Genomic DNA, 60,948 nt, shown 5'->3' with positions numbered 1-60,948 from the left:
CTTGTCAATCATCCACACCCAGGGGTTGTTTGTTGTGACACAAATAGCAGCCGTAAACTTAGTCACAGGAAGGAGCTGTTTTTATTCAACACCCTGCTACACCAGCACTCCTTTGTGTATTAAAAATGGTGGAATACTCTCTCACAGGATTGAGGCCACGCTTCACACAAAAGGAAGTGGATTGGTGATAATGATGTCTCGTTATCATTTATTCGCTCTCACGTGTGCAGACACTTTCGTCTGCCTGCAAACAAACACTGCTGATGATTACATTCACAATTACAAAAGTGCACTCCATTTGTATCCTCCGAGTCTTTATTTTGGCAAAATGTCTGCTTCGAGACTCCTCCTGGCACATCGCTGAAACAGAAAAGATCTTTTTAGAGTTAAACACATTGCATGTTGTGAAAGAGCTGTCACAAATGATCTGCTAATGTGATTACAGGGTAATACCCCTGAGCGCTGAACGTGAATGGTGAAGAAGGAAGCGAGGAGGAAGAGCTTTTTTAAAGTGGGAGGATGTTTGGCAAAAAGCTTTGACACGACAAGAAAAACCAAGACAACAAACGAGAACAGAGCGAGAACAAACGTCTTTCAGTACTGAGTGATTTGCTAACATCATTATTTTGCTTTCAAACCCCGGCAAAATGAAAATGATCATAGGAAAGACATGCTCCTCTACCCCTCGCTCTGTTCCCTCTTTCTCACTGCAATCCTACTGTAAAAGCCTGACATTATCAATGCCTAATTATGCTTTAAGTTTCTCATCAGTTTCAAATCTAATCAAGTAGAAAATTAATATTTCAAAATCATATTTTCTGAGCAATATTCAACTCTATTCATGTCTGCTAATGAGAGAGGCGTAGATACACTAGACAGGCTGATGTACTCTTTAATTATCCCAATCTTGTCTCTTCTACATTATGCAGGATCACTTTTCACTGGCCGTTTCCTTTTGACCGCAGCATGAGCTCTGTGCGTTTGCATCTATACCCAAGTGCCAAACAAGATCATCCTTTTTTTTTGTCATCTGTACATATCCTTTCTTGCAAGACCAAAATGAGAGCAGTGCTGCCTTGTATTATGTGGAAGATTGGGATCAGACACTGGAATCTGTTTGGTTCAATTGTACAAGAAGATCAAAAAAGTTCTGTTGGGGTAAAGAGATCTGACAAAACATAATGGGAGGTATCTTCCCATCAGAGTAACCTGCAGTATCTTGAGTGTAAGTGAGCGCATGCTGAGTTTTTGTTGCATGTCATGCCAGCCGTGCGGACTTCCTTGCCTCTACTCTCACCAGACTGAAAAATGTTAATAATTAATGGATTTGTACGGTTAAAAGGCAGAAGAACAGAACTGTAGCATCACTGGGAAGTTGGATATAATGTTTGCATGTGTAATAAATGCAAATCAAGCTTAATATGTAGGGAGTTAAATCAAGGTTCTGATCATCCTTTAATGACACTAACCCTTAGGCTAGGTATAGGAGGTTGAAAGATAGAGAGATGTACAATGATCAACTACATAAGAGGGCAGCAGAGTGTTGTAGAGAGCAGAAGCAGAAACATTAACTCAAGTATGCTGGTTCAAACACCTCAGTTTGCAAATATTCACCCAGCAGAGGTGCCAAGTTTCACTTTTCAATTGTAATTTGGGTTTTTAAAATTTAGTTTAAAGAAAAACTCTAGTTTGTTACAATTTTTTTGTCTTCTTTTATTGTTCTGGCTATCATCATGAGTTATGATAACATTGTAGCAAAGTAATATGGATGCACTGATCTGATCTGGCAGATTGGTATCAGGACCAATACTCACCTTATTAAGAAGATTAAGTATCAACCTAATGTGACCAATACGCATTAAATATAGCTTCTTCATCAATACCAAATTTCAGTGTGTCTGCCATCAGCCATCAGGATGTCATTCATCAAATCAGTGAGTCAGGTTTTTGAGGCACATCAATCACCTCAAAGAAAAACGATCCCAATAAGTTCCACTTAGTTTAGTATACAGATTTTAAATTTGGAGAAAAGAGAGCACTGCTATCGGGCCAAGAATCAGTATCAGCAGAGATTATGTATGGGAATCAGTATTGGGAAAGAAAAAGTTGGATCAGTGCATCCCTATAAAGTAATCACTGGGAACCCAGCAACAACGCTAGAGCCAAGTCCAAGTCCAACAGCTTGAAAGTGAGCCAAAGGTTTATCTACACCACTTTATTTGGCAGTCAAAACAAAAGTGATTACATGCTTAAATGTTGGTAATAATCATTAATTGCACAGGTCAACTGTGTGTGTGCACAACTATGGAAGTCAAGTAGGTCAATGCTGATAATTTTACCAATCGTATTTGATTTCTCTTTTAAATCATTTTAGCTGACCTGGGGCCAGATGCATACACACAGATGCATACGCACAAAAACCATGCATACGCCATTTCCTACACATAAACTGGTATCTATAAACACAGAATGTGCTGTGAGAATGTGTACACCTCACACATTCTTTAGACCAGGCATGTACATGTTTTTCTAAAGCGATCTGAGGGTCATGTGATGAGGTAGAGATGAAATATAAGGTGAGAGACAGAATCTTTTAGTAGAACATTCACTGTTAGTTTTGGTTGACAACCAACTGGACTGATTGTGTGATTGATTTACACACCAAGTTGTAAAATGTCAATCAAAAGCATGTTTATAAATGTAATACTGATTAATCATTTTTGGGTAATTCACTTTATCATTACTTTAAGTTACATAGGAGTCAACATTTTATTTTGCTACATTACATTTCTGATATATCACTGCCGACAGTGGTTTACAGGTCCATGAGATTAATAATATGGATGTTATAAAGAGCTGCACAGCCATGTGTAATAGTGAAGTGTAATGACTGTTCTGGCTGTTGGAGAAACTCGCTGGTGCCACACAATCTGTGAAACTGCACTCCTTTTTTCCCTTTTGTGTCACTGACGGGTGTATAGAGTGGTAGCAGCGAATTGATATGAAAATGTCTGGTTAAGTCTTTGTCCATTTATGGCTAATTTTGGGAGTAGAAATGGGGCTGGTGCACCTAGTTCCACTATAGACTGAGATGTACAAAACAGAATCATGTGTACGCACCAATTTATTACACTATTTTATTACAATTGCAATGATATCTTTAAAGACAGCCCAGCCTAAAAAGTGTCTGATTACTATTGCTGTTATTGTTGTAGCAGTTTATTTTCATATAATTACCCTTATTCTAAGCAACAAGACAAACTTCCTTTCACCTAGTACAAGCTTAAAGACTTATTAATTTTATATAGCTTCCTACTGAGTATTTCTGGTATGAAGTGTTGAAAGTTACACTCAGACAATAAATTAATCCCCTCAGCCTCTCAAAAGCTCCCCTTCTATAAATGAGCAGAACAGCCAAATGCATCTAACTTCTCTCTGTGTCCTTTCAACAGCACAAATAAGCTAAGTATGCAAATGCTGGGCAGTCACCTTGTGAGGGTTTGCTGACATGGAAGTTTGTATCCTTAATAGGTACAAGTCTTGACTATACATCGACTCCTTGCAGATACTGTCACACTTAAAAACTTCTTTCTGTGTTTCCCTTGCCAGTGCCGCAATATTGACAAATTGTGTTTATAGAGGACATTTCTGGGTGTTTGCAAGTGTTGCAATCAATCAGTCATGTAAAGTAAAAAGTCAGTAACAGTGAGCAGAATTTGATTACTTTTAAATTCCAGGAGCTGGGAATCAGGATCTAATGTTTTTTAACAAGCAGTCAGTGAGGATTATATTTCAGAATCATATATACCCAACATTGTCTACATGTCACCACAGTTTTAGCGTGAAGGCAGGTGATTCAGGCCAGATGTAAATCCTACCCACTTGGTCCTCTCCTGTTAATTAGATAATGCTTCACTTCTGCTGGCATCACACACTTGATGAACGCAGTCCTGGGAGATTACTTCTCCAGAGCAGCTGACAGGCTGGATTACCTAGACAAATTAATGGCTCTATAATTTGATTTTCCTGGGATTGCAATGTCTAAGCGACTCCAGCAGAGAAGAACGGTCTGCATCAGCCCTCCTGCACAGTGACATTAGCTAATCACATCTGCATGCTAAAGAGACCACCAGGCCACAGGGAAACAAAAGGCTTCACAGAGGAGTGAAATGGGAACCATTTTCCACTGGAACTGAATTGTGAAGAGAACCAGCAGGATTCTTGGCCCACAGGTGCAGCTCAGGGTTCAAATGAACAAGGTCTGCACCAAAGGATGTGAGAGGACGAGGTAAGAGGTGAATCTGTTTCAAACGATGAGAGAACACAGTGCACTCCGGGTGGCCGCTTGTGTCTGTCAGTGTGCCTGTTGTGCCTGAGATCGGCTTCCAAACATTTGTCAGGTGTTTCTGTCAATAGCCATCGACTCCATTAAGAGGCCATGAACGTGCACACAAAGCAGAATATACACAAGCAAGCAAATCCTCAGCTGAACTGACACTCTACTCTCTGACCTATATCACTAAACTATAAGCTACAAACACACAGCACGGTAATATCTTGATTTCACAAAATCAAAGCCTTAGCTTGACATAAGATTAGAGGCATAGTTTACACATATATGTATGTTCAATGACCCACAGTGTTGCACAGACTATCACAAGTCTGTGGAAAACAATGACATTATAAAGAACTTATGTTACATTTTGCTGGTTCACAGTGCTAATAAAAGTTGTAATGACAGCTCTACCACTTGCACAAGTCCCAATGGCATGTAATTAAACTGTCTCATCAGGGAACCGCAGGCCTAATGAGCCCCTCACATTTCAACAAGTAAACTGCTGCTGCGGAACAGTTGTGGGCTCAGGCAACCGCTCCCAATCCATTCTCGGGGGTAATTCTCTCAGAATTAAAGTTTTGCAATTTACTTGCAAATAATTTGGCTTCTCCAAAGCTCAATTCATTTCTTTGTGTGTGTGTGTGTGTGTGTGTGTGTGTGTGTGTGTGTGTGTGTGTGGGTCTGTCATAGGCTACTTTCGGGGACAAATTTCAGACTAAACAATTAATTGGGGATAGCTTGATCAATTGAGGACAAAAGCCATGTCCCAAATTGGGAAAAAGCTGATTTTTGGCTCAGTGGTTAAAGTTAGGGTTAGGGTAAGTCTCCAGGAAATGAATGTAAGTCAATGTAATGTCCCCATAATTGACCTAGGACAACTTTTGTGTATGTGTGTGTGTTCTGTATGACAGATAGTTGTGCTCTGAGTGAGTGACACTGAGTGACAACCAATCAGGAAGGCAGCTCTGCCCGTCCAGGAAGTCCCATCTGTGCTGACATTGCCGATTTGATCAGCCCCTGTGCAGGGTTAGTTTACACACCGCCCACACACTGATGCACTCAGGAGGATGATGGCGCATCAACACCAGCAAAGTGTTTATGTTTCTTATGTAACAACAACAGTATCTTGTGTAAGCATTTAGCATGGCCATTCTTACTGAAGTGTGCAAGAAGCTTTTATTCCCATGGCAACCCAAATAATTTGCGTGAGAGGTTATATTCATCTCTGTGAGCATGCTGCTGTAAGTGTTATTATGCAGACATAAAATTTGCAGAGCTTCATACAGCCACCGAGACCCATCAGGGGCTGGTTTCTAAAATTCATGTAGCTCTTGTTTGTTCTTTTTTGGCTCACGTGTATTCATGGCTAATGAAATGCAAATAACTTCTTTTAGTAACATCCTTCATTCCTACACACCACACACTAAAAGATAACTCATCAGGTATTATCTTTTGCCCACATTATTAGTGTTGTGTGGCTCTATAATAGCTGTTTACACATATATTTTGGGTTCAAACTTAATGTGAGGCTAGCTCTAAACAAATGCACTTTTCAGCACACCCTCCCATAGCCTTCGCCTGCCACATAACTGCAGCGTCCGCAGTTCAATTCTGGCAGTGGACCTTAGTTGCATGTCACCCCCTGGCTCTCTCTCTTTCTCCTTTGTTTCTCATCTACTGACACTAGGCTTAATATGCCCCTAATAAAAGAAAAAAAAGAAAAAAACTAATGCACTTTTCAACTTATTCCCAAACAAGCCAGACATAACTTCAAAGAACTTGAGCAAGGTAATTCAAGGTCCTGTATCTCACGCTCCTGCTACAATTTCACACTGAAAAATCTCTCTTCAGACACTTGAATATAAGGGGAATATATGGGGAAGTCCATCTTATCTGTCAGTGGGACAGGCATTATCAATGAAAAAAGCCCATGTTATCCTTGAGACCTCTATCAGTCAGTGATCAGCAAGCCTCTTCATCCTGGTTCAGAGTGTGCTCTGGGGAAACCTCTGGTGACATTCTCCCTCTACTGTGGTTCACAACACTGAATTGTGGTCATTTGATCCCCACATACTCCCTAAGGCACAAAACGGCTCTGGCATTTGCAGACAAGGCAGCAAGGGGAGCTGTGCCACACTGTAGTAAGGAGGGTCAGAGTGTCAGGATAGAGCAGGGACACCGCTGGAAAACTCCTAAATACCCGTCTCCGCAACAGAGAGGAACAGAAGAAGAAGTGGAGAAAAGTGCAGATGAAGCTGCCTCCAGAGCTCCAGGTGACGTCAAAGAAAGGAACGTCACTTCAGTTGGAAAATATTAATAGATCAGCACAGCTTGAAAGTGCATGCAATAGTTGGGATGTTTTATGTATGTATTTGCTCTCTGGAATCAATTCACATGGTGGATTGCATCTCAAAAAAGTCCTCCAAACTACATGTAGTACATTGCCTACCAATAATAAAAAATATAGTTTATTTATTTACAAAAGCTACTCGGTTAAACATGTATTAATAATTTTTTATGGCCACATGGGTAGTACAACAAGCTGTAAACACAACATTACATATTATCATCTTATAAAGATAATATGGCAAATGTGTCACCAAACTATTGCATCTTTACACAGGCATTGATAAGGACCAACATTAGCATTTATTTGAATATCTGGTTTGGTCTCCACCACCTCCTATATGAAATATTGGTCACTTTAGCCCCTAAATGCTTCACTATGTTCACCAGCTACTTGCTAACTTTATCCATCTGTTGTTTAGTGCTGCACAGGTAGTATACAGTGGTTTTCCAAAGTTTTTTCAATGCTGATGAAAGCAGCGAGATCAAATCATAACAGTAAAGATGCCGTAAAACCAAAACAAAGAGCTGAAAGATGCTAAAATACTTCATAGAGCTGAGGGAAACTGCAGTGTCTGGTGATACTTCTCTGTAGGTTGTAGTCGTATTTGATCATGTATTTGATACATTTGATGATATAAAAATACTGATTATAGCAGCTTTAAATGTTAAGAAAAGATCATGGTTTGGCTTTGGTGTGGGTTAGGAAACAAGCAACGTTGACTTGTAAAAAACAGCGGTCTCCGGTATCAGTTGTATGCTTTGCACTATTTTCTTTCTGTATGTGAAAAGGAAGATGGCTTGTAATTGTTATCAATTCAATCTAGGATGAAAGGAAAGTCCTGCCCTGATGGAGAATTACTAAAGCTATGAAAAATCCAACTTATAATTTCATCACTTTGGTTTCAAGACAGACGGGCCAGACCAACATCTTTAATGGTGGTTTTTTTTAATAATTATCTATACTAACAAGTGGTTTAAAGTAACAAAGTGTAAATACTGTACTTAAGTACAAATTAGAAATATTCATTCCTTTGCTCCACTGCATTAATTTTACAACTGTATTTACTTTTTATTTTGCAGATCAAAATGCAACAGACATATTGTTGTATGTTGTCTGTCTGTTGTTATGCACTAATCGTAAAAAAATGCTGAATTCATGTTTATGCATTGGTGATGAAAAGCCAATAATATAATACATTTAGTATATAATGATATCACTGAATATATCTGAAAGGGGCATTCTACATAATGAGTACTTTCATTTTTAAATTTGACTATATTTTGCTGCTAATATTTTTGTCCTTAATTACTACTTAAGTGAAAATTGTAAAGGAGGTCTTCCACTTGTAATTATGTAATTTAATACTGTGGTATTTCTGTTTTTACTTAATGGATCTCAGTACATCTTACAGCACTCTTACTGACACATCTTACGTGTCTAGCATTTAGCATCTATAGTAAAAAAAAATGTTTTCTCTATTCATTGAAATAACCTTCATCTTGATAATAAAACTGAATACAGTGACTGTTCAATCTGTGAGAAGATTTTCTGCTTTCCTCTTGACTAACCCTTCAATCACTGTTTCCTCTAATAAGCTAAAGCTACACCTCCTTTCAATTTATGTTTCTTCTCACTTCTCTCTATTATCCTATCTGATTAAAAGTTAATAGGCAACTCCCTCAAGGTTTACACCATCCTTACTAAGTAAGCTAAAACTACCGCTCTCCTGCCTTTCCCACATGGGAGTCAATTATTAATCAGCGTGCTCTTTATTAAACCAATTAGCTGCACCTGTAGCATGCTGCCCCCAGCTCCAGCATTAAGACTCTGTAGTGATGGTCGGGCTGGTAGGTTATGTTGCTCCATAAGCCCCATAATCACACAATTTCATCAAAAACACTTAACTGCTCCCTCCTGACTGAACTATTAACTGAACTTGAACTGTAACTGAACATCAGAATAATAACCAAGTGTACTAGTAATATAAAAGTAGCAGCCAACCTCTACTATTACAACAAACACAGAACACCAGGGTGTTCACTAAGAAAGATCTGTTTTATAAGCTCTCAAAGGAAAGAGACACAAGCGACGAGAGTACAGATATTAGCTGGTCTCAAAAGCAATAAAATGCTTCTCAAGATATATCCTTCGAAAAAGTATAGTCTTGCAGTTTCAAATCAGCAGACGGAAAAAATGAATCAGTCTACCAGAATGTCTGACACTTTGGCAGATACATAATGTTGAGGTGAAACTACCTCTGGGCCTGAGATTAAAGCTTGGCTCCGATACTTGGCATGCATTTCTACAATTAGTAAACAACAGCGACTCCTCGACATCGGTAGCATCAGTGCAGAACATTAGCATCGACCTTATTTGAATTTTGACCCAAAAGACAAGGTGTTAGCGCAGGCAGCAGGAACTCCAAGACCTCATGTTAAAAGAAAAATAGAATAAAATACCGAAAAAACATATTATTCTTTCTAAGCTTCCAGGGATATTGGTCTGTCCAGAATGCATTACTGCATCATCTTACTGAAAGCAGTGTGATGAATATCTTTCCAATATTGAGAGAAGAGAGAATTTCTATTAGCAAGCTGTTCAGATAACGTAGTGAAAAAAAAAACAAAAAACAGACTCGTCCAGCTGGCTGTGTGGAGCTCCAGTCTCTCCCGCGTTTCCTGCTCTCTCTGTCTCTCTCTCTCTCCTCTGAGGTGTACCATTCAGTCAGCCTCCATTAGTAAATTACACGTTATCTTCTCTGGCTGGATCGATAAATTATCACATAACAAGATGTTGGACCTTGATTTGCATTACTGGTCCTGACAGCATGTAACAAACTAATTATTTCTGAAGGACCTCTCATTCTATGTGTGACAATTTGGGAAATGGAGTGCAGACATTTCTATGACTTGTGAAAGCCCACAGAGCTAATACACGGAAATCAAATGCAATGACACCGTCACATGAAAACCAAGCTGCAAATAGACACGTACAATACGAAAAAGCCAAGGGCGCCGAGACACAGAGACATCTTCATTAGAACACTTCATTTCAGGTTTTCTCTCCTCTCCTTTAAACTGTTTTATTAGCTTAATAAAAATGGGATATAAAAGCTCATTTTGTATTTTTATTTCCCTTTTTTTATTACAGAGACCTATTGATTTCTTAAAAGGAGAACGTGATTTTTATCTCTAATATGCTCCAATGAATGTCTTGCATGACCTAATTTCTCCTCTTTGCTCTGTTTTCAGGCGTGTCATTTAGCCTTACTGTATATTCCAGGTGCTTCTGAGGTCAGTGGAAGCGCCTGTGTGCCTTTGTTGATGTAAAGTTGAGCACAGAAAATGTCAGTTGTTGAAATGTCATTTAGGGTAAGGTAATGGCCTGAAGAAAATGCGTGTGCCTGTGAAATTGAAAGGAAAAAAAAACCCCAACATAGCAACAGTTGACATGCTGTTCCCTATGAATGATGACACGCCTGTCTGGACCAATCAGTAACAAATGTGTCACCTGTCATGCAAATGGTGTCGTTTTTTAAAAGCGTGTCACGGAGACCTGAAACTGACGCCATTCGCATACGCAGTGAAGAATTTATTGCCTTACTTTTGTTGTCAAAGTTGCAATGTTGTGTGAGGATGAAGTTGTAAGTACACATTTCAAGGATGCTCTGGCATTCAAGGTAAAATAATGAGCTACAGAAGAGAAATGCTCTTTATTTCATTCATGAATAGACTACAGTATGAGAAAAAGAACGTGGATTTTGTCATTTCAACCATTCAAAATTTAAAACGTCAGTTCTGCTACATTTATTGTCTCAAAAAGTACTATTTTGATAATCAGAAGTTCTCATTAGTTGTAGTTCTAATGATTATCATGTGTCTCTGGGATCCTCGCAAATCTCACAGGGCATTACATTGATCTGCCCGGTTCAATGACTGTAATGACAAACGCCCAATGAATCCAGTTAGGCTGGACGTGCATTACTGTAGATAGCAGGTCAGCATCTTCTAAGGGTGATGGTGACTGCTTGCAGAAGGTATAAAGGGTCTGTCCTTATAAAGTCAGAGAGTGGGAGAAGTACACAGAAGACAGAGACAGAGAGAGAGAGAGAAGGGCTAGAAGAAGGGTTTGAAAAATGGAACAGGGAGGTAAAGGGGGACACGCCGCAGAGTATGAGGCTGGAGAGTAAAGAATGTGGGATTGGCTGGTTGGGTAAAGGGAGCTTTGGTCCCTATAAAGTCACATTACTGCAGGCTCATAACACAGGGAAGCTGCTGCATCCACAGATATGAGCATTGGCTTTGGTACATGAATAATTCAGCTGGCAAGGAGGACACAAGGATCTGTTGATATAGTGGCATACGGATTGGGCCTTGCGAAGGCCCCCGAGAGACATAACATAGCAGGAAAGAGCACGAGTTAATCCACATCGCTGTAAGATCTGACCTTACAAACCCATGAAATCAGAACCTGTAGAAGCCGCTGCATCATTGGAAAAGATCATCTATCCTTGTACCTCCTTTTTGCACTCTGTATTGTATCTAGGCCTCATTAGGTGGTGCGAAATGTGCATCATGTTTTACAAGAGGTTTGTTAGCATGGAAATGCATGCAAAGCCCCACTGTGGGACAGAAGATTTTATTAATCCGGTCAGGAGAGAGTTAATGTGAGAGTTCCTCCGCATGCATCAGATAGCAGCTGTACTAATGGGAGGCAGGCTGCTAGGAACCTGGCCGACAGGGATTAGATAGAGAAGTGATCACAGGGAAGACTTCATCAGAAATGCTGAGGCACCAGGCAGCTCATTACTACTGTAGCAGCACAGCTTCAGCCCAGTGGTCCCACTCTGCTCTCTGCAGCACCACACACAGGAGCAGGCTGACACACTCAAGAAATACTGTATCAATACAAACACACACACACACACTGCTAGACTCCCACACAATTAAACCTACTGCTCATACACATAAACACGCATGTAGGAGGCTTTTACGGGCACCTTTATGTTAGAGAGTAAGACTTTCTATTTTACAATGCCAGGCACACTAAAGCTAGAATTCAAGTGCTTAGATACAAGCAGGCACAAAAAAGATCTAAAGCACACATACGGTGTCATGCTGTCGACTTCAAACAAACACACACACATTTTATATTTCATGCCGCGGCTGCAATGCATTGAATCAGAACAAAAGGAATTACACCGTTTTTCAAAAAACATCAAAACACATTTTCAATGAGGTCGAATGGACTGAGATCCTCTGAGGACAATCCACATACAAACACATTTTTTTGTGTGTGTGATTTTGAAACTCATCTCAGGAACTATGGCTTCTTGTTAGAAGGGCGTACCTGTGTTATCAAGTTTTGTGCCTCACTCTACAGGCTAGTGATGACTTATCATCTACTTCTCACAGCTCTGGTTCTATCCATTGCCTCAGCAGAAACACTGAATTGAACTAGTCTTGCATCATACATCAGCCTCCCATACACGATACCTCCTAAGCATTTACAACGCTCTTTGGGAGACTTTATTTTTCTACCTACCTGGAAAATGTCTTTCTTTAAAGCAAGACTTTTTAACATTTCTCTGTCTGGATACTGTTTTAGAGAAACTCTCAAAAGGGATGTTGCCCGGTGAACCAACAGCAGCCACATGTTTCATCAAGGTCTCAGTTGACATGGCTAACCTCCAGTAACTTATCAGTCTGGAAAACTGTGAGTGAAAAGGTTTTTCTCTTCACAAAGTCTGCCCAAGAAAAACAGAAGCAGAGTAAGCCGAGTATGATTGCATCTGTTTCACATCGACACCTTTTGGATTTGTGAAATGATAATTTGATTGCTTTCTATGACCCAAGACACTGCAAAGACAACAGGATGTTTATCTTTGAAAGCCCCACAACTAGCAAACACTGTTGTCTGCTCCGGATGACAACAGGTTCATCATGGCAATTGCCCATCTCCTGCTCAAAAGAAGGAATGATTGCCAAAGTGTAGTGATGGCGGGGGTTGTGTGGCGTGCGAGTGGGCCCACAGAAGACAGCTTAGCATTGATGTGGCACAGAAAGTATGCAACAGAAAAGAGGGATCTTTTTCTGCTGTTGTGTTGACAAGACTTTCATATCCAGACACGCTTCTCCACGAAGGAGGCCAATAAAAAATTACGTGTTACCATTTATCATATACACAAATAAACACAAAAACAGACAGCGGATATTTAGACATGGTGCTTGTCACTACTTGGCCAGACGGATTGCGGGCACAAAATGATCACAGTCTCTAACGTGCCAGATACAAGCTGAGAAGTCAGTTGCATTTCATGTGATAAATAAAAACAGATGGTTTGAACCAAGTGAGAAAAATGTTAACTTTGGACAAACAGTGGGAAAAACAGCCACACATGCTTTTACAGCAGTGAGGAGTCCAGATCAGCCTCTCCTTGGATGATCCAGGACATTCTGGGTCGCACATGCAAATATGCAGAATCCCAAATATACATATGTCAGCACAATATTCCACCAAGGGCAGATGACATCTTTTTTTAATTTGAATTCACATTTCTGGATATATTAAAAGTCAAGAAAGCTACCAAGTATTGTAATATGTTCCCTATTTTACATTAAAAAAAACCCATTTGCAGATCTTAATGGCATTGCAGTGTAATCAGGCTAATGAAAATATAAATACAGGTAGTCTTTGTTTTACTTGCACATTTATTAAGGCTACATTCAAACAAGTTTGGTTGTGTCCATCTACCAGCAACAAAAATGTCATTACTGACAAAACAACTGTCTTTTTAAAGCTTTACGGTGTCGCATACAACAACCTCGCAAGAACAATCTAAATCTTAATAATGCTATTGACTTTCCACAAATTTATTCCAAGTTGCCACACCAACATCACATCATGTTGTTCTTAGATCTGTTTCAGCACAGACAGAGCAGAAAAGTTTGCTCACTAATTGATCTATTGCTTTTTGTGTTTCTAGACAAGATATCAGCCTGATACCAGCTGACTGCTAGCTCGTGTTAGCTACCCGGCAGGTAGAGAGAAACTAAGCAGAATCCACAGGCTGTTCAGTCGACTCCCAGTGCTTCAACTCTTGTAACCAAAGATGATACAACATCAACAAACACAAACCGAGAGCACAGACCGGTGTGCAGATTAATTTTCAGTCTGTCCCTCTCGTAGATGTGACCGTTAAAGTCACTACAGGATAGCCAGAGACAGCTAGCCACCTGGAGTCACGACAGTCCTGTAAACTGCAGCAGGTGCGCATGTAGCGTAACTAATCACGTCACCATTTATGGGACTGTTGCCACTCAAAATAGCTAATGTAGCCAGCAACCATCTATGTTACTTTTTGACTAACCGTAACCTTTAGTGTGTATTGTAATAACTTAATAAATTTTCACAACATTTTACACACAGTTGTTCATCAAAACCATATAGATCTAACTCCAAACAGGCAGACAAACACTTGCAACTGTTGTCCTGGAAACACTCTAAAGCTACAGAGAGGTGATCGGTAGGGATGTATGGTTGCATTAAGAGAGCTGATGTAAACACAACAGAAGTTTTAATTGTTTTGACTTTTCATGGAGCTGAGTTAACCGTGTGTCCTGAGGGTGTCTCCGCAGTCTCTGACACGTACATCAGCAGGCTGTGTAGAATACAGAGACATAAGTGACTGGTTTAATGTGCATAAAAGCACAGATGTTGGTGTCTTTGTTCTGCAGCAGCCAGGTGCTGCTGTGCATGATTTAATCAAGTTAACCACAGCGGCTCTGGCATGCATAACTACGCCTTGACAATGTGTGTCACTCAAATTAGAAACTGTGGATAGAAAACATACCTGTCACCTTCAGACAGCTGTACAGGGAGTTGATGAGCTGATAGGAAGTGGATGAGAGATGCTGATAAGAACAGACATGACTCTTTACTCTGCCTTCCTGGTATTATTGCCATGATTGCTATAAAATTGTATTTTTACTGTGCATTTAGATGTGTCTTCCGGATGATGAATGTATAGTGAAAATTAAACCGACAAGCTCAAATATAGATGACAAGGGTTTGTGTAATTTTTAAGGGTTCTGGTGTGAGCACATTTCCATCAGTTAAAGTGATGAAAATAGCACAGGAGGACAGGAACAGCACACGTGCTGATATGTTGACCTTGACAAGGCAGGCTGGCAGCACACGCCGCAAAAATGTGGTGAATATTGACACCAAAATTGTAGAGAACTGCCAACGATGAACTCTCTGCTGAGCCTCTCCTGTACTTCGAGAAATGGTGAGTCACCAAAATGCCAAACAGCCGCAGGCGGAGAGACCTCACAGCTTTGGAAAAATGCCACTTCAACAACGCAAAGCAGAAAACTAGCAGAATGTACAGCTCTTAACTCTTTAGGTGGTCATGGGTTCTGTTTTAGTCTGCTATACTGCTGTATATTCTGCTAGTTGTTGCAGGCATTACAACATCATCTTTGTCACTAGTTAAGATGCTTTTGTAAGCACTCCTTAAATTTAAGAAGCAGCAGATGTTTTTGGATAAATGCAGCCCAGGTCTCCGTTTCTGTCAGGTAGCATTTAAATTCTCACCACCTTAAACATACTTGAGGAACTAATTATTTCTTCAACTAATTAACTCTTGACAAATTATTTTCACCGTGGGGTTATGATCATCTTTAAACCATAACAAAAGAAACAAAGAAAATTTGTTCCAGAGACTGATTACGAGGGTAATTGTGCTTTGAGATCCTGTGCCTGATATAAGGAAGAAATGAGAAAAAGGTATTGCTAAAAAGAGCACACCATGATCCTGAAAATGAGTTCATGGATGAGTATCAGGTTTACACATCTCACTTTCACCGAGCAATTCAGATATTTTATTTCCTTGTTTACTGCCATTGTTTGTTACTTTCTGCATCAGCGCCTGTAAATCTAAAGGGATGCCTTCGTAAGCGTGACTGTGTTAAATAAAAATCAGAGCGCTACGCCGAGAGAGGTGGGCTGCCGTCAGCGTCTTCTGCTTGACATGCAGAGGGCGAGCGATAGGAAGAAACTGGGGAAATTTAGCCGAAGCAATTCAAAAATTCAGTGAATCATTAATGTATCATATTGCAGTCAAGATTGCTTTCCATTTCAATTCATTCTTATTTAGACACCTCGTTTCATGTGAAAATAATCGCAAAAATAACCAAAAACAGAAATAATCATATTCATAACTTAAGGAGGGAGGTAGACTGAGGGAGGACCTGCGTTGCTTTATTGGCAGAGCTGAAGTGAGCAGTCTGCTTTCACCTTGTATCGTTTCACATTTCATCACTTTTTTGCTTGATTTTTGTGCGGCCTTATTTAAAATCTATATCTGCACAACAGCAAACCAATAAAAAGGAATGTGCCATATGTAAACAGACATGTAACCCATGTGAATGACATAGTTATAGATTCAGGTAATTTGTGAGCCACTGATATTAACTGCTACTAACACCTAGGGCTGGGTGATAAGACGATAATAATTATCTCAACATAATTTTCCTCGATAGAAATATAACAAATGTTCGATTAATGTTCAATATAATTAAACTGAGAGGGAGAGAGAGGAGCCATCACAGGAGCTACTAAAGGAGGCAGAGGAATAGCTAAACATAAGACACACCAAGTAAGAGAGAGCAGGAGAGTGAGAGGGAGAGAGAAAGGCATTTATATACAGTAGCACTTTTTCCCAAAAACCCTTCAAATTTGCCTCTCATTCACACACTAATGGTAGTGTGGAAGGCACTGGCCTAACGATCGGGAGCAGTTAACGGCTCAGTCTCTTTGGTGAGGGACACTTTGGAATGCCGACAGGAGGAACCAGGGATTGAACCGCCAAGCCTGCAGTTGCTTGGTGATGTGGTCCACCTTCTGAGCCATAGTTGCTCTAAAAGAACGCCTCCTTCGAGCCGGATTTGAACCAGCGACCTAAGGATGTCTATTGTTATTCCTCTACAGTCCTCCGCTCTACCAACTGAGCTATCGAAGGGGCTGCAGAAGCTGACGTATGGAAATGAGAACAACTAAATATTGAATTTGACTGTGCAGGAATTACAATTATCCGGCTTAACAGGTAACATGTATGACCTGGGATTAAATCCTTATTTTAAGCTTTAAATTTTCTGTCTGCAAGCATTTATATACAGTAGCACTTTTTCCCAAAACCCCTTAAAACTTGCCTCTCATTCACACACTCATGGCAGTGAGCTACCATGGCAGGCACTTACCTAAAAATCAAGAGCAATTTGGTTTTCAGCCTCTTTGGAATATCGGCAGGAGAGACCAGGGATTGAACCACCAACCCTGCAGTTGCTTGGTTACGTGGTCTAACTTCTGAGCCATAGTTGCTCTAAAACAATACCTCCCTCAAGCTGGATTTGAACCAGCAACCTAAGGATGTCTGTTGTTATTCCTCTAAATTCCTCCACTCTGCCAACTGAGCTATCAAAGAGGCTATAGAGGTGGGTGTATGAAAATGAGAACAGCTGAATAGTGAGTTTGGCTGTGTTAAAAACAGTTATCAGTGATCACAGAGAGCAGGAGGGAGCTGAACAGAGGGTTGGTGGTTCGATCCTCGGCTCCTCCTGTCGACAGGATTAGCAAGAAAGTCGCTGAAAGATGGAGAGAGCTATGAGAGCTAAGAGTGCTTGAGCAGAGCTAGTGTACGTTTAAATGTACAGCAAGTAATTAGCCACAGTAGAATATAACAAAATTAACTGGGTTGAGAGCAGCAAAAATGCCACCAGTTAACACAGAAATGCTGGTAACTGGAAATGAAACAATACGTTTACCACAGCAAAACAGGCCACAACTTCATCTGAGCAGAAGTGATTTCTGATATAGAGATATATATGTATTGTGGTTGTTTTCATTCATTTTCCATATTTATTTTGTTGAGGAAAAGGGACTGAAAAAGGAATTAATTTTACTCATGCATATTTTGATGTTCAAAAAAGAGTTTATCATTATAATTATTTTGAATGATCTACCTCAGATTTGTGAAATCTTCTGCTGTTTGGCCAGTGTTTGTCATGTTCTGACCATAAAGAACAGTTTAAAACCACAATTAACTGTCTGGTTTCTTCAACTTTCACTCAAGTCAGCCTTTAAACTGGAAAGGAATCATGATTTGAGATTTATTGTGATAATTATCGATATCGACTGATATGAAATTTTTTTATCGTGATAACATTTTTGGCCATATCGCCCAGCCCTACTAACATCTGTGATGGGGTGTACCAACTTAAAGACCTTACATCTCCTATAAGCCCCACCACCACATCTACCCACATACCCCACTTTTGTAACACATGAACTTTCAATCAAATGTTGGTCAGAAACAAATTAAAGCAGAATCATGTGTACACTCCAGGAATGATACTCAGTAAAGTGACAGAGGGACAATGTCACTGCTTGCAGCTGTTCAAACATGTCACCTACTCTCTTGTTGGGTCTTCCCATGTAATTACACAGCTGTCACACTGTAATCACACTAATCTTTGGTGAATCACAAGGAAATAGCATGGGCCTCTCGCTCATCAAGAGGCATTCCTCCTCTTCATCTGCAGTGTGTTTGTTTTATAAACCTGGAGGGATAATCTCCTTGTCTGCAATGGGATAAAATCCTTGCAGTCGTTCTGAAAAGAAGTAAATGTGAACACAACCACTGCTAGTGACAGCTTGCGTGAGATCACATATGTGGAGAAAGTAATGTTAGTGTAGGGATCAGCAGTTCTGAGCAGGATGTACTAGGGATTGTTAAGCTTATGAATTGACCTGTGGTCAGGTTGACTTAGTGCGGTGTCCACTTTTTTGATGGATGAGAGACTTCACACGATTTTGAGCATGGGAAAAGAGAGCTGTCAAGTTGTATTGATTAAATGCCAGCTGATGTGACAAGTTCAAAGGGTGGGGGGGACATAAAAATGAAAGTTTGCTGCCAGTTCAGTATGAAATGACAACTCTCAAACAGTGTGATACTCACATGCCCGCAAACCCCATAATAAAATCTTAAACTTGGAGTGCAGGTGTCTCCCCCCTCTGGCAGTGAGAGTAATTACAAAAACACTTTTGGCTTACTCCTTTGCTACCGTTGCGACTGTAAAATGGTGGATAAATTGTTTGAGTGTCACACAACCACCCAATATATTAGCCTCTACACACCTATGGTCACCCACACAGGTGTTTTCAATTATTTTGATTAGTCCTCTTCTCAGGACTGTGTGGGCATCTGCAGAATTCTGTTACCTTTGGTAGTACCTTTGGTCATTTTTTCTAGATTTTGGGAACATCATTTTTAATCAACCAGATTAAGTGAAAGGGCTTTTTGTGAAGGGCCTTTAATGAGGACACACAGAGTCACTGATGCAAAGCACCTGAAATTATACTAAGCCAGTCCAATGGGTCTGAAACCTACACTTCCAGTCTAACCTGCACCTTGTGATGATGTAGCACTTTAAAAGTGACATTCATTCATCCATGCTGATAAGGCTGAACCCACTATACTCACCACAAATGATAATGCGTGGACTCCATCCCATGAGGCTGGTCCATTGGCGCCTCTCAGCCTATCCCTGGAATAGCTGTCAATCCTCCCGAAGTCCCATCAAAAAAGCATCAACCATTATTGCTGTTCTTGCCATCTAGAGACCACAGCTATTCAAAAGCCCTGTTTACACCTGGTATTAACGTGCGTCTCAGGTGATCCGATCACAAGTGGACAGCTACAAGTACGTCTGTTTACACCTGGCATTAACATGTGTCTCCACATGCGTCCTGAGTGACCACTTGTGATCGGATTTCACTTCTCCACGGACATCATCTCCGTTTTCAAAGACCGAACTCGTTTGTTATTAACTAGCAGGAAGACTAGACCAGACACAATTTGCGCATTTACGCACCAGACACAGCAGCATAACTTCATTGATAATTTACCGACACGCTGACAGGGCCGGTCAGGATCTAATGTTAATTAATGTTCTGTGTTCTTCTACACATCCAATAGGTCAGCTGTTACACGCACAGTCCGGTTCATACTGTTTGGAGTAAAGCAGCCGTCCTCCTGATAAATCCTGAGCTCATTATGTTGAGCAGTGCAGCAAAACTGAAAACTGTAGTTATCACCTTGACAGGACAAAGGAAATTATCCAGCAACTTTTATCTTCTGAAATATTTTTTAGACAGACAAGCGAAAAATTAATGGTTTCATTTCTATTCTAATTGTCAATTTGAAGAGGAAAACCGGTTAGGGGAATGGGAAAAACAGGAAAAAAATGGGAGGTGGATTACATTTTTAATTCACGTGAAAACCAAAATAATATTATATTTTTAAATATTGTTTAAATATTGTTTATCCTGTTATTAAAAAAGTTGAACAGCTTTGGACGGAGGGTCCTGTGCCTAGCCGGAAAATAGAGGACGTCAGTTGACGTCATCAGTCCTTCGATGTGGCCCAGGATGCATTGCATTTACACTACTAAAAGAATGTGGCCATCCACGGCCCAGACCACCTCCAAATGTGGTCCGAGTGAACGGCTCTCAATCTGTCCTCAATTCGTCTTGGGTGTGTTTACACCTGTATTTAGAACTGTCCACTTGTGATCGGATCACCCGAGACGGATGTTAATACCAGGTGTAAACAGGGCCCAATAGGCCTTTTCTATACACATCTGCTGGCTTGGCTTGAGTTGGCTTGATCCACTTTGACTTGGTGTGTCAGCCCAACACTGCAGGGATTTGCATCTCAATTACAATAGGGCTACCTTCTTTAAGGTTTGTCTTTAACTGATGTGACAGCCCTCACTTGTTTTCTCCCTCTCTCTTGCTTTCTTTCTCTCTCTTTCCCTCTTTCTTTATTTGCCTCTAGTTCTCTCCAGTTACTTTTGATGTTTTTCTTCCAGGAGTGGGAGGGTAAGAGGTCTTTCAGTTGATCGGGTGTACCTGAGGAGGGAGTGGCCCAAAGGATATAAAAGGCTGCTGGCCCAGGTGTTTCTCTCTTTTTTTCTGCGGAACAGCAGTACCCACATCCACATGGTTTGCACATTAGATTAAGTTGTTCTGAACTTGTTTCTTTACTTTTGCACTCAACATTTCATGTATCCATACACCCACCTTACACCACTGATACAAACATTCCTGTATGAGTTATGTTTAGTTAAATAAATATCATTTTTGCACCATTATTCAGTGTGGACTCTCTCCTTTGTTACAAGCCGGAGCCAGGTTTGTAACAAATGGGGGCTCTTTCAGAATCAAAAGATCTGGTATAGTATTTGATGGTTGCTAGTGCTTGGTATACAGCTAGAGATTCATGGAAATCTTTAGGGATCTACTATGGTGAGTAGAGTGATTGTGGTTATTTGTTTGTGTATATTGGTAGCTGTGGCCTAAAGCAAGCAGTAGTATTGGGGAGAGTTCCACACATAGTTAAAGGGTGTAGGTGGTTTCAGCTTAGTGTGGATTTAGGTTCAGGCTGGCTGTCATGCTAAGTTTGGGGTCTAGACTTTTGTAGGCAGTGTCTCAGGCAATTTTTTGGGTGTGGTGCTTTGAGTATTGGTGTTACCGGTCAGTGTGGTTTGAGCTACTGGTATTGGTGTGATCATGTCTGCTGTGGAGGAATTTGTGTGGAATCCAAGTGAGGGGCTCTTGGATGCCTGTACTAAGGATCAGTTGTTAAGTGGCAGAACATTTTGAAATTGAAATCCCTAGTCAGGGGTGCAGTGTCCTCTCCATGTTTGGTGGAGGAAGGTGATGAAGAACCAGTAAATTCCACAGATGACTGTATTATGCAAGGTCGACTCAAAAATTCAGTCATTGAGTGACCTGGACAGGTTGTTGTGTCTTTTGCCTGATGCTAGGAAGGAAGAATTGTCTAACTTGATTTTGTAATTTCCTTCTTTGTTTTCAGACACTCCTTCTCAAACCCATCTTATAGAACATGACATTGATGTGGGGGATGCTGAACCAATTCACCAGAGGCAGTTGGAGTCAGAGGTGAAATATATGCTGGAACACAACATTGCAGAACCCTAGTTGGGCATCCCCATGTGTGCTAGTGAGCTAGCCAGACCAAACTGTTAGACCGTGTACAGATTTTCGCCAAGTAAATAATGTCACCAAGCCAGACTCCCATCCACTTCCCCGTATGGAGGATTGTGTTGATCAGGTGGGCACAGCGGAATTTGTAAGCAAGTTTGACCTTTTGAAGGGTTACTGGCAGGTGCCCCTGTCCAAACAGGCTCGAGACATTGCAGCATTCATAACACCCTCAGGCCTGTATTCCTACAAGGTAATGCCATTTGGGTTGCGAAATGCACCAGCTACCTTTCAACGATTAATGAATAAGGTAGTGGCAGGGTTAGAGGGATGTGCAGTCTATTTGGATGATGTTGTCATCTATAGTGAGTCTTGGGAAGAGCATGTAGATTGCATCAGAGCTCTGTTTGACCATTTGGCATGGGCCAGCCTCACTGTAAATCTAGCTAAATGCGAGTTTGCCCAGGGCACTGTCACCTATTTGGGGAAGGTGGTTGGTCAGGGTCAGGTTTGGCCAGTTAGAGCAAAAGTTCTTGCTATTGATCAGTTTCCACCTCCTACCACTAAGAAAGAACTTAGGCGTTTTCTAGGTATGGTAGGGTACTATCGAGAGTTTTGCAAAAACTTCTCCACAGTAGTTGCACCTCTTCCTAACCTGTTGAGTTCAAAGGTCAAGTTTGACTGGTCCCTTCACTGTCAATGTGCCTTTGAAAATGTAAAGTCTGATTTCATCTGTACCTGTCCTGGCAGCTCCCCGTCTGGGTGATCCGTTCCAGTTACAAGTAGATGCCAGCAATTTGGCATCCACCTTACACCACTGATACAAACATTCCCGTATGAGTTATGTTTAGTTAAATATCATTTTTGCACCATTATTCAGTGTGGATTCTCTCCTTTGTTACAAGCCGGAGCCAGGTTTGTAACACTGATGATGCGCATGTCTTGAGTCAAAAAGCAGCGGGTTGTATACATCACGGCTGTGACTAGTGGTCAAAGTCAGGGCTGTAAAAGGTGGATAAACACATTTAATTTCGTAAGTTCTTCACAATAAAAGTCCCCCATTAGTTTGTCAGTGGAAAACTGTGTGAAATGTGAAGCAGCAGGAGCAAGAAAAGTTTTCATCTGCAGTAACTTAAAACGGCTCCGACACGGCTGAACACGAGGAAACGGTAAAATAAAGCAGTTATCTGAAAGTACAAACAGAAACACAGGAGAAAAACCCAATTTCAAACCACAGAGATTCAGTTTCTACAAAAGTACTGAGAGCTGAACACACAGAGACTTAAGAACATCTTTCTCTCTGGTCTCCGGCACAGACATGAGTTGAGTCTCACTGCACAACACAGCTGTTTGAGGGGGAGAAGCGGGGAAAAGGGGAGTTGTCACGGGTTGGAGAGATGTCACCGCAACCCACTTGGAGGCGGGTCAGGCACACTTTGGCCCAACTCTGGAGATGGTCCATCACAGGCATAACTTGGCGTGGTAAAACTGGTAATGGAAACGCAAATTAGTGCAGCATGTTGCAGCCAAAAGTGCCAATGGAAAAACTCTAAAAATTGTTTATTTGATTTGCTTACACCCAACTATTTTAAAGAGATAACTGAATTTTTTTTCATTATTGTTTCATTATTTTGGTTGACGTTATTTGGAGAGAAGAGAATTGAGCATAGACTCGACTGTTCTGATCTGGAATCCTAAATCTTGTGTGTTCCTGTGTGTATTTGAGTTTTGTATGAATATTTGGTGTGGGGCATTTTGGTAAAAGGTGTCTGGTGAAGGTTCTTGCACAAGGAAACTCTTGTATCCTTTGTATGTGGTTAGGTTTTAATAGACTGTCAAACTGCTACAACGTGTAACTTGACAACGAAAGTAACGGCAGCAGCAGTTTAGACCTGCCATGCACAACAACATGGGTGCTGTAATTTAGATTCTTGTTATACCTGTAGGCAATTACAGCTATTACCACTGCAGTTCTTATTAAAGGAGGCTATTTTTGTGAGTGTACAGCAGGTTTTTGAGGTCTTACGAAACATAATTGGGGCATACAGCATGTGTTCTGTTGAATACTGTTAAGAGAATGTTGCAGGTCCTGGATGGCAGGGAAAGCAACCAGACAAATGTCTTGTTCAACAGGAGAAATGATGAGAGAGAAGCATTTGTTATTGTTGTCAGAGAGGATGCTCTCAGAAGAATTTATTAGCAACATATTCCATATCCATGTCTTATATCTCCATTTTCACAGATCAAACCACTATTCTACCACTAAGAGAAATATACTCTGTTCAATTCATGTATCTTCATACCAAATAAGTTCACATGAACACCTTAAAACATGTATGCAATGAAAACTGACTTCTAACTTCAGTCATACTTCTTTCAGGGATGATAACCTATTGTGCATAGCATTTTATCATCATCAGTAATCTACACATATATCAACACTTCTTTAATTTATCGCTACCATTTTTAGCATGAAATAATTACAAAGAGAGACATATACTGACTGTTGCCTGAGAGAACCCTAACAAACAACCATATTTCAACACATTGCAATAACATATATAACACATTACAATAGCATATAAAAAACAGGAGCTTCTTACAGTGCCAAAAGCAGGGACAGAAGCGGGAATTCACTACAGAAAAACTGTACCATCTGTCGCGATATTAGCGTTAGCGTCATGCTAGCCTTCTACTGTCATTAGTGTGGGCTACACTACAGTTTACTCATGCATTTAAAGCGTTTACAAGCACATAAAAGTGATGTTTTACTACTGAGACTTTTACCTAACATCATTACTATTTATTTTTCTAACGTTCAGCGGGCTGTAACATCAAACAGGAGAAATGATGTGAGAGAAGTGTTTGTTGTTATCAGACCGGACTTTCTTGGCAGAATGACGAAAAGCTAGCAGTCCCTGTGCAAAGGTAATCCCTAAGTTACAAATGCTCTGCTACTGCCCTCTACTGGCCTGGATAGGATACAACACCAATACATTTAAAATGAATAAACAGAATTCTTACACCAAAAATAAAAGTTAATTTTACACCAAAATAAGAGAAATACACAAACCAAAAATGTGACACAAGTACATAGTTCATACTACTCTGAGTGACCTGTCTCCTGGTTACTTTGGAAAGGGAAGAGGGTGCTATAGAGATTATGTTTATCTACAAGAGAAAAAAGGGATGTGGGATGAAAAAGAATATGAAAAACGCAGAATGACTATTACTGTCTAAGGTCCGAGTTGATATAAACATACTTGACATCTGTATTTGATATAAATTGGAGTTTACTGTAACAGTGATGATCCATTTTCATTGGGAATTTTATTTTAGCTAAGAGGTACAAGTGTTAAATCTAAAACCTCAACACAAAAAACAGCAGGTTGCCTGCAGGTCGATCAAAGCTAGGCTAGGTAATGTATTTTAGAAGCATTTTTTGTTATATTTGTTGAAATTCTCTGTACATCCCAACAGCAATCAAATAAATGAATTGCTCTGATAATAAAAAGAAAAAAAATCCAGTATCTATGGCTGGCACAGGCCTGTAATAAGTCCATCCAATCATTTCATTCAGGCCAAATGAAATGATTGGACAGGCTATCTGCCTGTCAACCTACCTACCTGCCTATCTGCCTGTGCACTCATTACGCATGACACTGAAAGTTTGGAGGCCAGGCAAGCAGTGGGATACTGACGGATACGAAGCGATGAGGCTGCATGAGTTGCAGAAGGAGAGAAGAAAAAGACATATCAACGAAGAAATATCAACATAAAGCAGAATTAAACACTCAGAAATCCTCACATTTCTACATATGCAGGTTTAACTGACTGTTGCTGTTACTTTCCATCACAGACTGTAAATAAAGACGAACGTAGCAAGGTGTGACATTCATTATTTTGCACTGGAGCTAGTTTGAAGCCCAGGTTCCAGCTTGTGGTCAGCATCATCTTTTCTGTTTGGACCCAGGACCTTCCAAATAAGGAATGCAGTGTCGCCTTTCACACTTTGGAAAAATACCCCTCTATTTCCAAAGTGTGAAAGATACATTCTCATGCCGAAAGTGAACTGCTAGCTTACTGGGAAAATAGAGTTATGCACACCTAGGCTAACGTAAGCTACTTTACCTAAATTGTGCTAAGACGGCAGGAATCATAATCAAGTAAAACCAAGTTAAACTCAGTGCGAGTCCCTGAACTGGGGAGAGCAGTAGGTGAGCCAACTGTCAATCATAACTGTCAATTCAATGCCCACACAGCAGACATCAAAGCTACTATTCGTCTTCAAATCTTATTAATGGAGGAATAATTTCCAAAATGATCACCAACATACTTATTAGAGGGTCCAAATTTAGCAATTGAGACCATAATAACTTGTTGAAAAAAATGGCTGAGTTAGTATTTCTAGAGAGAAGTTGATTTTTGAATGGGAGTCCATTGGAGCCAGGGATTTTTTGGAGCCAGTATTTAATGGCCATTGCACTTTAAGGTACCTCTGCATTGGCTTCAGCCTCAAGCCATGGCAGTTGTCACCTGCTTTATATGCCTAGAGGTGGTATGGGTGGGCATATGCAAAACTGGTTTGACAGTAAGTGAACAGCTCCCCCATGAGGAAAATCTGTAGCTGGCTAAATGTGATTGAATGAATTTGCGAGGCACTCGGCATTTAAAACGACTGTAGAGTTGATGCTTAAAACACAAGATGGTGAACAGCATATTAGGTTAACTTTAATCTATGAAAGATGCATGATTCCTTCTATCAACTATTGGTGAAAACAAAATGCATATTCAAGTGGAAATACAAAAATAAGCTTCATGCTGCTCACTATGTATTGAGTTTGCAGATGGACTCTGTGCCAGTGGCAATGCAGAGAATAAGATATTTTTGATGGTATTACTCCAGGAATTTTCTGCAGAAGAGAGGATTAAATGATGGTGAGGTTTTAAGGCCACACACCTCCAGGGCCTCTAAGAAGTTAATCAAATGTGTTGGGGAAGTTTATTTATATGCCCTGGTGTGATGTACGCATTTGGAATGGCAATGCCGTAACTCTAAACAACCCATGGCTGTATGAGTGCAACTTACTTTTTACAGCTGGTATTCAACATACATTGGTATAATTTCACTCCTCACCATAGAAAAAAGCATACTCTTCAAAGGAGGTTGTATAAATTGATTGGTTAAGAGCTCTTTCTATTCCCCTACCACAGCAATGTGAACACTAGTGCTATGCATCAGAAATAGACCTTTTCAGAAGTATGGAGGGAGGAAGTGGGGGGTGGGGGGTGCATGTATTTAAACTGGAGGCCTCACTGAATTGATGGGCACCAGGCGTGGAGCTTTTCTGAGGGGAAATCATTTGCATAATGTGAAAGTGGTTGGAGTTGGAGCTGAGAGCTCTCCTCTTGTGGGGACAGTCAGTGAAGTGGAAGGAGAGAGCTCCTATCAGATAGAAGACCAATACCAAGGTACTCTAGGAGGGTGATGTATGCCCGTGATATGCTCTTTTGCTTCCTGTCACCTGCCCATTTCATCTGCAAAACAATTTACTAACAATCTCTCAGACGTCCAGAGCCAATATGCGCTCATGAATTTGTTTCTGAAAGACTGCAACAGAATTGCTCCGCTTTCATTCCACTAATGAATCTTGCACAATAGTTTCCAGTAAACTTGTTATGATAAAAAGAAGGCTGATTGATCTGAAAATTGAAATTCAGCCAAATTTAATTTCTGAACACTGCATCTTTGGAAACAGAGGCAAGTTTAAACTTGAATCAAACATGCAAGATCGCTCTAAAATGACAGTTGTATACTATGACTTCATAGTCACACAATGTGCTGCTGTAGAGTTACTGTATTGAATTGTGATTTCACAGTAAAAATGTCCACTAGATTACTGTGATATAGCAGTATGCTGTTGTATATTTGCAGTATATATTGTAAAAGCAATGCAACTCAATAGCTAGTAATTTACTTTAAATTTAGACTTAAAATAACATTGAAAAATACTATAAAATTCAACCTGTTCACAATTTTTTTCTGTTAATCCACAACAATACTATAACATAAAAAGGTTAGATTCAAACAAACAAAGACACAAGCAAAATCAATTTAAGACATTTATTTTGCAATTTTATATACATTTTTCAGGACAGTGCTACTACTGCAGGACAATGCAATGATTTTGATAGAGTTGACCTTGCAAAATCTTCAAAGCTTGAACATTAATAATAATCATCAATTCATACTTGAAGCAGTTTTCAATTTAGAAAGAGAAGAAAGATGTCTACCAACACAATGTAAAATAGCATATCTGTTGACACAGTAAAATTGAGTGCACTACCATATATGAAAGGATAGTTTCACATTTTTTCAAGTCTATCTTAAAAAGATTCTCACATGACCATTTGTATATTGCAGTACTTTGAGTTATTGATTGCTGTACCCATTCCTCTTGTCTACACTGGCCATGAAGAAATCTCCTCCTGATGTGATTCCAATACAAGGCGTAAGGAACAAATCCAAAGTCCTCCTTCTGTGCAGGAATTACTTCCAAAGTTCAGCTGAAGATAATATAAGAATTCATCAGTATTTGTTAGTACAAATTTCCCTCTTTGTGTGACAAACCCTCTGTCACAGCCCAGCAAGGAAACACTGTCTGTGGAAACACAAGGAGGGAATATTGCACTAAAAACATTAGTTTTGAATAAACCCACTTGATTTGTTTGACTCAGAAAGCTGAAGCCTTATATTAGCTTTGGCTGAATTTTGAATTTGCACAGAAGGACTGTAGATTTTGCCCTGTCACTTACATGGGAATTGCTTTAGAATCTCTTCTCTTCCAACCAATCACTTTTTCAAGATACATGAGGACATATCAGTATTGCATGGGTGCTGGTGAGAGATGTTTTTTTTTTTTTCTGAACCGAAAATGGTGCAATTTGGTGCATTCTGGTCATGATTTTTATCCCTAGTATAAAATGTAGGCCTACTTATTTTAACTATCTACTACATTTCAGAATAAAAATAACAAATATCTGTACTTATCACCTTTATCAACTTTAAAGGCAACCAGAATCTAGAGTCAGCAAAAGAAAAATGTCAAAATTCTTATCACTTTCATATTAACATGTGACTGCACACTGACAATCACTACTCTTATCAATACTCCTTATTGGTTTGGTTCTTTGTTGATACTTCTATTGGTTTGTTTTCATTACTAAATAATTGCTTTTTAAAAATATATTATTTAAAAAATAAATAAATTAAGAACTAGGATTAGAATTTATTTATATTTTAAATATAACTAAATGTTTTTAAAGCAGCAACAGTAATGTTTACAACAGCAAAGTCACTATATAAACTCAATAATATCTCACTGGAAACCAATCAAAAATATTCAATAAAATAAACAATATTCCTGACATCACAACACTGAGTGAAACTTAGAAAGAAAGAAGAACACAGACATCAGTCAGTATCAGTCCTTCCTCCTGTCCTCTGTCCTCCTCCCTCTGCTGCTGCTGTGATTCACTGCCTGCAGGTACCACTGGTAGAAGGAGGGGGGCTGGTTTGTCTAAGCCAGCAGCTAAGTTTACAAGAATTTGCCAAATTTTAATATACGTGACAAACTAAGATAAACAGTTAGACGACATACAGACTGCTTTTGTTTTAGCTTGTTCATAAGTATTTGTTATTAGCTTAACCAGCACGCTGTGGTTGTGCGAAACATACCGGCAGTGGATGAGAGACTGCAGATAGAGCAGATTCAAATACTGTATTGCCTCTATATGTTTACATGTTTATGCTTGTTGAGCAGGTGTATTGATAAAGTATTGGCTTTTTACTCACAAAGGTTTTATTGCACTTAGAGTAACAAGCGTAGTTGTGGTCAACTCGAGTAATCTTCAAGTTATCTTCACTTCAACTGGTTCACTGTCTCCATGGCCATGCAGAGCAGCAGAGCAGCTGTTCGCTGACTTTGCTCTGTGTGTGTGTGTGTGTGTGTGTGTGTGTGTATGTTAAAGTACTGATAAAAGAACCGATAATGTTGGAGCTTATCAATACTACGGTCTTTAATAATTTAGCCCCAGGCCCCATTTAATACGAGGTTTCAGTACTCATCCCTACAGAGAAATAAGTTCACATTAAATAAAATTGCCATACCTTTGATTACTTTGGAGAAAATTAACATATAAATCGATGCATATACAACCACGGGAAGCTGGAATTTAATGATGTCTGGAACAACAAGCATCTCCTTCACTTGCTGTTTAATCGTATACAAAGCGGAAAGCGTAAGTGCAATGACAGAGTAAAATCCTTTTTTGCGTTAGCAGTAAAAATAAACAGACTATGATGGAACAAATAATTGACTTTTGAGAGAAATCCATCCAAGCTCTTGCACCCATGGTATTGTTTTATGGTAGACTTGAAAAATTTGAACCTATCCTTCAAGACTTGATGCTTGGCAGTGTATGAGGTGCTTTGTGCATGTCTGGAAGGAAATTGATATCAATATAGTTCTCTGCTACTAAGCCTGAAATATTCGTTAAAGGGGACCTATTATGCTTTTCCTTATTTTCAATCATACAAAATATATATATATATATATATATATATATATATATATATATATATATATATATATATATATATATATATATATACACATGATGTTAACAATGTTGGATGTTCAAACATTGCCAAAGTGTCAAAATAACGAGGTAAACATATGCAGAAGTAATCCCTGTTACCAAAAAGCACCAGCTTCAGACTGCCTGAACGCTCAGTTTCCAACATTTTTTTCTACGAACAAGACTCGAGTCAAGCTGGCATGCTGTGAGTGTTTTTCCATTACACAGCACGGCAAAGTAAAAGAAGCTGTTTATCTGTTGGAGGTGTGCTGGTCATCTGCAGCTCTTCATCAGACATCTCACTGTGGCTGTTTCTGCTTGTACTATTCCTCCTTGCATTATTTTTAACTGATCCGCTGAACACATATCTCCATATCTGGTTGTATCGACTGGTTTTTAGCGCCACAGGCTCTGCTAATTCAATGAGGAACACAATTCATTTCCTGTAAATTCTTCACAATAAATGTCTCCCTTTGTTTAGTCATTTAAAGCTCTAAAAATGAAGCAGTAAGGCAGGAAATGTTGGGTTTGCATCAGTGGTAACTTAACACGACTTTGATACAGCTGCCCCTCAGCAGGCTTCCAGAAAGCTGGCCAATCAGAACAGAGTGGGTTCATCGGGTGGGAGTCCTTAAAGGACCAAAACTGCCTCATTCCATGTCAAATCAGATAACGTAGCACAGTCTCAGATTTTGTTCAGACTTTGTGTCATCCATGGGTCCCAAAACCAAGGCCTGTAAAAATATTTCTGTTCAAATCCTATATTTTCATATTTTTTCAGCCCTGGATATTATTTCATTTTTATAGCCTCAAAAACACCATGTTTGAAGCCATATTTGGGCATTAATATCTTCACACATATTGTTCCTAGCCTCACCAAGCTTTGTAGGATGGAAGACAAATGTTTTCTGTATGCTACAACCATTACAAGCCTGTACTATATGCCATTTTATTTTTTATGAAGCCCTAAATTAGGAAAAAAGTGCAAAATTCCTCAATGAGAGTGATATTGAGGGTACAACAAACCCACATTTTTGCACCAATATGATATCAATCATTTTTTCTGCAAATTTTTTGTTAATTTTGTGCCAGTATTTGAAGTCTCTACCACCAATGGGCATGAAGATATTATGAATAAAGCAAGGCGTGGTAGCATATTTTGGTCATTTTCATAGGACCAAAATGGTATGTGGGGTAGCTAGTAGGTACATAAAAATGTACATGGAAATTGCTTGATGTATGGTTATTAAGGGTACAATGTGCCAATGTCCTTCCATTTTTCCTTCATACAAAAATAGACACAGATTTGAGAGATAGATTTGGCATAATGTGCCAGCAGGGCAGTATGTGGTGTGTGTATATGATGGAAAATGGTGGGTAGGGTACACCTTGGAGAGGGCAGAGGAGCAGGAGGACTACAAGGTGAAATTCCTGCACCCTAATGGACCAGCAGCTTCATTTAAATGGCCAACATCTGATGATATCTGCTGGGTGCCCGCCATCTATGTGCTTTGTGCTATTCTAGCCCCAGCCACTACCAGGAGGGGACGTCAATATTCCCTGAATAAGAAGACGTGAAGATATTGCAGTGGTCTTTTAGCACTTCCTAGCAACCGATCAGTGAATAATGGAACATAGGAATTCCACTTATGAAAACACCAAGCATATACCCAGTTCAGTCCCGTTGTTCAAGTTATATGGTTACAGGATAATAGTTTTCATCACATCACATTATGTCATTTCTAGTACATAATTTGCTACATTGCACATAATTTCCAATAAAGTTAATTTGATTTTTTTTATTGAGTATCTTGTTCTTTTTAAATATGAGATAAAATTTACTACTACTACTTTATTAAAATTCACTCCATTGAATATAGCATCTATCAGAGTTAATGCCTTTTTCTATAATGAGGCCCTGATAGTGAAGAATATAGCTTGTATTAATGACCTATAGTAAAATGAGCCTACACAAAACATGTATTTCTTTACTCCAGTCAATATTTCAGAGGCTGGGATATACATAAGTACAGATAATGAGAGAAGACTCTACTTCTTAATTTTTTATTTTTTTCCCCCTAGAGTTAGAACAGTGCCTTTAACTATGTATATTTATTTATGAAGGGAACATGGAAGGACATTGGCACATTTTACACTAAATGACCATATATCAAGCTATTTCCACATACATTTTCATGTTCCTACTAGCTACCCCACATACCATTTTGGTCCCATGAAAATGACCAAAAAATGCTACCATGCCTTGTTTTATTCTTAATATGCTCATGTCCATTTGTGGTAGAGACCTAAAATATTGGTACAAAATTAATAAAAGATTGTATTTGAAAAATAAATAATAAATAAAAAAATAATGATTGATACCATATGGGTGCAGAAAATTGGTTTATAATACACTCAATATCACCCTCATTTTTTAAATTTTGCACTTTTTTCCTAATCTAGGGCCTTATAGAAAATCAAGGCATGCAATACAAACTTTTAATGGTTCAGTCATTCTGAGAACATGTTTGTTTTCAATTCTACAAAGTTTGGTGAGGGTAGGAATAATAGTGTTCAAGATATTAATGCCCAAACATAGCTTCCCAGATAAGGCGTTTTTGAGAGTATAAAAATTTAAAAATATTCAAAGGCCAAAATTACATAAAAACATTGGAACTGAACAAAAATACTTTACAGGCCTTAGTTTTGGGACCCAAACATTATATAGACAACTGAACAAAATCTGAGAGTGCTGCAACCGCTTTCCTGGATTCTGTCTGATTTGACATGGATTGACCTGAGATGGAGGCTGGACTGAGGGGCTGCATAATGGGCCAGTATAAGGAGTTTTTTGATCTGTGAATTGTGCAAAGCTACTCTAGTGGAGTCCCAGAATAAAAATATAGAGCTCGAATTGAGCATAACAGGTCCCATTTAAAGACAAAAATAAGCATCAGAGAAGCTTATAAATAAATGCAAAAGGAAGAATTAGGTAATATCCCCAATAATATTTTAGCAGTTTTTCTTCAACCCGTTCCATCTTGCTTTCACTATCAGTAAAGACTAATTGAAAATGAAGCTGAGCATCACTATCAACCTCTATTAAAGATGTTTTAAATGAACACTAAATTAGATGACACCATCTAATTTCAAAAAGGTTGCTTGTACTGTCTATCCAGACAGCTACAGAATACTGTGATGGCAGTATGGCAATCCACATGTTTATCAGGGCTGTTGATATGAGTTTGTTTTTGAGTCATCTTTGTGGTCTGTTGATGTGAGTTTGTTGTTTTTGAGTCATCTTAGTGGTCATACACTCCCCTAATGAAGCTTTAAGGGGTTTAGGTACTGCTAAAACCCTTTACTTGCTTCTGCTTCCTGCTTTCCTACAGTACACTTTGCTGCTTGCTCTCACCTCTGCTTGTGTTTTTCTGCTGATATTCTTGTTTTTCTTCTATGAGAAACTATGAGCAGTGGCTCCTGGATACTTATAAATCACTAGGACTGTAATGTAATTTAGATATAGTGGGCTATTGCCGTATTTCAATATTTTTATGACCTCCTCAGTACTACGTGAGCGTGGCTTACCAACAGCACAAGCCTGTACTGCAGTGACTGGAAACATGGTACTTAGCTGAAGCTAATTAGTAGCAAGATGCCCCCCTTCTCCATGGATGAATACCACAAACTTCTACAGAAGATTGCAGAGCTGGAAACCGAAATTCACTGGTTAGAAGTGAACGTGGAAGTGAATGGACTATGTGGGAACAACACCACATTACCATGGACTCAAAGCAATGGACAAGATCATGCCAACACACGGCTAATTAGCACCAACAAGACTACCAAGAAACAGGAGGGCTGTGTACCGGGTAATAAATCTACTGGTGGTCCTCCCTGGAACTCTCTTGGAGCAAAACATAAGACTAAATAATTTCCCTGGGAAATGGAAGGACAAGTAACAGGCAGAGCCCAGCTCCCTGAGATTTCTGATGCAACTGGCTCGCTTGCATTATCATTCAGGCAGAGCACCTCTTCAGCTCCTGTTGAAGCCATGGACAGCTGCGAGCTAGCAACGAACCTCCTCAACAACCGAGTGTGCAACTGGAGAACAGATTTGCTCCACTGTTGCAGAACCCTGGATCTCCATTTGATGACCTGGATAACCTCTCATCTTCACACAGCAGGGTAAGGACTGAGAGCAAATCAGTAAAAGGCTGCATGGAAAGCTAACGACTGTGCCTCAAACACTTATTGTGGGTGACTTAGCTGTAAAAGATGTAAGAAGCATATGCAGTAACAACACCAAAATACTCTGTTTTCCCAAGGATATGGTCTCTGACATGACAGAAAGAATCCTGCTTATTGTGGCTGCACACCCAAGTGTGAAAAACATCCTCATGCACACAGGGGCTATTGATGTAGTGAAACAACAGTCTGAAGTACTGAAACGAAACTTTAGTGATCGGTTGAACACTGTCAGCTCTTTGAATGCTGAGGTGTTTATCAGTGTCCCTCTACTGCCAGTAAGAAGAATTGAGAGATTCAGCAGATTGTTGGCACTAACCACATGGCTTTCAACTGCATGTACCATCCATTCACTGCACTTTATTGACAATCTCAACTTTTTCTGTAAAATTGTTAATCTCTAACCTAGAGAGGGATCAAAACAAGAAGACATAACACAACATGGCAGAAACTCAGCCTCTGCCTGAAGAGAGCTTCAAACATGTGAGACGTCAGAGCCAAGAGGAGGAGTCTCCACCCCCCTCACCAACAAAGATGAAAGAGCTGGTCACTGCTGGGACCAAACTTACCCCCTGCCCTACTCCCATTTTCTCTCCCCTAAACCCCCCTCAGCATCCACCTCCACCACTGGCTTTATGTTCTCAGCCAGTTTTGAAACATTCGTCACAGTTACGGCGCTCTGTTTCCCCAGCCTGATAAAAGTACAGCACATCCAGTTATTTGTGTACAAAATACAGCAAGCTCTAACTGATATGTGCTGGGTCCAGGCTGCAAGGCTAATGGCACTCATGACTCTTCCCAGGAAAAGCCAGAGCCCAGTGTGCCGATAGCTTCCTCAATTCCCTTCTTGATAGGTAATAGAAAAAGAATGGTGAATCTGCTAAGAAGCACTGAATCGGTTCTGCAAATTTATCAAATTTAGCATCCATTCCTCGTCAGCCACAGCCTGTCCCAAAAAAGGCAGATAATGCTTTTAAAACACTAAATTTAGTGTTATTAAACGTGAGGTCTTTGTCAGGAAAAACATTTTTAATCAATGATTTTATCATTAAGCACAATCTTAATTTTATGTTTTTAACTGAGACTTGGTTAGACCAAGATAACAGTGCAGCTGTTCTTATCGAGTCAACCCCTCCCAACTTCAGTTTTATGAGTGAAGCTAGAGTGCATAAGAAAGGAGATGGAGCTGCCATTTTCTTTAATGATTCCCTCCAGTGCAAGCAGATGTCTTATGGAAAATTTGCATCTTTTGAATATGTGGCTCTTCAGTTGAGTTCCTCTTCTCGAGCTACAGTATATTTCTAAATATCTACAAGGCAATTAAATACTGTGCAACCTTTTTTAATGACCTTGCTGAACTGCAGTCTATAATCTGTATTGACTTTGACTGTGCAGTTACTGTTGGTGAATTTAACATCCATGTTGACAACTCCCAGGATAAAGGGACTCAAGAACTATGTTTTGTTCTTGATAACTATGGACAGACTCAGCATGTGATGGAGCCCACACACAAAAAGGGGCACACTCTGGACTTAATTATCTTCAAGGGTCTGAACATTTCTAAGGTTGTGGTGACTGATGTTGCTCTCTCTCATCATTCCTGTGTTTTCTTTGAGAGTGCTATCTCCATGCACACAAATGTTCAAACAGAGGTAATCACAAAACAGTATATCACTGAAAACACCAGTGAAATATTTATTCAGACTTTCTATTCCACACCTGCCCTCTCTTGGGTCTCAGTCAATGAGTTTGTAGATGATTTCAATTCTAAAATTACAAATGTTATTGATGCAATTGCACCCACTAAGTTGAAGGTTATCTCTCGTAAGAAAAGATCTCCATGGAGAAAAGCCACGCTGCTCAGAATAGAGAAAAAGAGTGTCGAAAAGCTGAACACAAGTGGCAAAAAACAAATCTTCAGGTCCATTATGACATCTATAAAGAGAGACTTCACATTTATAATTTGGAACTGAGAAATGCAAGGTGGTCCTGCTTCTCTGACATCATCGTCAAAACAATAATAATGCATGTGCCTTGTTTGCTACTGTCAACAGGCTAACAAACCCTTCTGTGTCAATAGCCTGTGAACTTCTGTCCACCAGGGCCTGCAATGAATTTGCCTCCTTCTCCACTGACAAAATTCAGAAAATTAGACAAGCAGTCATTGCCTCCATATTAGTACAGGATATATGTTGTCCCTGTGTCCACTTAAAATCAATTCTAATAGCATGACACAATTTAATCCTCTCAACCACAAAAACTTGGAGGACATTATACAACATCTGAAATCCTCCTCCTGCTGCCTTGATCCACAGGCCCTGAAAACTGCAGTCATCACTAATCTCTCACTAATGAACAATTATAGGCCCATCTCAAACCTCCTGTTTTTAAGTAAAATCATTGAAAAAGCTGTTTTTCAACAGCTGAACAACTTTATGGCACTAAACAACCGTTTTGATGTTTTCTAGTCAGGATTTTGACCACACCACTGCACTGAGACTGCTCTTGACATCCACTTTAACACAGACAATGGTAGAATTTCAGTATAAGTATTATTGGATCTCAGTGCTGCATTCGACAGTCAACCACTACATATTACCAGACCAACTGAAAAACTGGGTGGGACTTTCTGGCACAGTACTAAACTGGTTTGAACCCTACTTAAATGACAGGGACTACTTTGTGTCTATAGGTAATTACACATCTGAGTGGACATAAATGACCTGTGGAGTTCCCCAAGGCTCTATTCTGGGGCCTTTTCTGTTCAACATTTACAGGCTCTCACAAGCTCAGATTATGGAAAACAACAAAATATGTTACCATAATTATGCAGACGACACACAAATTTACATAACCATATCACCAGGGGAATATAATGCCATACAAGCACTGAATAAGTGCATTGAATAAATCAACTATTAAATGTTCCAGAATTTTCTTCTATTGAAACAAAGATAAACCTGAAGTAATTGTTTTTGCAGCCAAGGAAGAATGATTAAAAGTCAGCGTTCAGCTTCAGTCGATAATGTTAAAAACCACAGACCAAGCCAGAAATCTTGGTGTAGTCGTGGACTCACACCTTAATTTCAACAGCCACATTAAGACAATTACAAAGTCATCCTACTATCACCTGAAGAATATATCAAGGATTAAAGGACTTATGTCCCAGCAGGATTTGGAAAAACTTGTCCATGCATTTATCTTCAGTAGACACGACTACTGTAACGGCTTTACACTGGCTGCCTGTCTGTTGAAGAACTGATTTTAAAATACGACTGTTGGTTTATAAAGCACTGAATGGTTTAGGGCCATAATACATTTCTGATCTTCTGCTACATTATGAACCATCCAGAGCTCTCAGATCATCTGGGACAGGTCTGCTTTCTGTCCCCAGAGTCAAAACTAAACATGGAGAAGCAGCATTCAGTTTTAATGCACCACATATCTGGAACAAACTCAAGAGAAGTGCAGGTCTGCTGCAACCCTCAGTTCTTTTAAATCAAGGCTGAAGACTATTCTGTTTGCTGCTGCCCTTTTTAAATCAAGTTTTAGGCTTTTGATTAATATCTTACACTGACTGTAACTTTAACTCTTCTATTTTATCTGTCTTATTCTGTTTTATCTTATTTTTATTTCCAATTTAACACATTGTGATTGTATTTAAATGTCTTTTTATATAGCCTTGTGTTGCTTTTACATTCTGTCTTGATGCCTTTTATGTTTTATGTAAAGCACTTTGAATTGGCTTGTTGTTGAAATGTGCTATATAAATAAATGTGCCTTGTGTTGCCTTGCCTTACCTTGCCAGTTGATCATTTAGGGTTCATTCAAGAAAACTGAACAGTGAAATTGTGAGACAAACACACAAAAACAACCTTATATAAACTTTAAACCACTCATTTTGACAAAACGCCAATAGAGGATATCTTGTACTACATGCAAGTCTGCACTGTCCTATTACAGCATGTCTACAATGACATCCACTCAAAGTCAACAGGTTTTCTAATGAATGTACATATTGGTTGATGTGTCCATGCTGCCTCTTTGTTTACAGGTCCAAGAAGGACTTGTAAACACAAAGACAATGTGGAAAGCTTTTAGTTCAATGTGCAGTTGTTGCTTGTTACTCCAAAAGCACATGTAATAATATTATGTTTCTCAGAACACCAAATACAGTTATTTAAGACTGATATTCACATCTAATCAGATGAAGGGATTAACCATGGTTCCTACTATCTGGTTCAGGCTCCTTGACCAGCCAACAGGGGTCACTAATGCAGTGATCTGATCTGGTTTCACATGGTTTTATGGTGCATGTTAAAGGATTTGGCTGGCAATTTTCTATATTATTCTTATTGTCAGCAAATCTCATGTGCAGAGCCAAACCAACAATGAACTCATCCTACTTACAAGTATTGTGTGTGTATTCAAAGCCTCATATAGCTTATTCTTCTGTGCCACAGAGCTCTGCCATTGTCCAAAAACTATTAAAATAACATCATGAGCCACACCGGTGGGGGTGATGATTTTTAGTCTTTGGAGTCGTTTCTAAAAAAGTTATCATAGCCACAGTCTTCAGTGACGCAGGAACATGTCACATAGCGTATCGGTGTGGCTCATTGACGTGTCTTTAATAGTTTTTTGGACAACAATGGAGCGAAAGTTATCTGGTATAATACTCTGGTCTAAATGTCAGGACTGGATGCCACCAGGAACGCCAGTCACCCAACCACTCCTAGTGTTAACCGTTGATAAAACTAGGCATAGTTAGCAACAAGCAAAAAGCAGTGGAAACGTAAGCTGGAATGTTAAGAGAAATAGCCAGCACTTAAGTACAATATTACTTTAAAGATTATGTCATTACCTTTGGTGAAATTCCAAGTGCACGAGGCATGTTTGGCATACAGCAGATTGAAATTGTAGCAGCTTTCAAAGAATGCAGCCAAACGACTTATGAGGTCCTGAAGTCCCACGAACACTTGACCTTAAATGGACGTCATTCATGCCTTCAGTTTCATTATGTCCCCTGAAACAAAACAGGATGTACCCATCATGTTTTACTGTGCAAAGTTTGGCAATGTGAGGTATATATTAAATATCGATATTACCTTGGTTAATAAAGTGAAGGGTGTCTGGTATTGCAGTACATTCGACATCAGTGGCTGTAGCATAAGCCTGCAAAATAAAACTGAACTGTAACATTCTGCACATGCAGTAGCATGTATATTGGAATATACAGTACCTTGTAGCTTTGCCTAAATAACACCAAGTTATTGGTGAAGCAAAAGTACCAAAAAATACTGAGCCAGTTAAAAATGAACTATCATATGCATTTGCAGAACTTGAACACATGGGATCTCTACCAGACAACTCCAGTTAATAGTTTTATTTCACCAACAGTCAAGCATGGTAACTGAATAGATTACTTCACCACCAGTCTGGTCACTACTGTTGTAAGATGACTTTAACGTACATAATACCGTCACAATAACTGATAAAAAAACCCAATAACTACAAACCAGCCACAAATCACCACAAATCATTCTCAGTGACTAACTTATGCATTTGCAAAACAAACATGGCTGCAGTTTGGTGAAACCTTATGTGGCGAAAAACTACTGGCGCACAGCACATTTAACAGTGGGATTTTCTACACTACAGGCCGGGAGGTTTTTACAGAAATATCTTTCACAGAGAGCTCGTTCTGCACACATTTTCAGGTAATGAAGATGTCCAGCGGTTGCGCCATAGCATTGGAAACACATAGCCTACACACAGCAGAAAAAGCCCTAGCGCTAACGTAGCTAAACTGAATCTCTGCCGCTATCCTAAATCATCACATGGTTATTCCACTGGTCGGTAAAAACGTTAACATGTCCACGTTAAATTTTCTGCTTACCATAAGCCAGCACTCTCTCACTTTAATTTCCACAGTTTCCAGCACTGTAGTAACGCTGTGAGGGAAACAGCAAGGAGTGCCATTAGCGTTGACAAAAGCTAGCTAACAGATGTTGTTTAAAACGTTCAATGAGGCTCCGAAAACTATCTGACCAGCAAGCTAATGTTTCCAAGGTAACTACAAGCCATAATAAAGTTGGGTTAACGTTGCAGGTAACATTAGTTATGAGCCTGTTTAAACGTTAGCGCGCTCAAACTTACTGGGTGGGATAGTTAGCATAGTAACTCTTAACTCCAGCTTAAAAAACACACATGATACACAGCTAATGGTATTTAAGTTATAAGATAAAATATTATACCTTACCCACCATATCTGAACCAAAATCCCAACTGACATGTCAATCCCACAATGCTGTGCAATCAAGTTCAAATTCAAACTTCACTGATTTCCTGTGTAACGTTCACGCCTGCATTGATTTCACTCACAGAGTACAGTATTGTGAAATATCACAGTTAAAGCTTGTAAAGTGATAATAGTGTAATATATTGTTAAATCTTGTGAAATCCTCGAAATAATCTATACTACTATAATACTACTACTATAATAAATACATGAGAACCCAAATTTAGAAACAACATACTGCGACACTCTATGCTTAATATTTGTGCACATACATTAGAGTGTCTCACAAACATGGTGCTCATGAAAAATAGCTTCAGAGATACGGTGGATACGGAAGACAAAAGCATAGACTGCAGCACTGAGAATGTGTCTTACTGCATGATTTATAGGTCTTTGGCTGTTTTATGCAGCCTTATGATGTATGTGTGCACTTACCAGAGAGGAGGTATGTAGTGTTGGCTAGGAATTGAGGATCGAAGTGAATGATGTTTCAGTCATGCATTTTTCAAAGGTTTTGGAGGTGCTTGGTGGTTTGCCGTTGCCTGGAAAGAATATCAACAGCAGCGTTGGAGATGCAAGAAGGAAAACAGCAGAGGAGCACACTCTTCCTGGAATTGTAGAAAGTTTAAATCTGCTGCTGTTGATATTTCTTGCAGTGTGAAGCACTTATTGCAAAAATTTTAATCCATAACATCATTCATCCACTATTTGACTAATGTAATACCTTATCTTCTAGAATGATAGTTGGCATTCAAGTGTTGTTCACTGAATATTAATGATGCGAAGCCTGTGTGCTAGTTCAGGCAGAAAACTCAGCTGATGCTTTAGCTGAGCTTATATATTGTCAACACCTATTGGGCAGGCTATTTAGGCTGTCAGAGTCACTATTCATTATGTGCAGCTGCTTTCCCTGCTGCTGCTACAGTATCTATGCATGTCCTGATTTACTTATTACTACCATCATGTCTCTTAAAGCCTCTGAAATGAAATGTAATGTACTGTAATGCCCACTGGACAGGCAGGATAAAACTGGAGGGGGAAAGTGAAATAGCAGCTCTTGCCCACCTCTCATCACCACCACTGACATGCCCTTGAGCAAGGCGCTTAACCCCCAAGAGCTTCTATAGAGCCGCTCAGTGGCCAGCAGATCCAACTGTGGTTGTAAAGGATTCTGGGAATGTGTTTTTCTTCTTGTTCCTATAGTTGGATATTTGCGCTTCACTGTGCAGAATGATGTACGTATGTGCAAAGTTTGAAACTTGAAGGCTGTTTGCACATTCATCTGCTGAAAGTAGAAAGTTTCTCTATGTGAGTTTGAGGTGTGTACCTACAAGCATAATTTGTGACATTTCAACTAATTTGGAGAAATTAAATATATTTGCATATCCATCTGGATTTTTCAATGAAGGAGAAGGAATAGATGTAATTTTTTAAGAATTTCTAACTAGGAATTGAACTTTTGGTGGAAAAACCATATCAGACAAATAATTATTCAAAGCAGAGATTTTTTATATATCTTAAAACATATGTGAAGGGGATCTTTAAGTTTTAGTTTTTTAGAAGTTTCTCCATGACGATATGGATTCTGCTATTTAAACTTAAAGGTGAGGTAGGCAGTTTATTTTTGGTGTCATTGGGCAAAAATTCCATAATAACCTTTCAGCATATTTTAATTCAAGTGGTCTGAGAGAACACTAAACTTCTGCACCTCCTCTTGGCTCTGTTTTCAGGCTTTAGAAAAATCTGACAGGAGATTTAAGCCAATCGGGTCATTTTGGAGAGTGGGCGTTCTACAAACAGCTGTTCTACAAACCTAAATGCGCATACACATGGCTTGAGATGGCAAAATCCTGGTTCAATGGCTGCTAAGCTTCCCTTTCTCCTCCTGGACAAGTAAGCTGCTAACTTAATTTTCTTCTTGCACAGCGGAAACTTCCTGAAACTTTTCAGTAGGCTCGTGCAGGGCTGTGTGCCGTTACACTAGCAGTGTGTTTATGGCAGCAGCAGGCTAAGCTAAGCTACGTCACTTTCTTTTTATTTCCAGTAATGAGAATCAATCAGTCACATCTATGCAAGTAAACTCAGTCACAAGCCCGGCGGTCTGCTGTCACTGTCAAGTATTAGAGCAGAATTGATTCACAATAGGTGAGTTATATTTTTCCATGTCCACCAGCTGAATGTGTTTTAGTATCCACAAATTAGGCGCTTTTCCCCCAGGACTTTGGTTGTCTGTCAACGGTTTGTGCGGCTTGTGTCACTCCCTTGAATTTACACAATGATCTAGCCACAGTCAGGAGGACTAAGTTTTATTACTTATCAGACATGTTTTAAAATAGTAAATATCAGTTTTATGAGAGAAAACTCCCACCTCTGGTAAAGGTGCACAGCCGCTTCTGTGTGCTGTGCAGTGGGAGAGACAGACCCAACCTGAGCTGCACGGCCGCCTGCAGCTCAAAAACCTCTGTAAAAATGATATATACATATGCAACATGGACACGCTGCTAGCAACAGAGAACACACAGATTGAAGGTAAAAACAGAACAGCCGTTTTATTGAAAGGTATGTGGTGTTTGGAATAGCAAATGATAGCATGTCTGTGCAATTTAATAATTTCCTCGCTTAATTCCCTACTGTATGTTTACAAACTGTGCACATAATATAAGCTGTGAAAAGTGTCATACAAACCTGTTAATTGATGTTTGCTATACAGTTGTGCTATCTCTAATGTAGACGTGATGTCAGCCCTTGTATTGACATATTGCATCTTAGCATATTCAATATAATGAGTTTCAGCATATGCTCTAAACTACACTGTGTGTCTACTAACTGCAGAGATGAAGACATCCTGTCAGGAATTGAAGAATTGGCAGAAGATGTTCTACTGCAGCAACTGGAAACAAGGTTGGTTTGGTTCAAGTCTTACTATTGATTTTTTATTATTTATTGGTATTGACTCTCACATTACTTTTTGAACTGTCTTTCTTATTTTGCCCAAAATGTCTGTGTGATTTCAGTCATTGTGTTTTTCACCATGTCACCTGCCGCCACAGACTGCTGCGTGAGAGCCAAAGCAACATCTGGACTGAGCAAAACTGCACATAGGACCCAGATCTGTGGCTGAGGGGACGTGGAGAAGTTTTTGCAGATTTTAAATAGTTCTGCATTTTTAGTAATAAAAGTGTGTGTTCACAATCACATGGTTCACTTTGGACATATCAGGTGAAGATATAAGAAATTATTTTATCCTTTATCTATGTTTTATAATTTGCCATTTGTACTATATGTAGATCAACTGCAGAACTGGAATCATTTCACAACCACATCTTGATGTGCGCTGAGGCCTGGATTATAACCATCATGGGATAGCATTTTGCTGTATGTTAAACCCAATTACCTTACTGAACCACTGACTTACATGTATTTATATTTACAATTACAAATACAACTACTACAAATCTTTTTCTTCAGGTAAGTCTGGAACAAAAAGTCCGGGAGATGGAGTTTATATGCTGTTGCATTTCCAAAGGACTACAGGTACTTGCCAGACCTGCAGAGTGCCATCGTGAGAAGACAGCTGGCTGATGACGAGGGGATTCCCAGAAAGAGAGTGGTGCATCCCTCAGACCCACGACAGCTCAGAGTTTCAGCCCTGACCACAGAGCAGCTCCTGGAGCATCAAGTCAGCAGGAGACTTGGAACAGGTAAACTGACATACTTTACTGGAGCAACACACCTTAACAAAACAGCAGGGCACCTTAACCAGACTCTGAATAAAAGATTTCCTTACTGCAGAAAACATGAATCTAAGACTCTGTTTCTTGTTTGACTACACTGCAAACTATTTTTTGACAATATTTCTGTAAAAAATAACCACGTGATAATCACCAGCAGTCGACCAGAACAGTAGCCTTCCAATCAACCTGGCAAATGAAAAGAAAAGATCACCTTGATAGCAGATGAACACTACTTTAAGAGTATATGTTATTAAAGTTTGACATTTTAGTAGTCATTGTTGTGGTTGGTAATTCCTCCAAGTAGAGAGCTGACATTTAGATGTAATCATCTCTATAATAAGTGTAATTAAATATAAAGTTTTATAGCATATTGCCTGCCATGCTTTTGGATATATATAATATATATATATATATATGTGTGTGTGTATATATATATATATATATATATATATATATATATATATATATATATATATATATATATATATATATATATATATATATATATATATATACATATACACACACATACATACATATACATATATTTAGCTTTGGTAATGTTATGACACATAGTTATAAGTTTTAAGCAGTACATTGTGATACAAACCAATTCAATGCAAAACAGTTTTTATAGCTTCAAGACTGCAGCTCTGGCTGACCCTGTGAGAGCTCATGATTCAGCTCTGGGTTATTTAAGTGCTGTAATGATGTATCACACTGCAGTGCCTTTTTCCAATGGTGCCAGAAAAAAACAAGGTACAATATGTGTTGTTTTTAGCCAAAACAATTATTATGAAACATTATATAACTGTTTAAACAAATTAGGACATCACAAAGACGGATGCAATCTTTTATTACAATGTAATGCAAAACAAAGTGATTCGTGAGTCAAAATTACAAATTTGGGAGAAGTAAAGATAAATCCAAAGGCAAATGTTTACAATGCTATGTCCATTATGAAACTGCATGTGTCTGTTGGCAAGTCCCTACACTTCTGGCAGATACACCACTGGGGGTTGTGCTGGGATGGTATGTAGATTAGGTGCTTGTTTGTCTCCATCTATATTGGAGAGGATGTCAAAAATGAGGCTGGGGTCCAGGATCAGGCAGGGCTGCAGGACTTGGCGACAGCAGGCCAGGTTTTCAATGATGGCAAAGTATGAAAATACAACTCTATAAGGTGACTTTCTCCTGAAAAGCAAATTAGTCTGCCAGATATCTTCTTGTAAATGACAGCCGAATTACTTGAATAAACAATACAAATAGTAACTGCCATAAATGAGTTTAGTTGCCAGTGTATCATCTCCACCTTGCTAAAAGTAATGCAGTCTAATACAACAGTCCTGCAGTAAATCCTCACTCCATGAAGGTTATAATGTTCAGTTTTTGTTGAAACTGTTTTCAGAGAGGCATTAAATCAACTGTATGGTCATTTTGGAGGCTGTAGTTTGTGGTACTGCTGAACTATATTTCATTATACAGAGAGGTGTTTTCTGTTATTTTGCCAAACCTCATTGATATAATGGGCTGGACACAAGATTAGAAATCCCAGCCAGTATAGTACAATACATTATAACAGTAGCAAAATCTGGAGCCTCCACATTGATCATAGATTTGAAAAAACACTGAAAAAGTTTAAACAAAACTGAACATTAACAGCTTCATAAATGGAGGATTTGTTTACAGGATTTTTGTTGGTGCACAACTTCTTAATCATGACAATTGAGTTAGTACAATTTACACAAAAAGAATATTTTTAGTCAAAAAGTAATGTAGATGGTATCTGGCTAAATTAGCTGTTTGAGTCATGATCGTCCCGTAAACTGATGTGATTAGTTACACTACATAAGAACCTGCTGAAAGTTAACGGGACTGTCGTGACTCCAGACGGCTCGCTGTCTCTGGCTATCTCGTATTGAATTTCACGAACGCTCGCAACTATGAGAAAAACAGACTGAAAATGACTCTGCACACTGATCTTGCGGTTTGTTAACAAGGTATCATCTCTGGTTACACGAAGCTATCAGGCTGATGTGTTGTCTAGTAACACAACATAATCTTTACATTATTTACACACCTACGTTCCTCTTGATAAGGGGTTTCGTTGCAAGTGAATGACATCACTGCTTCCGCTACTCCTGTCTATTATTCAGCCTTTACTTCCCACCTGACTACTGATATGAATAGATTCATTCTCACAATTATGTTTCAAGGTCTTTTTGAGGCATTTTGAAAAATGGATGAGATGCTGACGTGCTGCTGGTTGTCACCTTGATGTCAAGCGCATGCACTCAGCTTGCGAGATGCTGTCGTTACACACAGCGGCTGGGTGCATTAAATAGCACTACATAGTTCTGTATGCTCTCCTCCACTCCTGCGGCTTTTGGTTGTTTTCTGATGTTTGCAAATGACTTGCTGCCGACTAAAGGAAAAAGAGCTAAGTCTATTTGACCTGAGTGCTCCAGTTTATTTCCTAATGCCTGTTTTAATCAGTGGGTAGCTTGTTCTCCACCGTTAATCACGACAATTAGTTTCAAGCCAAAATCCTGACTGCTCACAAACAAATGGACTGTACAGTATGTGTTGGGCTAAATCTTAAATATGATGTGGCTTTTGCTGTGCTGCCTGCTTCTGCATATTGTGTGAACTTCATGCACTCACATTAAGGATATTGGCTCGATATTTATAGCACAGCATGTAAGTTTTGGGCATCCTTGATGGGCGGTGGTGGAACATTACAATATACTCAAACTGCAATAAGCACCTGCAGCTCTGCATCTACTGTAATCACTTCACTTTGCGCTACATCTTCATTCGTCATTACTCTCTTACAACATTTAAAATTATTTAATTTTTGGCAAACAATACTCATAATCTTGTGGGGCATCACAGAGAGCACAGCTGAACGACAACAGAGGTCTGCAGTACAGAAGAATAAGCTGCGTACTGTATATCAGGCTTTGGCTACACAGAATAAATTAATTGTTGGATTTGGTCTTTTCATAGGATCACCAGCCTTATAGGGGATAAATTTCATTTCAATGTATGTGAGCACTGAGAAACGACAATAAAGAAATCTTAATCTTATCCTTTAATAATATAAAGGAATGTCAAAACATGAGAAATGTATTTTTCATGTGAAATAAAGGCAAAACTACACATGGCGCATCATGATAAGCTCCAAATTATTTTGGCTCCACTGCTACAACTGCAGGGATTTGAACAGTGTTTATATTCATAACACATGTTGTATCAGTCTGTGCAAACTGAGACTTAAATTCAGCACATTTTTTTTTATTTTTATTTTTTAAAGGAGGCCATTGCCTTCAACGAGATGTTCTGCACTGTGCCAGTCTTGGCCTTGGCGTGTGTGTGTGTGTGTGAATGTTAAATGCTGATGTTTAATTAATATTCATTTCCAGTGTAGAAAGAAATGTCACTTGTTAAATATAATAAAGGCTTATCTTATAAGTCACTTGGAATTAAAAACAATTGTGAATTAAAAATAAATAAATAAACATGTTTTGTTTTTTTCAGCTTTACCACCGTGGCCTTTTGTACCTGCAGAGCTAAACAGTTTTCAGTGTTTTATGTGGTGAGCATGTGTCATAACAGGAAATTGCCACATTGCTTGACAATAATGAGAACGAGCGTCAGAAACACTGTTGACTAATTCGCATAAAATACTATGGAGTTGTAAAGTGGAAGGATTCATTCTTCATTTTCATCCCACAGACAATGCTGCGTGACTCACAGTTGGAGCACTTCTAAGACTTGTATGGGCATGAAACTCTCCCGGTTAAATCATCAGTACAAAAGATGAACAGCTGCATTAGAGGAAATCTGGTTCTTTGATTAAAAAAAAAAAAAAGCTGAAAGTACAGGCTTGCATACCTAAAAACTTCAGAATTAATTACATGTCCCAAGGTGAAATTGGCAAAAAAACCAAAACAAAACAAAACACTGCGCTTAAAATTCACATGTAAAGCTAAAAATGATGGTGTTTTGAAAACTGATTTTACAATTGACACCATAAATCAATTCATTTTTAATTTCTGTGTCACTTTTGAGTGAATTCAGCAACTATGGTGTAGCGTTTTGAATTCATTACGGCTTTGATTTGCACCTCCGACTGGCTCAAGGATATAACTGTCCACCATGCCAAAATGACAGACAAAATGGTCATAACATAAACCTACTGTGTTTTTATGTTAAGTAATCTTTAGGATAGCATTTTAAGAAAAGTTTAAAAAAGACATACAGAATGGGGTAAACAGATAATAGTTATGCTAATGGTTAACCTGAAAAAAGGCAGTGCAATAATCTTGGAGTGATGAAGGTAAGCAAAACAAATGGTACAATACCTTGTGCACTAATATGGTTTGGTGTTGTTTCATCACACACGGTGCATTTTTTTGATGAATAATAAAGGTTGTATGTCACACCTCATGTTCATAAACCATATGTTGTTTGATATGTATGTACAGAGCCACGTATGCAAATATATAAATGTCACACATCTATGAGTGATAATTATGTTTAGCAGATGTAGGAGCATACATGTGCTGTTAAGAGAGTGAAGCGTGTTCAGAGGCACGAAATCAAAATGAGAACTCAGCAATGGTGCTGAATGATAGACTGCCGCTCTGTGTAGAACGGCTGGAGGTTGGATCAGCTCCATTAAATATTTTTGTCAGTAGAGCTGATAAAGATTCTAGTTGCCACTGCTGAGTACTGAGTTGTGTCTACAAATCAGTCAGGAGTGTGGTGTCTTCTCTGTGAGGCTGACAGTGAATTCACTCACATCACTCACTCTGTAGTAGAGGGGATTCAGCTGTTACACAGGGTTTCCTTTTATGACTGAACATGATGTGGTCGATGTGTTTATTTATTCATTTAGCATAAACCTCCCTGCCATGTGAAAAAGGGAATATGTCTCTGAAGTTACTTAAAATCTGTTGCAAACACTGTAATCAAGGTCACTCATATGTAGGTTCAACAACTAATTAATTTCTCATTACATATTACTCATTTAAAAAGCAGTCATATTAATTTACAGTTACTGAACAGCTAAAGTAATAAGTCAGCACAGCCACCACAAAGATACCTGTAATGAGGGTCCTCATCATTACTAGTATTTTGTAGCATAATATGCATACACTACTGGTGAAAATAAAGCACAAATTTGAAGGATTTAATGTTTTTTATTTAGATTGTTGCATATTTTAATGATGTGTGTCTTGTAGATATTGTAGCTGCCTCAGCTGGAAGTGATTGAAGGCCTTGTGCAGATAGACCAATACACTCAGTGTGGCTAGTTTGGTTACCTCAGCATAATGAGCTCATTGTGGTATAACCTTTGCCAAAATGATAATGGATTGAATGTAGTTAATCGTGGCTTGATTGCATAATAATATAATGTGCAATGTTTGTGTGGGTCACTCACCTTTGATGTGTCTCCTCTCCAGGGTGTTCATGCTAAAAGAGTCCCTAGGGTATCTGAGCCCTAATTTAAAGGTTCCGGGAGATACCATATGGTAATTAATGTAGGGGTGTTAGTGTACTTTAATCTGCTGTTCAGGTTTTCTATGATTCTATTGTAATGTGTAGCATTAATCTAGATTAGGTAAACTATTTGACATGAGTGTAGTATAAATGCATTTTAATGTATTTGTGGTTTTTGTGCAATTTTACTGTTAGGGGAGGGGCAGATTTCCCTATACTGTGGTAGGGGTCGAGGTTGTTGCCAGTGGCAGGCTATGTAAGGCTGCAAGTTTCCATCAGCACTGTTGCTGTCAGGATCACATGCTGCCCATGGTCCATAGTATTTCATGAGGAGATTTATGACTATTGTAGTGTTTCTTCATTGTGGGCGAAATAAACACCTGGTTGGTTCAGCTGCTACATGGCCATCCTAACAGTGCCTTTAAACGACTCCAAAGCCTCCACACTCTCACCTTACACCTATATTCGACACGTGTAGAAGAAGAAAACATAGTATTGTGGTTTAAAAAGAGTTCACAACTCCTCCAACTCAGAGCAAAACCCAGGTGATGACTGCCAGATTGTATTGGGCATTGATCAGCCCTCCTACGCTATCCACACTAGTCCTGGTAAGACAGCAAACATGCCAACCACCTAAAACCAAAACCCAAAGTGTTGAGGTAGCATTGTGTTATTGGGATTTGTAACAGTAGTGTAATAGCTGATTTTCAAGTTATAAACACTTCTCATTACTTAAAAAAGTTGCCACATTACTGTGCAAACTGAGGAAAGTTCAAGACTTTGGCATTAAATAAGATTTTTTTTTTTTCTGTGTCTTCCACCAAAAGGAGGTCAGAGGCTACACTCGCCTACACAACAACATCCATCTATAAGTTACATGTAGGGATTTAGTGTCTTGCTCAAGGGCGCTTTAGCAGTGCTGCTTGCTGACACATACAGTAGGCTTGTTTCCTGCCAATGCTGATGTTGGAGGGAGAAAAAAACAAGTGTATGAGTTTCTGAAAACTAAAAAAAGAAAAAAAAACAGTCTGTAAACTGTTTATTTCAAAAGCACTTTGGACTTGAGCAGCAAGTGTTATTTTTCAAAAATAGCATTAGCTTTCATGTTGTGTAAGCTAATTCTTGTGGACCACTCACACTTCTAGCCCTTTTAACACTCGTTCTCTTGCTTCCTGCTCACTCCCATACTCTCGGGAGATATACACAAAGTGAAGGAGAGAGAGATACTGTATATATTCTAAGCAAGCCCTTACCACAGCAGTAGTACAGTGGCTAGGTATTAATTCACCACTTACTTTAGCTCAACAGCCACATCAGAGATTTGGAGTCTAATGATTTCTGCTGCAGCAGAATAATAGGATCTTTCTTCACGCCACCCTTTGAAGTCAAAGAGCCAGATCGTCAGGGTAAAGACTGCCACTTATGATGTGCCTTAGGTACAAATGAGAAGCATTAGTTTGCTGGACCCTCACATGAATATCAATGGCTTGCTCCCTGGGCAGGCTTTGGCCAAGCCAGTCACTTCCTACAGTACATTGCCTGGTCATAGAGTTCAAAGCTGCAAGGATTAGTTGATTGACAGAAAATGAATCGCTATCTATTTTGATAATCGATTAATGGCTTTGAGTCATTTTTTTAAGAAAAAAATGCCCAAATTCTCTGGTTCCAGCCTCTGAAATGTGAATATTTCTGGTTTCTTTAGTCCTCTATCATAGTAAACTGATTATCTTTGGGTTGTGAACCATTAATAGGTCAGAACAAAACAACATATTTAATGTTGCATCTTGGGCTTTGGGAAATGGTGATTGACATTTTTTATCATTTTCTGACATTTCTGCCCTTAATATATCACACTAAGCACATACAGATATATTCACACCTGAATTGTCTTTTAACAGTATTGCTATTAACATTCATGACTTATTTTACTGTGATGTTTTTACTGTTTCTACTTTGTTATTGGTACTTTTGTCTCCCTTTGTCTGACTGAACCGTGTCAAAGAGGAATTTCTGTTACTTTGTGGCAGACAATAAAGTTTCTTTAATCTTGAATCTTTATAAAACAAAAACTTATTGATTAGTCAAGAAAATAATCCACAGATTAATCGAAAATAATCGTTAGCTGCAGTCCTAATAGAGTTTTTCCACATCTTTTGATATCCCAGACAGTTACGTCTTAAACTCAGATGCTCAGTGAGCACAGAGAAACTTTCCAAGTTCAGTAAATGAATGTGTCAAGTGTTTGACACTGCAGAATTTTCCCTCTGTACTAAACTTAAATACTAGCAGTCAAAGCTCTCATGATTGATTTGAAAATAACCTCTGCAGAAATACCTTGACATCTGAATTCCTTATGTGTCTGCTCCCATCCTTAGTGGTGATGGTTTTGAACATGCCTCTTTATTTTTCATTGTTTGCAGTTCTTTTTGTTTCCCTTTGCCATCATAACTTTTTAACATAAAACCCCCAACATGAGTGAAAGCTCCCTGTCAAAATTATGAGCAACAAAACAAAAATGAGAAATACTTTAAGTTTATCTGATTTTTTACTCAGTATTTCTAAAGCTCTCTGGTCTGAATTATGGCAAGTTTTATTTGTGATTCTGAGCACATTTTTAAAACCAGATTGTTGGAAGAACTTTGAATAATGTTCATTAGTGAAGGGAAGTAATTCAATAATTGCTCACATTCCTGTGAAAAATATCTGAATGTGTTATAATTGCATCATGAGTTATTACATTAGCAAGTGATTGTTTTCAACACAGAATGTAAAATGAAGTCTTCATTTCATGTATATTATTTAGCCGTTGACTGATTACTTAATTGGATCATTTTTTAATATGCTTACTGACAACACATTAAACACTTCCATAATTAATTTACTGATTATTATTGCTTGCAAATCATTGCTCACCTGTAGTGACATCGAGTAAGAGTACAAATGGTCTGGCAACAGCCCTGACCAGATTTTGTCTCTGGATTTACTAATAATAACAATATTAAATACATATATATATTTAATTTTACTGTATTACAGTGTTGGTCAGGTTCTGGTGTCATATCTCCAGGTTACTGACAGTCATGCTGAAGTGAACATCCAAACACTCTTAGAGGGTGGTGTGATTTCTTTGCTCTGTCACCTCTATATGAGCAATGTCTGCATACATGACAAACATGTAGAAATTCATCAGATCAAGACTGTTGTTATTGTGGTGAGTTAGGAGAACGCTACTAATTTAAGTTCCTCTGTTTACATGGTGCTTCAATAGCTTCTTAGAACAAATTATCAGCGCCGCAACAGACCGTTGTGGGTCACAAAATCAACACATCACTAAAACACTCACAGTCCAACCATATTTTCTCCTTATACTAAAATATCATCATCAGATGAACTGTTGGAACAGTGGAAGAAAAAAGAGCCGAACACAGTAATACGAGTAACAGTTGCAGATGTCCGTAAACTCTCATCTTAGCTGCAATAAGAAACACATACCCAGAACACACGCACAGAAAATCACACTAAGTGCTATTATGATGATGCCTGCGGTGTCATCTGTTGTGTGCTATGTTTGCTGTGCAATATACCTGGTTGTCTGCTTTGTTTTTGCAGGTGATCATTAGCACAACTGGAAACACCCTCAGGTGTTCTCAGGTTATTTAATTCTGGACTGCAGCACGGCTCAGTCTCTGGCTGACTCTCTGGCTTAGCTACTGCGCCAGCTCTCTCTTCTTCCCCACAGATGCCTTTTCTATTTGATTATGTTGCTTTAGTTCTTTGTTTTTGCATTTATGCACTGTACAACACTCACACACACATATTCCACTCATACACACTACACTACTGATTATACTGACATCCATACCCTATATTGTAAATATTTAGTTAATTTGATTTAATAAATTATCTTTTGTTAAACATTGACATGGTGTGTTTCCCTTTTCTTATGGCCACGAGCCAGGTCATAACACGTATATAGTAATGAGTTAAGAAATGCAAATTTCAACAGTACTATGTGTTACATTAACTTAATATTCATCATTTTATTTCTGTACACATACTTATTGACAGGGGCGGCCCTGACTACTGCATGTTGAGGCCCTAGGCGAAATATTAGATTACACACTCCCAAAAGTACAACAATAGTACCTCCAGTCCAAGGACTTAAAATATGAATTCAAACACACACAGAAAAAGTGCAACAAAGGTACTGCCAATCCTAGAGCTTCGAATATGAAAACTGACGAACCAGTAAAGCTTAACAAACTAGATGAAAACCCATGCAAGTCAATGGGGAAAAAGAGAGGAAAAACATTAAGAAGGGAGAACAAGTGCATATTTTCAAAAACTGTATACAAGCACAACAGTCTGTAAGAAAAACACACACAAAAAACACATCCCACTTATTTGGCCCCTCCTCATGTTAACAACATTTACTGTATGTAAAAGGATGTTCAATCCAAATTTGCCAAGGCGGGGAGGAAAAGAGAAGCAGCTGAAATATAACCCCATAAAAATCTTACTTGTACAACAAATAAATTTTGCCATTCAGGTCCCCATTTGTTTTGTATTTTTATTACTTTGGAAGGCCCTTAACCAGGTGGCTATAAGACAAACTTGTGTGAAAACAATGTGGTGACTCCATATATTGCCTCATGCTACATATTTTCTCATGACACTGTGTGCTGAAGCATTTAACTCTGCTGCCACTCAAGTAGACAAGTGTACATACTGTGTCTAAAGATATTCTTACATTACCCACAGTAATATAAAGATAAAGGCTCTGAACTATAATCAAACTATAAGCATTTACTTGATATTTACGTGTGCTTTTATATGATTGCCTTGGAAAAACTCAAGAAACCTTTACCACTCTTCAAGATTATTTGATTTGCACCAGTCAGAGCCTAAAAATTATCATCACATGCATGGATTTTGTCATAGAGACATTTTTGTTTTGCTTGGCCCCTCTAAAGTCAGGTCAAAGAGCACAGTCAGGTAGACAGGAGCACCCACAGACCTCACATGGACTCCTATAGTTTCACATAGGACACAAGTCTCTCCAAACTACATCCTGATCAAACCTTCCTTTTTTTCCCCATCGCTAATTTTGGTTTCATGACACGCTGTTAAGCAGAGAGAGACTGCAAAGACAGATGGGATAAGATGCATAACGGTCATGAGGTGGATTTGAACAGATGAGACTGTGGGCCTGAGCCGGCTGATGCACCTGGACAACTTGCAGCACGATCACGACCAACCGCTGCTGTGGATGTAGTAACAAGCTAAGAGATTGCGCCGGTCTCACAGAAATGTTTATTCTTATCCTCTGCTGTACAGCAAAGATATGCATGTAACAGAAAGGCACATTTGTATTCTTGAATCCAGTTTGCCTTCACCCACAGAGTAACAGATAGTCTCTCTAGCATTAAAAAAACAACTGCAAGCTAACTGTAACTTTTTCTGATAATATAATTCCATGTTCATACTCTTTCTTGTGGTCTGGTAATGGAGATTGAATAGAAATATGAGAAAGGCAAAGACTCCCTTCGCACTCTCTCTCTCTCTCTCTCGCCCTCCATCAACATTTCAGTCCACTAGCATTAATTTAATGCTTCGTCTATCTAATATTGTAATCCTATAAATTTTTCTGGTATTGTAATTTTGCCCATCACCACCTCTGAGTCACTAGACACGGACCCGGAGCCTATATCCCCACAGGCTAATACTATCAGACTCACTCTCCACTTTCTGTTTCCTTTATACAAGCGGCAAACTTTGTGTCAATGTGTGTGTGTGTGTGTGTGTGTGTGCATGTGTGTGTGAAAAGATCAGGCAGGTTGAGGTTAAGTGTGTTGTGAATGATGCCTTATTCCATCCCCAGAGACACAAAGGAAGTAGTCTTACGTGCACAACTGGCACAGACAGAAAATGCACACGTAACATACAACACTTGCTCTGACAGCACTTCCGCTCCCTTGGGAAATGGCTACATGAGAATAAGTGAGTGTGAGTGTTTGTTTTTTGTGTGCGTGTGTGTGTTTGTGTGTGTGTAGATGTTGGGAGGTTAAGGCTGGAACGAAGATATTTGACAGAGACAGAGCCAGAGCACAAACTGAAAACTAGTTCAGGTATAACAGAGCACAGTGGCAAATGACTATATCAGAGCTCTAGACACTCCTGGTTTTCCAGCTGGATGAATTAACTGGAATCTGTCTCTTTTATATGGAAAATGAGCTGCAAATTACCACCTGAGATGAGCTTTGAGCCAGTGAGCCAGGATGCAGCCTCCCGACTTTTAATATGCATTAGATAACCTGATTTTGACATTTTATTAATAGGGAAACTGTCAGCACAGGGATACAGAATTCTTTATTTAATCACTGTTACATTACTATGGTGATTGTATATCAAATGAAAAAAATGACAATAATCTAATTTTTATGACAGTGGCATATTAATGTATGTCAGAGAGAAAGAAGCTATTATTGTGGCCTGTGTATATTCTGCCAGTGGCTTTCTATGCGGCTGTGCTGTCCTTGAGGGAATCGATCGCATGGCATTGATATTCCTTTAGCATAACAAGAGCCGCAAAACAACTTAAGCCATATGCTTGCCTCAACAATAGAAATGTATATCTCACTTCTAATGTAAATCAACAGTAGTACTGAGTAAATGCACATTTGTTAAAAACATCTAAAAAATGTGAGTGACTTGATCATCCTGAGGAATAAATCATATTAAAAACACAATGTCTAAAACGTTTTTAATGACTAGGGGGTAAAAAAAACATAGTTTTAAAGATGTAGTGACACCCCTGAAAATATTTGTACTGTCTATAAAATCATAAATCAATCTGTGAGACTATTGTAGACCATATAAACAAATCAAACCAGGCTAATATTTATAACAGCAGGAAGGAATGAGATGCTTAGATACTCCACTGATCACTCGTGCTGGAGTCACATGGAAAACTCTCATTTCTATTTGAATTATCATTAAATTGAGTGCAAGCTTTGGTCAAACAACTTTCATTAAGTTATGTGATAAACAACTTGGTGCACAGAGTCCCTGGATTGGATTTTGTTATTTTGCATTCAGTTAACGTAAAATAAGAAAAGTCACACTGCAGTGGGAAGTTAACACTCCAAAACATCCAGTATGGCTTAACAAATGTATAAAAAGAAATTCTTTGAAGCAGCATAGAACTCTTTGTGCAGCGACAGCAAAATAAATGCAGGTTTCCATAGTTTAATGCTAATTAAGCTACTGGAATATTTGCATTGCTCAGGTAACAACGAAAGCAGTCATCAACCAAAACAAACACTTGGAAGGACAAGCAGTGAGTGACAGCTCCATGAGGATGTTAGTTTAAGGCAGTGGTTCCCAAACTGGGGGGTGCACCCCTAGGCTGAATATAAATGATGCACAGTTCTGCACCAGCATTGCCAGATGTACAATAATTACTGTATTTGTACGGTAATTTTGCCCTCTGGATGATGTACAATCAATAATGCCAAAAGTCCCATAATGTATGATAATTTGAGCATTTTGTGACACTTAGTATTAGTAGTTGCAATCAGTCAAGGCTATCTCATTTTAATAATTTCCCGACATGATCAGGATAGTAAAATATGGATCCTGCGTCTGTTTCCGCATTTCTTCTCACATCTCACATGACATGACTATTACTTCTCTTGGTTATGACACGTGTATGATTATTTTCCTCAAAATATGATCATTTTAAGTCTCTGGTACGATACTTAAACATTTTTCATCTGGCAATGCTGTTCTGCACTGCTAGCAAAGCATGGACAAGTTTGTGAGAGGACTGCCAGGTAAACGTGAAGCAGATGTTGAATCTACACCAAACGTCACAAGTACCAAAACAAAGACAAGAAAATATGACGAAGCATATCTTACCCTCGGCTTCACCAGTACAACAGTGGGTTATGAAGAGAGACTGTGTTGTGTATCTCAAAATATTAGCTTCTGACAGTATGGTGCCAAACAAGTTTAGACACCACTTCACATTACGAGCACAAAGAGAAGCCCGTTGATTTCTTCAGAAAAAAACTACTCAACTGTCATTCACAACACAGTTGCTTTTTCTAAAGCAGCATCTGTGTCTTCAAATGCTCAACTCACCTCCTACAAAGTGGCCTACAGAGTGGCTCTGTGTGAAAAGCAGCACACTATAGCTGAGGACTCTCTTCTGCTATTGATATGGTTTCAACTATGACTGATGAAGCAACAGCCAGCAAACTAAAGGCTATTCCTCTGTCAAACAATACTATCACAAGGCACATTTATGACATGCCAAAAGAGGGGCAGCTTAGTGACAAGATATGAGACAACAGTTTCGCTCTGCAGATGGATGAAGTAACTGACTGTAACAAAGACTGTTTATTGATAACATATGTCAGATTCACTGATGCCCATGATTTGAGGGATGATTTGCTTTTCTGCAAACATGCAACTAACAGAGCCACTGCAGACGAATTGTTCAAAGTCACTGACACTTACTTGAAAGAGGCTGATCTGAAATGGGAGGACTGCGTGGGGATCTGCACAGATGGAGTCCAGGCAATGGCTGGGAAACAAGGAGGACTGCAAGTGCTAGTCAAGCGCGTTTCCCCCAATGTGCAGTGGACACATTGTATGATACACCGAGTGGTGCTGGCATCTAAACAGCTGAGTCTCAAGCTGAGTGATGTAACTGTAATGACAGACATCACCACCACAGTAAAATACATCAAAATGGGATCCAATCATACAGCTGTTTTGTTTCACAGCGAGTCCCAATGGCTGTCATGTGGGAAGGTTTTATCCAGGGTGCTGGAATTGCGGGATGAGATCAGAATCTTCTTGGAGGAAGAGGGTAATGAACTTGCCCACAAGTTTAACAATAACAATTTCCTTGTGAAACTTGCGTACCTCATTGACATGTTTCAGAAACTCAGTGAACTAAATCTGCAGATGCAGGGCACCAACACACACCTTCCACAGCTGGCAGATAAAATCGCATCATTCACAAGAATACTGGAGATGTGGGAGCAGCGAGTGAAAGAGAGGAGGCTGAAATCATTCATTGAGGTCAACAAGCTGCAGAACACAATGATCCCATGTACAAAAACTCTCTACTCTCTATCTCTGCCCCACAAAAACATTTCAAGAGGTATTTCCCAGTGCAAGATGCTGCAAAATATGACTGGACCTGAGACCAGCTGCTGACTTCAGCACTACAGAGGAGGAACAGTTCATTGATGTCACCTCTGATTGAACATCGAGGCTACAGTTTAAGTCTAAGTCTGCATTTTGGATTGAAGTGGAAAAGGACGACCCACTGCTAGGCCACACATTTTGTCACATCCTACCTTTGTGAGATATTTTTTTCTGCCTCAGTCAAGACAAAATACATATCAAAGCTGGACAATGAAAATAAGCTAAGAGTGGCTGTCTCACAGCTGCAACCATGATTTGAGAAGATCTGCAACACAAAGCAGGCCCACACCAGTCACTGAAAAGATTGCAGGACTAGAAGTGTGATTCTTGCAAAGAAAGTGTTCAGGTTTTTGTTTTTTCTCAGGGAGTTGGTAAACTTGCCATTTTCGTGCAGAGAGGCAATTTTGAGAAAATCTGTTGGAAGCAATGAATGCTGTTACACAGTAAGAATTTGGAACATGCATGCTGCAGTGTCACTTTTAAAGATTTCACTCTAAAAGTGACTTGTTCCAAATCAGTTCTACAGGAGTTTGCAAGCAAAGGACATTTCTGAGAGTGTGTTTATGTGGGTGCATGTGGTGGGAGGGGCTTGAAAATATTTTTATCTACAAAAGGGGGGCCTGCGTAAAAGGTTTGGGAAGCATTGGTTTTAGGACAACATTTGAAAAAAATCTGCAAACTGTAATCTGATAAAAAACAACAAACCTTAGGAAGAAAGACACAGAAACACAGTGGTAGATGTCTGTGCTTGAGACTATTAATCATAGATGAGAAGCTAATTATTACATTTTTTTTTTGCTATTTACATACTGTGGGTACACGTGTACTTAATGCCTTATGTCATGATGCAATATTGTGTAATACCTTACAAAATAATGTAATCCAATTGCATAACTGCTCCTTCAGAAATAATCACAGAGATAATGAAGCACCTTTGTGACAGAGTTTGAAACACTTTACAGGACTATTATTTATTGCAGCATTATTGTATTTAGTTGTTTTGTATTTCTATTTTAGCAAAATACCAATGCGTCTTAGTAAGACTAAGAGTTTACAGCTACGCTAGCAGCTCTGTGAGTCTGTATTTTGGTGTTGCTTTGAGCTAAATGCTAACATCAGCATGCTAATACTGTATGCTCACAATGGCAATGCTAACATGCTGATGTTTAGCAGGTGTAATGTTTACCTCCATCATTATTTTAGATTTCATTCATATCCATAAATGCCAACCTCGTGTGAATTGATAAATGCATTTATAAATTGTTTGTGTATCTATTTATTAATCAGTGATAACTAACCACCAGTTACCTATTGTGTACAATATTTCTTTGAGCCACTCGGCTGTTAGCACCACACACTACAGCCAGGATCTTCAGCTGACACATCTGGCACAATTAAATTTTTTAATTGTCCTTTGATTGATTCTTTAGAATTTATTCCATGAGTGAAAACATACAGTATTTCATTCTGTATTCATCTGCATACATCCCTTTGTTTAAATGTCGTATTCATCATGTATTATGCCCTGCAGCCAATAGTA

The 60,948-nt window shown here is 39.1% G+C and overlaps 2 long non-coding RNA genes and 1 other non-coding gene across 11 annotated transcripts; 1 reads left to right on the top strand and 2 right to left on the bottom strand.

Moving 5' to 3' along the window:
* Positions 1–203: 203 nt before the first annotated feature.
* On the bottom strand, positions 204–43,758 carry LOC122965595. 8 transcript variants are annotated; one of them, XR_006398265.1, is made up of 6 exons: positions 43,313–43,758; positions 41,380–41,486; positions 40,543–40,597; positions 39,752–39,818; positions 39,508–39,669; positions 23,944–25,474 (listed from the first exon to the last, which is right to left on the bottom strand). It is a non-coding gene; the product is annotated as an uncharacterized LOC122965595 (long non-coding RNA). The 8 variants fall into 8 exon arrangements; XR_006398270.1 differs by lacking the exon at positions 43,313–43,758 and having other exon boundaries at positions 23,944–24,926; positions 25,383–25,474; positions 41,380–42,164; XR_006398267.1 differs by lacking the exons at positions 23,944–25,474; positions 43,313–43,758 and adding an exon at positions 204–360 and having other exon boundaries at positions 41,380–42,164.
* trnay-gua lies at positions 16,622–16,710 on the bottom strand. Its single transcript is given in 2 exon segments — positions 16,622–16,657; positions 16,674–16,710. It is a non-coding gene; the product is annotated as a tRNA-Tyr (tRNA).
* On the top strand, positions 39,926–45,052 carry LOC122965596. Of its 2 annotated transcripts, none has more exons than XR_006398272.1 (6): positions 39,926–40,363; positions 42,675–42,837; positions 43,777–43,845; positions 43,995–44,122; positions 44,232–44,319; positions 44,413–45,052. It is a non-coding gene; the product is annotated as an uncharacterized LOC122965596 (long non-coding RNA). The 2 variants fall into 2 exon arrangements; XR_006398271.1 differs by having other exon boundaries at positions 43,959–44,122.
* Positions 45,053–60,948: the final 15,896 nt, after the last annotated feature.

The sequence above is a fragment of the Thunnus albacares genome, chromosome 16 (assembly GCF_914725855.1).
Source record: "Thunnus albacares chromosome 16, fThuAlb1.1, whole genome shotgun sequence".
NCBI classification, from domain to species: Eukaryota; Metazoa; Chordata; class Actinopteri; order Scombriformes; family Scombridae; genus Thunnus; species Thunnus albacares.
Note: the sequence above shows the minus strand (reverse complement) of the source record. Positions and strands in the feature narration are given on the sequence as shown.